This window comes from Microtus oregoni, unplaced genomic scaffold (assembly GCF_018167655.1).
Source record: "Microtus oregoni isolate MIOR12 unplaced genomic scaffold, Mior012 000102F_ref0000329, whole genome shotgun sequence".
NCBI classification, from domain to species: domain Eukaryota; kingdom Metazoa; phylum Chordata; class Mammalia; order Rodentia; family Cricetidae; genus Microtus; species Microtus oregoni.
The window spans coordinates 313,142-385,230 of NW_024544716.1; the positions used below are offsets into that span (position 1 = coordinate 313,142).

The following is a 72,089-nucleotide window of genomic DNA, read 5'->3' on the forward strand; positions in this document are numbered from 1 at the left end:
GAAGATCAGCCAAATGCCATTTATTCAGACTTGGGGAAATCTTTATGTTCCTAACTACTGCACAAGCATCTCTGCCCAGGCAGGTGGGAAATGACCATATTAACAAAGGAGTAAATGCCCTGCAGCTAATCACCAGGCAGGGCAGGGAGAGCACAGAAACACACAGGAAGCTTAGTTAGCTGATCATAAACTGTCCCCAGGAATGCACCCCAGGAATAGGGGGACCAGGATCCTACAAGAAAAGCCAAAACAAAAAGAAAAATAATAAAAGAAAAAAGAAAAGAAAAAAAAAAGAATAGGACCAAACTAGTCCTTCTGAAAGTTGTTGACAGTTGCATGGCTGGGGCAGACTGAGGGGCCACTGACAATAGCACCAGAATTTATCCCTACTGCTTGGGCTGGCTTTTTGGGAACCCATTCTCTTTGGATGTATACCTTGTTCAGCCTAGATATAGTAGGGAGGGCCTTGGACTTTCCACAAACCAATGTGCATTACCCTCTCTGAGGATTGGATAAGGGTTGTGTGAGAGGATGTGAGGAGGGACTGGGAGAAGGGAAGAAGTGGTAACTTGGATTGGTAATTTTTTAAAACATAATCAATTAAAAACCATTCAGAGTAGCTGAGTCTAGGCAGCACAACAGCAACAAGAGACTGAAAAGGGGAACAGTTGTATCCATGCCCACCTTCAGCCATTAGGTTGCCTGTTCCTACCAGCAGCATCCAAATAAAAGCATCTTCATGATACTCAGTGGACCACTGATCTGGAAGATCAAAGTGGCATCACCCATGAGTGTAATGATGATGGGTCAGGCTGGTCCAAGAGTAAAAACATACAAAGAAGGGATGAAAGAATACGAGAGAGTTGTCAGTCCAGCATGGGCCAGCACAGAATAAGGAAGGACTGTAGGAGAAGCTGTTCTTCCTTTTGGAGACTACAGCTCCCAGCATCCCCCTGGACTGGAAGCCCCAAAGGCACAGGGCATTTCTCCCAGACGCCTGTGAGTTCCCCGTTAAAAACAGGGGTCACCACGAGCTCTCTCTCTCTCTCTCTCTCTCTCTCTCTCTCTCTCTCTCTGCCCTTCTCTCCTTTCATCTCTGCAAACCTGTCCCTTACTTGTTGTTACCCCCCCCATTAAAGTGCAGCCACGTGGGACCCCAGCGTGTCTGTGTCTCCTTCCTAACCCCAAATCGCCCTGTGTCTCGCGTAATGTCTCCACTCTCTAACCCCACAGACAGACAAACAAGACAAAAAAGAATAACAGAAGCAACAAGAAGACAAGTGTCTTAGAGTTCATCAACATGCACGCAGCACACTGAGCCCTGACCTTGCACATAGTCACAAAGGAACACTTTGATCTCTTCCTTGGGTCATGGACAGATGCTGATGGCACAAAAGCCAGACGGACTGGAATGGCGTATCACCTGAGTTCCCTCAACAGCAGTTCTCCCTCCTGCCCAAGACTACTCACTGTATGTAAGTGTAGGCTGATGGGACACTTTCTGTTGGAAGGTGACCCATCATGTGTACATTACACACCGCTTCATCAGTGAACCTTATGAGAGCACTGCCATGATAGCCTAGGCTAAACGCCATGGGAAGTGGCACGTCCATGCCATGATTGCCTCTTTCACTAGCCCACACCTCAGCCTCCATGGCTACTGTTGGTCTCCTGGCATCTTCTCCAACCAATCCCATCTTCTAGTTAGGAATCGAACCTTCCCATTGGCTGTTGCCTCATTTATGACATCATTCTCCCTCCAACCCTACCAGCACCTGGTAGAATCTTGGTGTTTCCATGGTGATGACTGTAAACAACTTTGGATCATCACAGGTCCAGGTGACCAGTGACCAGTGAGTGCTGTCTGATACTGGACACACTTGCCACTGAGGTCAGCTGATCAGAAAAAGCCAACCGATTATCTTGCTCCATTGTACTTTGGATTGCTTATCCTCTCCCCTTGACCATGTCAGGTAAGGATAGAGACTTTAAAACATGTGATCTTCTCCATTGACTTTTACTATACTAGTAAATCTTTGCTGAATGTGGATAGTATTGATGTTGATATAGATATCTAGATTTGAATGTCACATTTAGCTTTGGTTCTTACTAAGTAGGTGATTTTAGACAAAAAGTTTATTCTCAAGTGTTTTCCATCCGCCTCAAGGAGTGAACAGTGTCACTATGCTTGGGTCCTGTACTGTTGGGTTTTCAGAAGAAAGTGAAGAGGGAATAAAATCAGGCTCTTTTGGATGGTATTAAACTACAGAGACACGGGAACATGAACAAGGCACGCAGAGATCTCGCACTCCACACCACTAATGAGACAGTCTCCCCATACTACTGTTTCCAATCTTAGTTTAAAATTCAGGGCGACTCTAACAGTATTGGTCACACCACGGATGGTGGCACACAACTATAATCACAACATAGAGAGAACTGGGTGGGATGGAGAACAGTTCAAGTCTGACATGCTCTAAACTGGCCTCTCTCCATACTCACCAAATGAATATTGACTATGGACAAAATGGCGACTGCCATGTTGTGCAGTCACTTGGACTTCCCTGGATTAAACATGGAGAGTGGAAGAGAATAAGAGGACTGTGGAATCTGAGAAGGCAGTTGTTGTACTGAAATTAATTTTGACATTGTTGCTGGAAGGACAGACCCACAGGAAGTCAGGGAAGGGGGCAAACACAGTACGGGTCTAGAAAGTATATAAATATATGAAGGCACACTGCAGAGGGGACCCTGGTGGTCCACAATGGTAGTTTAGAACACAATGTTGAAGACGACCACAGATTATAATCAAAACAGACAAGGCATTGTCATTTCCCAAGCCATGTTTAACCAAATGTACTGTTCAGATTTGTCTGTACAAAGGTTCCCTGGCACATATAGAAAGAATATCCTGATCTGGTCCCTGGCTCTTACACTCCATCCAGACCACTTTCTGCCCAGTTCCCCATGTCTCATGTGCACTGGTGGTGTTGGATAGGATCAACTGGGGCTGCGAAGTCCAGTCAGTTAGAGTCTGACCATGGCAACTGACACGCTGTTGTGAGGGGGGATTCTCACAAGGATTCCCCCTTAGAAGAGATATAAAAATTAACAGTTACTGAGGAGCTGTTAAGAAAACAATTTAATCAACAGATATTAAATTGAGAAGCAATCATATTCAGAGATGAACCCCATAAAACATTAGCAGTCTCAAGAGGACACACTAAACTGGTGCAAACACGAAGAAATGTTGTCAGTAGGTTGTATTTCTGAAATCATATTTGAATAATGCTTAAAAGTTATAAGATTATAAGAGATCCTCAATTATACAAGAAATGCAAGGGAAAAAAAGAGAGAGGGGGAAGGAATAATTACCTCAATTTGGTACACATTTGTTAAACATCATTTCAGAAAAAAACTCAATAAAATAGAGATTGGCCTGGTGGACATGGCAGGGGCTCCAGCACCAGAACTTTAGAGGCAGAAGCAGACCTGTCTGTGTGATTTCAAAGCCAGACTGATCAACGTAGAGTGAGTTTAGGTCACTCTATACTGTAAGATCTGCAGAGAACAGGACAAAGTTCCAGGTATGGAATATGCCTATGGGTCTCTTCCCAATAATAACCTCTGTTGTAGAATATATTTGCGAGGAAGTGTCCCAACAGGCATTATTATATTACAATCAGGAAAAAGGAGCATCGTGTCTAGATCTGAGTGAGGATTAAGCCAGATTGACCAGGATTTCCATGCCCACACAGGAAAAAGCAGACAGTTCATCTAGTGATTGTCATCCTTCAAAGCCCCACCGATCAATCTTAACCCATTTGCTTGGCATATGTAAGGGAACATAGATGCTAGACTCTCCCACTCAGTACAACCTGGAGATAACACAGGCCCTCCCAGGGGGTAGAAAGCCTCCATCTCAACTTTTTCCAACTCTCTTCTTGCTTCCTACAGAAAATTGCCAAAGTGCACCTTTCACTGGGACAGAATGTGCTCTGCAGCCCTCTGTGCCTGTGCTGAGGAATGCCACACCCTCAGCAGGAACTGTGTGCAATTTCTATGGGGTCTGCACCCCAGCTGTGAGCTCAGCATGGCTCCTGTCATCAGACTCCAGCACATGCTGCCAGCAGCTCATGGACAGTGCCTGTCTTTACCAACGAGCTGGCACGACCATGCTGACTGAGCCAACTGACCAGAACCAGATCTCTACTTCGACATTTTCCTATCCAGGTGTTCTCCACTGGGATCTCAGAGAAAGCACCACCAGAAGGGAAGCTCCATTCCTGGATGCCCCTGTAACTGTCATTGACCAGAATACCACCCCCTCGTCTAGGTCTATAACAGCCCAGTGTGACAATACTTTCCATATCAATGCATTACCGCCATCCATTCCAACACTGTCTGCCTGCCTTGTACAGGCAACGCCATCAAATCTACCAGATCAACGATATATCCTGGCACCTTGCTACCTGGATGGAAGTCAGGTCTATTACAATGACCAGAACAGCCTGGGTCCTCCGATGGCTGAAGAATTCTGGCAGTGCCTGCAGGCCTATGGCTCTGTGTCCTGCTCTGGGAATCAGGCTTCCTCTCTGCACCCAGGGATGGTGATGGCACTACAGGAGATTCAGCCAATGAACATCCAAACACCTTTCTCCACCTCTCCCATCTACTGGCCCACATCTGCTCAAACCATGCCAGACACCAGTCTTCAAGGTGAGTAAAGCCAGGAAGGGAGGTGTGAGATCAGCCCTCAGAGGAGACACCTTTCAGAAATGGATGTCCACACAGAGGAAGAATGGGAGTCCTGACATGTAGGCTGTGGCTCAGGCTCATTACCCCTAAATTCAGTCTCTATAATGAGAGAGAATACAGGAAAGTGAGTGACATTCAACCTTCATTAAGACATGTCCAAGGACCACACCACAGGAACGCATTTCACTGCCAAGGCTAATCAGGCCCATGCAGCAGCTCACTAAAATCACCTCCTTCCTAATCTATGTCTCCAGATTCTAGATGACATCGAGAATTTTATCTGTTTTTGTACAACTAAGTTTCCCCTGAGTTGAAACTAGTATCCAGAGAAATGGAACCCTGAATCTGACCTGGAGGAAGTCTTCTCCCACACTCCAAGTGTCTGCTGTGACATTCTCTAACACTTAAGCTCTAGTGACAATCTGCTTTGACCTGTGTAATATTGATAAGCAGGGTTGAAGCATCTCACCCTATCTGTCACGATCAACCTCTCTCTTTTTCTCTGTCTCTTTTCCTCCTCTACATCTCTCTTCCACTTTCTCTTTTTCTTTTACTCTTTCTTTCTGAATCTTCAGCAGTGACCCAAGGCCAAGACTATGTAGACATGTTCTCTGTTACAAAGTTGATGCTCAAAGCTTTCGCAGTCTTACATTTTGACATCAGTAACAAAAATTCTGTGAAACGTGAACCTTAAGGAATGTCAGGGCTTTTGAACCGCTTGCCTTTCAGAATTGAGGAACTGATATGGATACCTAAACCCAAATAAAAATCCAGGCTTCAGGGGCCATATGAGTAATACAATGAACAGAAAGAAACTGGTGGAGATGAGTAAGATTAGGAAACAGTGAGCAACACAACCTGTCTCAGAGCAAACTCCCAAGGCAATGAGAGGCACTGTTTCAAAGGAAAATGGGGGAGAAAGGGAAGAGCGCACACCAAGGAATTCTGTCACCTCCCCATGATCACTAAGCATGTACACACCACACAAACACAAGAGAAAACGTGATCTCACACGGTCATGAGAAACAAATGAGTAGTTACTATGTGTCTCCAAAGAGGGCTGCTTTCCCTGCTCCTCCAGCAGAGCTCATAGCAATGCCTGCAACACTGCTGCAGGAGCCTCAGTGCTCAGGTGCACTGAAAGCGGGGGTAGCATCTCACTTACCAGGCACTGACTTCGAACTTCCTCTTTTTCAGTGGTGGAGAGGGAGACAACCCTGGGGTTGACACCTTCAGGGCAGACACTGTGTCTGCTGCAGAGTCCAGACCTCGGCAATGCCTGCACCCAGGATGCCCAGATGAAGACAGCACCTGTCAGTGGGAACAGGTCATTAATTGCCCTCATGCACAGTCCTTCTGAATTCCTGGCCTTGCCTCCAGCCCCAAGCCTGGAAAAGACACAGAAGAACAATGCAGATGAGATGAATGCTGAGCAATCAACACCTCTGGATTCCTATGAGGGCACAAAATGTAACCAAGACGCATCACCCCTCCCTTCAGCATACCCTGGCATGCAGCAGCCCTTGAACTACAGTGATGTTGGGAGCCTGAGGCAGAAGCTAGCTTCTCAAAATGCCACTTTGGGAAACAGTAGCCTTGGTCTGGAAGACCCTGAGGCTCTGCAGAGTGTCATGGAGTCTAGCAATGACTTTGCAGACATGACTACTCTGGTGGCAGATATTCACCTTCCCCAACTCTTAAACTTCAACACTGGCCTTGACCAAATGGAAGATCACACAGCAAGCCAAACCAAAGACTCCAAAGACATCAGGAGGGACCAGGCCCAGTCACGCACCAGCATCTTTAGTGGACTATCTGAACTGGGCATCAAGAAAAACCAGAAAGTCTCTGATGTGTTTCATGGAGCTCTTCAGGCCAGAACCCATCACGAGGATATGCTGAAGGAAGATGATCCTGGAACCATAGACAACACGGCCAACCACGTGCAGAGCAAATCTCAGATATTTGTACCCAAGAGGCCCAGCGTAGCAAGGGCACAGGGGAAAGAAAAGGCCAAGGACACCAGAGGAAACAGCTCCAAGAAAACAGAGGAGCTGAAGCCATCAAGTCACAGAGTCAAGGCAGAAGAGAAGCCCGCCATCCCAAAGACCAAGAGGAAGAGGAATCCACCTGAGCTCAGCCATGACAGCTTTAAGAAGCCTCGAACTCACCTCGGCATGCACATGCTGGCGTCTGTGCAGGTCTTTCACCCACTGGGGAAGAAGAGTGAGAGGAAAACTGGCGTCTCCTCCTCCCGGGCTCTGCTGAACTTGAGCAGCAACAAAGATCCCAGGACAGGCCCAACCACCACATCCCTGGGAGATGCGCCCCGTGAGGGTCGAGGCCCTGGTAGAATCCCGGGCAATGCTCAGAGAACAGAGAGCAGTGCTCCCAAGCGGTGTCCATCTCTGTGCCTGGATGAGCTGTCCCCAGCTGGGAAGGTCAAATTAGTACCTCTGCATTTCCTAGCCCTGGACAAGCCTCAAGACAGACCTGTTTCCAGAAAGCTTCACTGCCTGGCTTCGCACAGGCCCACTACAGCTTACCCAGTGAGGTCTCAATCCCACACTGCTAGGCAACCCAAACTCAAGTCATCCCAACCAGCTCCTGCCAGCACATCACTGATGGCCTCTGACAAGTCGGCTCTGCCAGTTGCCACCAGTGCCACACGTCCAATTAGAAGCAAGCCCATCCAGTCTTGTCCTGGGCCTCAACCGCCTGCCTCTTTGCCTGCACCCTACAGAGCATCATCTCACACTTCACTCCACAGGGAGCCTCTTGCTTTTGCCACAAACAAGACCCTAGATCCTCCCCAGCCTCAATCCCAATACCTGCGGCAAGATTTCAGCCACTTACCAATTCCTTGGAAGAAAGTCAACATTCCGGGGCCAGTCATCTCACAGCCTATCACTGAAGAGCAGAGGCCAGAGAGGGAGGCCATGAAGAGGCGGGCTCAACAGGAGAGAGAGAATGCTGCCAAGTGTACCTCTCTGGGAAAACCACAGCTTTTCCTTCAGAGGGAGAAAGATATGGAAATTTCGAGATATTATGGCTATGCAGTGTAAGTGCTGCCCAAACCTTTGGGACACAACGCTATTCATCACACACAGGTAAGATGTAGATACACATAGATATTCATGCATACATGAAGTTTAGAGGCTTAGCTGAATGTGTAGATATGTAGATACATACATAGTAATGCAGAATAATATTTAGATATATGCATATATGTGAAGGGAAAGACATAGTTTATAAATTTATAAATACTTGAAGACACTATAAGTGACTGTAGAAACTTAAGACTGCGATTTTATCCATGAGTATATAGAGAGGGCTTTGATGTCTTCCTTAGAACTTTACTATTATTAATTTATGTTTCCTAATTATGTAATAATACATGTGACATAGATACAACATATGCTATAAGTCAGTGGTACTACTTATTTAATGTTAAAGCTGTAGCAAAAAGCTCTAGTGGCAATAAGATTATTTTCCTGGAATTTAATTTTCAGGATTCTAGGATGATGTGGGAGTCCCCTCTCTATGCTGTGAATATGTTTTATTACCACTGGTCATTAATGAGTAAATCTGTTTCAGCCAATGACTGAGCAGGTCAAAGCCATGTAGGAAATTCGAACTGAGATGTAGAGAGAAAGCAGGCAAACTCAAAGAGATGCCATGTAGCTGCCGAAGGAGAAAGATGCCTCAATGCCCGAACATTGCCAATAGGTCACAGACTCACGGTGATAACAGGTTAATATTACTTGGCTTTATTAAGATGTTAGAGTTAGCCAGGGATATGCTGGGGTCATTGGCCGAACAGTACTGTAATTAATGTGGTTTCTGTCTGATTATTCACGTCAGAGTTACTGAACATGGTAAGTTTCCTAGAGTGCATACTGTAAAGTGAACACACTACTGCTGTCGCCACATCTCCTCCCATTTCAAACCTCAAACACGAGCCCTTTAGACATCAGTACTCTGCCTGCATTTCATGATATGAAACATAGGGTCCATGTGTGCATAATCAAGATCCTACCTTGAAAGAAATTCTACAAGGCGGAGTATCTTTCTGAGATGGGTTGATTTGGATTACTGGGTTTATCTCAAATTGTATCAATCTTTGAAATTATCCATTTAACATGTTTGTTTTTCGTGTGTGTGTATGTGTGTGTGTGTGTGTGTTGTCCACATGAACTACTGCGTAACAAATGTATGGAGTGCCCAGAGAGGCCAAACCTGGGCATCAGTTCTCTGGAGTCTGTAATTAAGAGAGACTGAAAACCATCATGAGGTGCTCTGAATTCTACCTGGGGATTCTGCGAGAAAATCAAGTGTTCTTCTCTAAGGAGCCATCTCATCGAACCCGAGTTGAGTACACATAATGGACTGACATTTGATCGCCTGATATTTTCCTCCATCCTGACCTGTCCCTGAATCTTAACCTCCTTTCCCTATTCTGTGCTCTAACTGTTTCAGAGTTTGTAACACATTGTCCTCTGAGGCATATGGCATTAACCTTGTATGGGGTGACACATAAGAAATAGAATTAATTTATATATAAGTTTAGTTTCTTGAGACAATGTTTCTCTTCATATCACTGAATATTTGGGAACTGACCTCGCTAATCAGGCTAGCCTTGAAATCACAAAGATCTGCCTGACACTGCCTTTGTAATGCCTTTGCCTGTGTCCCTGCCTCAAGAGTGCTGGGACTAAAGGAATGCACCAAAATCCCAGGTGAAAGCACCTTCCTTTCTGTATATGTGGGTCACCGATTTCCAAACCATGATTATGTGAGGATGTATGTTAGCAACAGTACATTTTTGATAGCTACCAAAAGTCACAGAGGCTGAACTGCTTGCGCTTACAACTGTAATTCAACACAGGTTCATTGTTCTGAAAAATTGCTACTCAAGCAGAGATCATAGGAACGCCTTCCCCATCACTATAAGGGCCTAAGTGGAGAGGGCACAGAAGGAGGGGAGCATCTCACTTACCAGTCACTAACTTCTTCCTTGACTCTTTTTCAGTGTTGGAGAAGGGGGTGTCCCTGGGACTGACACCTCAGGACAGACAGTCCATCAGTTGCAGTCCACAATGTTGCTAGTATTCCACCCTGGATTCACAGATGAGGATGCCACCTGTTGATAGGGACAGGTCATTGACTGCCCCTATCCAAAGGTCTCCCAAATTCCTGGCCTTGCCAACAGCTCTCATCCTAGGCGGAAAAAAAAGAAAACAATGTGAATTAGACGACAGCCAATCTATCAATGCTTAAGGATCCCTTAAAGGCACACAGGAAACCTAGTCCCATCACTTCTCCCTTTAGCACACCCCAACTTGCAGCACACGCTGTGCTTTACTGACACTAACACCCTGAGGCAGAAGCTTGCTGTTGACCATGTCTCCTTGCTAAGCAGCACCTTTGGCCATCATGAGCCTGGCACATGCACACTGTGATGGTCTCCAGCATAGACTTTGCTGACATGACTACACCGGGGCCAGATATTCACCTTCCACATTTTTTCAAATAACTCAATGTATTAAACATATTCAGAGATGCACAGCATCCTTATCCAAAGACTCCATAGTCATCAGGAGGGAATAAGCTGGGGCTCATGAGCAAGACAAAACCAAGAGGACCAGAGAAAACAGCTTCAAGAAAACAGAGGAGCTGAAGCAGTTTAGGAAGAGTCAAGTCAGAAGAGAAGCACACCATCCCAGGAACAAAAGGAGGAGGAATCCACCTGTGCTCAGCCACCACAGCTTTAAGAAGCCTCGAACCCACCCCAGCATGCACACGCGGGAGTCCGGTAAGGGCTTTCACCTCTTTGGGGGGAAGTGAGAGAAGAAAACTGGCCTCCCCTGAACTCTGTCAACTCTTCCTGCTACTCTGTACTCTATTATTACAAGAGTTTATTGAATTTTGATCTCTGGGGAAGTGGCATTGGATATTCGCAGGGTGACCTTTATTCACTTTCTTTTAGTTCCTTGAGAGAGACTTCTCTCCAAAGCACTATATGTCCTGGTAATAACATCATAGACCAGGTTAGCCTTGAACTCAGTGATCTGCTAGACTCTGCCTCTGCCGCTTCCTCTGTCTTTTGAGTCCCTGCCTCAAGAGTGCTGCGACTAAAGATGTGCTTCAACAATGCAGGTAGAATCAAGATTCTTTCTGTACATGTGGATCACCAGGTTTCCCAGCATGATTTGATGAAGAGTCCATGTGTAGGCAAGGCGATTCTTGCTACTGACCTAAAATCACAAGAGACTTAACTGAATGTATTGACTTAGCTGTATGTATTTACAACTGCAACTCAACTCAGATTCTTTTTTCTGACAGTACCTTTGTTTCACTTGTTGGCTGGACTTCTGACAATGCCTATCTACTTCCAGATAGTACAACATCTGGATTTGACTCAAGGAATGTATTCAACCTGTCCCTAGATATTTATGGTGTTTGTATTTTCTCAATAGGTAATCCCCAGCTACTGTGTAGACACAATACTGTCCATTCTAACAAAGCCTATTTGCTGTCCAGAGTCACTGGTCTAGATAAATATAACACAGCCAGCCGGAAAGGATCCCACAACCTGTATCCAAGCATCCTGACAGGGGCACGATTGACTACAAGAGAATGAAGGAAAGCAATAGTTTAGGGAGGTCTCTTGTTTGATCACTCTCTCTGTGTTTTTTAACTACAGAATTTGGGACTCCGTGATTCTACTGGGCTTCACTGTACTCCTCAGAAAAACAGAAAGGCATTTGAATGGATATACATTCATGTTAAGATTATTATTTTAATATTTATGTTTTCAAATTAAGACTACAGTGAATACTGCCTAAACCGCCTCTCTCTTCCTATCCCATTCAGCTTACATCCAGATCCCCACACCCCCTGTCTCCCTCCCTCCCTCCTTTGGGGCATTGCGCCTCCCTGCCCAGCCTGCTAGGGCACTGGGACCGAACCCGAACCGGGAGGACAAAGGGGTGGCTGGTAGCTCCTTTGTTCCCATAGCCTGCCCGCAGCGAGCAGGGTGGGCCCTTTGTTCGCGAGCTAACCAAGCAGCGCAGAGTTTCGATCTGGGCACCGAGTGAAACATCATTGTGGAGAAACATCTCTGGGGAGTGACATCACTGGGAAGGTACATCAGTGGGCAAGAAGACCTGATCCTGTAAAAGAAGATCCAAAGGGGAGTATTGGGAGGAAGAGATGGGCAGACGCCAATGCAGGAATTCTCCCAACAATCTGAAAAACAACACGAAACCACCAGAAGCCAGTGACCCCACAACAGGAGGACATGAACACCTTAATCAAGAAGAAGTAGAAAAAACTGACTTCATGAAAGTGATTGACACCCTTAAACAGCATATAAAAAACACGCTTATAGAAATGGATGAGAAGTATAATAGAAACTTCGAGGAATTGAGTAAATCAGTGAATGATACCCTAGGAAACCAAGGAAAAACAATCAAGCAGATAAAGGAAACAGTTCATGACTTGAAAACTGAAATGGAGGCAAAGAAGAAAACACAAACAGAGGGCCGGCTGGACATGGAAAATCTAGGTAAACGAATAGAGACTACAGAATCAAGTATAACCAGCAGAATACAAGAGATAGAAGAAAGAATCTCAGATTCTGAGGATAACATAGAGAAAATAAACACTCTGATCAAAGAAAACAGCAAGTCCAACAAACTCTCATCACAAAACATTCAGGAAATATGGGACACAATAAAAAGACCAAACCTAAGAATAATTGGAGTAGAAGAAGGAGAAGAAGTGCAGCTCAACGGTACAGAAAATATACTTAATAAAATTATAGAAGAAAATTTTCCCAACCTGAAGACAGATGTACCTATGAAGGTTCAAGAAGCATACAGAACACCAAATAGGCTGGATCAAAAGAAAACATCCCCTCGCCATATAATAATCAAAACACAAAATATACAGAATAAAGAAAGAATATTAAGAGCCGCAAAGGAAAAAGGCCAAGTTACTTATGAAGGTAAACCTATCAGACTTACACCTGACTTCTCTATGGAAACCATGAAAGCCAGAAGGTCCTGGATAGATGTTCTCCAAAAACTAAGAGACCACGGATGCAAGCCCAGACTACTATATCCAGCCAAACTTTCATTCACTATAAATGGAGAAAACAAAATTTTCCAGGATAAAAACAAATTTAAACAATACGTAGCCACAAATCCAGCCTTACAGAAAATAATAGAAGGAAAATCACTAACCAAGGAGTCCAACAATGACCACAATAACTCAGACATCTAGAGACTCTTCACCAGCGCAAATCAAAGAAGGAAAACACACAAACCCTACTACTAAAAAAGTGACCGGAGTTAACAACCACTGGTCATTAATATCACTTAATATCAATGGGCTCAACTCACCAATAAAAAGGCACAGGCTAGGGCGGGGACCAACTGGGACAGGCTGGAACCGGCGGGGACCAGAGCGGCAGCAGAGGACACAGGCTGCTGGTGGCGGGAACCATCCCAGCAGCAGAAGCAGGCTGCAGGGACCGCGCGAAACACCGAGAACAGATCGCCCCACTACAATTAAACCAAAGAGGTAGGCATTCGGTTGGGGAGGTCCCTGGCAGAGGAGGAGCCCGGTCCTATTCTTGAAGACCCTTCTGAGGGGTGAGAGGGATCTTGGCCCCCCCGGCAGGAACCAGGAAACAGAGCAAGGGCATTTTGTAAGAGGAGCCCCTGGCCAGCAGGGAAACCTGAACCAGTTTTAACAGACCCCTTAGATAGCATCGATAGGAGGAGATGGGCAGGCATCAAGGAAAGAATTCACCCAATAATCTGAAAATCAGCATGAAAACACCAGAACCCAATGATCTTACAACAGAAGGTCTCCAACACCCTAACACAGAAGAAGTGGAAAAAATTGACTTTTTGAAAGCAGTAGAGTCCCTTAAACAACATGTGAAAAATGCCCTTATAGAAATGGATGAGAAGTATAACCAAAAATTTGAAGAAATGAGTAAATATGTACATAATACCCTGGGAAACCAAGAAAGAACGATCAAACAGGTAATGGAAACAGTTCAAGAATTGAAAACTGAAATGGAAGCAAGGAAGAAAACACAAACTGAGGACCAGCTGGATATGGAAAATCTAGGTCAACGAGCACAGCCTACAGAAACAAGCATAATCAATAGAATACAAGAAATAGAAGAAAGAATCTCAGATTCTGAGGACACCATAGAGAAAATAAACACTCTGATCAAAGAAAACTGCAAAGCCAACAAATTCTCATCACAAAACATTCAGGAATTATGGGACACAATAAAAAGACCAAATATAAGAATAATAGGAATAGAAGAAGGAGAAGAGTCACAGCTCAAAGGCCCAGAAAATATTTTGAACAAAATTATGGAAGAAAACTTTCCCAACTTAAAGAAAGATATTCCTTTGAATATTCAAGAAGCATACAGAACACCAAACAGACTGGATCAAAGGAAAACATCCCCTCGCCATATAATAATCAAAACACAAAATATACAGGTTAAAGAAAGAATACTAAGAGCTGCAAAGGAAAAAGGCCAAGTAACTTATAAAGGTAAACCGATCAGACTTACACCTGATTTCTCTATGGAAACAATGAAAGCCAGAAGGTCCTGGATAGAAGTACTGCAGAAGCTAAGAGACCATGGATGCAAGCCCAGACTACTATACCCAGCCAAGCTTTCGTTCACTATAAATGGAGAAACCAAGACATTCCAGGATAAGAACAAATTTAAGCAATACGTAGCCACGAATCCAGCCCTACAGAAAGTAATAGAAGGAAAACCGCAACCCAAGGAATCCAACATTGCCAACACTGCCTACAATAACTCAGGCATCTAGCGACCCTTCACTAGCACAACTCAAAGAAGGGAGACACACAAATTCTACTTCCAAAAACAACAAGAATATCCGGCATGAACAACCACTGGTCATTAATATCACTTAATATTAATGGTCTCAACTCACCTATAAAAAGGCACAGGCTAAGAGATTGGATACGAAAACAGGATCCAACATTCTGCTGTTTGCAAGAAACACATCTCAACCACAAAGACAGGCATCTACTCAGAGTAAAGGGTTGGGAAAAGGTCTTTCAAGCAAATGGTCCTAAGAAAAAAGCAGGTGTGGCCATATTAATTTCTAACAAAACTGACTTCAAACTAAAATCAATCAGAAGAGATCGAGATGGACACTTTATACTCATAACAGGAACAATTTGTCAGGATGATGTCTCAATCCTGAATATTTATGCCCCTAATATAAAAGCACCCATGTATGTAAAAGAAATATTACTAAAACTCAAGGCAGGTATCAAACCACACACAGTAGTAGTAGGAGACTTCAATACACCTCTCTTAACAATGGACAGGTCAATCAGACAGAAACCTAATAGAGAAGTAAGAGAACTACTGGAGGTAATGAAGCAAATGGACTTAACAGACATCTATAGAACATTCCACCCAAATAGGAAAGAATATACCTTCTTCTCTGCAGCCCATGGAACCTTCTCAAAAATTGACCACATACTCGGAAACAAAGGAAACCTCCACAGATACAAAAAAATATCAGTGTCCACCTGCGTCTTATCAGATCACCACGGATTAAAGTTAGAATTCAACAACAATCCTACCTCCAGAAAGCCGACAAACTCATGGAAACTGAACAGTCAACTATTGAACCACACCTGGGTTAAGGAAGAAATCAAGAAGGAAATTAAAGTCTTCCTGGAATTCAATGAAAATAGAAAAACAACATACTCAAACCTATGGGACACTATGAAAGCAGTGCTAAGAGGAAAGTTCATAGCACTAAGTGCCCACTTAAAGAAAACAGAGAAAGCATACATCGGAGACTTAACAGCACACCTGAAAGCTTTAGAAAAAAAAGAAGCAGACACGCCCAGGAGGAGCAGAAGACTGGAAATAATCAAACTGGGGGCGGAAATCAACAAAATAGAAACGCAGAAAACAGTCCAAAGAATCAATGAAACAAAAAGTTGGTTCTTGGAGAAAATCAACAAGATCGACAAACCCCTATCCAAACTAATTAAACGACAGAGAGAGAACACGCAAATAAATAAGATCAGAAATGAAAAGGGGGACATAACCACAGACACAGAGGAAATTCAGAGAATCGTTAGATCTTACTACAAAAGCCTGTATGCCGCAAAACTAGAAAATGCAAAAGAAATGGACATGTTTTTAGATAAGTGCCACATACCAAAGCTAAACCAAAACCAGGTGAACGATCTAAATAGACCTGTTAGTCGCGAAGAACTAGAAACCATTATCAAAAATCTACCTTCCAAAAAAAGCCCAGGACCAGATGGTTTCAATGCAGAATTCTACCAGAACTTCCAAGAAGAGCTAATACCTATACTCCTTAATGTATTTCACAATATAGAAACAGAAGAGTCATTGCCAAATTCCTTTTATGAAGCTACAGTTACCCTGATACCAAAACCACACAAAGACCCAACCAAGAAAGAAAATTACAGGCCTATCTCACTCATGAATATCGATGCAAAAATTCTCAATAAAATACTGGCAAACCGAATCCAAGAACACATTAGAAAAATTATCCATTATGATCAAGTAGGCTTCATCCCAGAGATGCAGGGCTGGTTCAACATACGCAAATCTATCAATGTAATCCAGCATATAAATCAACTGAAAGAAAAAAAACATATGATCATTTCATTAGATGCTGAAAAAGCATTTGACAAAATTCAACACCCCTTTATGATAAAAGTCTTGGAGAGATTAGGGATACAAGGGTCATACCTAAATATAATAAAAGCTATTTACAGCAAGCCGTCAGCTAACATTAAATTAAATGGAGAAAAACTCAAAGCCATCCCACTAAAATCAGGAACACGACAAGGATGTCCACTCTCTCCATACCTCTTCAATATAGTGCTTGAAGTTCTAGCAATAGCAATAAGACAACATAAAGGGATCAAGGGGATTCGTATCGGAAAAGAAGAAGTTAAGCTCTCGTTATTTGCAGATGATATGATAGTATACATAAGCGACCCCAAAAACTCTACCAAAGAACTCCTACAGCTGATAAACACCTTTAGTAATGTGGCAGGATACAAGATCAACTCCAAAAAATCAGTGGCCTTCCTATACACTAAGGATAAGGAAACAGAGAGGGAAATTAGAGAAGCATCACCTTTCACGATAGCCACAAATAGCATAAAATATCTTGGGGTAACTCTGACCAAGGATGTGAAAGATCTATTTGACAAGAACTTTAAGTCTTTGAAGAAAGAAATTGAAGAGGACACCAGAAAATGGAAAGATCTTCCTTGCACCTGGATTGGGAGGATCAACATAGTAAAAATGGCAATTCTACCAAAAGCAATTTATAGATTCAATGCAATCCCCATCAAGATCCCATCAAAATTCTTCACAGATCTGGAGAAGACAATAATCAACTTTATATGGAAAAACAAAAAACCCAGGATAGCCAAAACAATCTTATACAACAAAGGAGCGTCTGGAGGCATTACCATCCCTGACTTCAAACTCTACTACAGAGCTACAGTATTGAAAACAGCTTGGTATTGGCATAAAAACAGAGAAGTCGACCAATGGAATCGAATAGAAGACCCTGACATTAACCCACAAACCTATGAACACCTGATTTTTGATAAAGGAGCTAAAAGTATACAATGGAAAAAAGAGAGCATCTTCAACAAATTGTGCTGGCAAAACTGGATGTCAACCTGTAGAAGAATGAAAATAGATCCATATCTATCACCATGCACTAAACTCATCTCCAGATGGATTAAAGACCTCAATATCAGTCTGAACACACTAAACCTGATAGAAGAGAAAGTGGGAAGTACTCTACAACACATGGGCACAGGAGACCACTTCTTACATACAACCCCAGCAGCACAGACATTAAGGACCTCATTGAATAAATGGGACCTCCTGAGACTGAGAAGCTTCTGTAAAGCAAAGGACACTGTCGCTAAGACACAAAGGCAACCCACTAACTGGGAGAAGATCTTCACCAACCCCGCAACTGACAAAGGTCTGATCTCCAAAATATATAAAGAACTCAAGAAACTAGACTGTAAAAGGCTAACCAACCCAATTATAAAATGGGGCATTGAGCTGAACAGAGAATTCTCAACAGAAGAACTTCAAATGGCCAAAAGACACTTAAGGTCATGCTCAACTTCCTTAGCGATCAGGGAAATGCAAATCAAGACAACTTTAAGATACCATCTTACACCTGTCAGAATGGTGAAAATCAAAAACACCAATGATAGCCTTTGTTGGAGAGGTTGTGGAGAAAGGAGTACACTCATCCATTGCTGGTGGGAATGCAAACTTGTGCAACCACTTTGGAAAGCAGTGTGGCGGTTTCTCAGGAAATTTGGGATCAACTTACCCCTGGACCCCGCAATACCACTCTTGGGAATATACCCAAGAGAGGCCTTATCATACAACAAAAGTATATGCTCTACTATGTTCATAGCAGCATTGTTTGTCATAGCCAGAACCTGGAAACAACCTAGATGCCCTTCAATGGAAGAATGGATGAAGAAAGTATGGAATATATACATATTAGAGTATTATTCAGCAGTAAGAAACAAGGACTTCTTGAATTTTGCATACAAATGGATGGAAATAGAAAACACTATCCTGAGTGAGGTAAGCCAGACACAAAAAGAGGAACATGGGATGTACTCACTCATATTTGGTTTCTAGCCATAAACCAAGGACATTGAGCCTATAATTAGTGATCCTAGAGAAGCTAAATAAGGAGAACCCAAAGAAAAACATATAGGCATCCTCCTGAATAGTAACCTTCAGCAAGCGATGAAAGGAGACAGAGACAGAGACCCACATTGGAGCACAGGACTGAATTCTCAAGGTCCAAATCAGGAGCAGAAGGAGAGAGAGCACGAACAAGGAACTCAGGACCATGAGGGGTGCACCCACACACTGAGACAATGGGGATGTTCTACTGGGAACTCAACAAGACCAGCTGGCCTGGGTCTGGAAAAGCCTGGGATAAAACCGGACTCTCTGAACATAATGGACAATGAGGACTACTGAGAACTCAAGAACAATGGCACTGGGTTTCTGATCCTATTGCACGTACTGGCTTTGTGGGAGCCTAGGCAGTTTGGATGCTCAACTTACTAGACCTGGATGGAGGTGGGGGGTTCATTGGACTTCCCACAGGACAGGGAACCCTGATTGCTTTTCGGGCTGAGGGGGGGGACTTAATTAGGGGAGGGGGACGGAAATGGGAGGCGGTGGCTGGGAAGAGACAGAAATCTTTAATAAATAAATAAATTTAAAAAAAAGGCACAGGCTAAGAGATTGGATAAGAAAACAGGATCCAACATTCTGCTGTCTACAAGAAACACACCTCAACCACAAAGACAGGCACCTACTCAGAGTAAAGGGCTGGGAAAAGGCTTATCAAGCAAATGGACCTAAGAAACAAGCAGGTGTGGCCATACTAATTTCTAACAAAGTTGACTTCAAACTTAAATCAATCAGAAGAGATGGAGAGGGACATTTTATACTCATAACAGGAACAATTCATCAGGAAGAAGTCTCAATCCTGAACATCTATGCCCCTAATATAAAAGCACCCACGTGCGTAAAAGAAACATTACTAAAACTCAAGGCAGCCATCAAACCGCACACACTAATAGTAGGAGACCTCAACACTCCTCTCTCACCAATGGACAGGTCAATCAGACAGAAACCTAACAGAGAAATTAGAGAATTAATGGAGGTAATGAAGCAAATAGACTTAACAGACATCTATAGATTAATCCACCCAAAGAGGAAAGAATATACCTTCTTCTCTGCAGCTCATGGAACCTTCTCGAAAATTGACGACATACTTGGTAACAAAGCTAACTTACACAGTTACAAAAAAATATTAGTAACCACCTGTGTCTTATCAGATCACCATGGATTAAAGTTAGAATTCAACAACAATGCTACCCCCAGAAAGCCTACAAACTCATGGAAACTGAACAGTCAACTACTGAACCATACCTGGATTAAGGAAGAAATAAAGAAAGAAATTAAAGTCTTCCTTGAATTCAATGAAAATAAAGAAACAACATACTCGAACTTATGGGACACTATGAAAGCAGTCCTGAGAGGAAAGTTCATAGCACTAAGTGCCCACCTAAAGAAAACAGAGAAAGCACATATTGGAGACTTAACAGCCCACTTGAAAGCTCTAGAAAAACAAGAAGCAGACTCACCTAGGAGGAGTAGAAGACTGGAAATAATCAAATTGAGGGCTGAAATCAACAAAATAGAAACACAGAAAACAATCCAAAGAATCAATGAAACAAAAAGCTGGTTCCTGGAGAAAATCAACAAGATTGATAAACCCCTATCCAAACTAATCAAACGACAGAGAGAGAACACGCAAATTAATAAGATCAGAAATGTAAAGGGGGACATAACCACAGACACAGAGGAAATTCAGAGAGTCATTAGATCTTACTACAAAAGCCTGTATGCCACAAAACTGGAAAATGTAAAAGAAATGGACACTTTTTTAGATAAATACCATTTACCAAAACTAAACCAGGACCAGGTGAACAATATAAACAGACCTGTAAGTCGCGAAGAATTAGAAGCTGTTATCAAAAACCTCCCTACCAAAAAAAGCCCAGGACCAGATGGTTTCAATGCAGAATTCTACCAGAACTTCCAAGAACACCTAATACCTATACTCCTTAATGTATTCCACAATATAGAAACAGAAGGGTCATTACCAAATTCCTTTTATGAAGCCACAATTACTCTGATACCAAAACCACTCAAAGACTCAACCAGGAAAGAGAACTACAGGCCAATCTCACTCATGAATATCGACGCAAAAATCCTCAACAAAATACTGGCAAATCGAATCCAAGAACACATCCGAAAAATTATCCATTATGATCAAGTAGGCTTCATTCCTCAGATGCAGGGCTGGTTCAACATACGAAAATCTATCAATGTAATCCAGCATATAAATAAACTGAAAGAAAAAAAACCATATGATCATTTCATTAGATGCTGAAAAAGCATTTGACAAAATTCAACATCCATTTATGTTAAAAGTCTTGGAGAGATTAGGGATACAAGGGTCATACCTAAATATAATAAAAGCTATATACAGCAAGCCGACAGCTAACATCAAATTAAACGGAGAGAAACTCAAAGCCATCCCACTTAACTCAGGAACACGGCAAGGCTGTCCACTCTCCCCATACCTCTTCAATATAGTGCTTGAAGTTCTAGCAATAGCAATAAGACAACATAATGGGATCAAGGGGATTCGAATTGGAAAGGAAGAAGTTAAACTTTCATTATTTGCAGATGATATGATAGTGTACATAAGCGACCCCCAAAACTCCACCAAAGAACTTATACAGCTGATAAACAGCTTTAGTAATGTGGCAGGATACAAGATCAACTCCAAAAAATCAGTTGCCCTCTTATACACAAAGGATATGGAAGCAGAGAGGGATTTCAGAGAAGCTTCACCATTCACGATAGCCACAAACAGCATAAAATATCTTGGGGTAAATCTAACCAAGGAAGTGTAAGATCTATTTGACAAGAACTTTAAGGCATTGAAGAAAGAAATTGAAGAGGATACCAAAAAATGGATGGACCTCCCTTGCTCTTGGATTGGGAGGATCAACATAGTAAAAATGGCAATTCTACCAAAGGCGATTTATAGATTCAATGCAATCCCCATCAAGATCCCATCAAAATTCTTCACAGATCTGGAGAAGACAATAATCAACTTTGTATGGAAAAACAAAAAAACCAGGATAGCCAAAACAATCCTATACAATAAAGGATTGTCTGGAGGCATTACCATCCCTGACTTCAAACTCTATTACAGAGCTACAGTAATGAAAACAGTGTGGTACTGCCATAAAAACAGAGAAGTCGACCAATGGAATCGTATAGAAGACCCGGATTTTATCCCACAAACCTATGAACACCTCATTTTCGATAAAGGAGCTAAAAGTATACAATGGAAGAAAGAAAGCATCTTCAACAAATGGTGCTGGCACAACTGGATGTCAACCTGTAGAAGAATGAAAAGAGACCCATATCTATCACCGTGCACAAAACTCAAGTCCAAATGGATTAAAGACCTCAATATCAGCCCGAACACACTGAACCTGATAGAAGAGAAAGTGGGAAGTACCCTACAGGAGATGCGCACAGGAGATCGCTTCTTATGTGTAACCCCAACAACAGAGACATTAAGGGAAACATTGAATAAATGGGACCTCCTGAGACTGAGAAGCTTCTGTAAAGCAAAGGACATTGTCACTAAGACACAAAGGCAACCTACTGACTGGGAGAAGATCTTCACCAACCCCGCAACAGACAAAGGTCTGATCTCCAAAATATATAGAGAACTCAAGAAACTAGACTTTAAAATGCTAATTAACCCAATTAAAAAATGGGGCACTGAACTGAACAGAGAATTCTCAACAGAAGAAGTTCAAATGGCCAAAAGACACTTAAGGTCGTGCTCAACTTCCTTAGCAATCAGGGAAATGCAAATCAAAACAACTTTGAGATATCATCTTACACCTGTCAGAATGGCTAAAGTCAAAAACACCAAGGATAACCTTTGCTGGAGAGGCTGTGGAGGAACGGGTACCCTCATCCATTGCTGGTGGGAATGCAATCTTGTGCAACCACTGTGGAAGTCAGTGTTTCGGTTTCTCAGGAAATTCGGGATCAACTTACCCCTGGACCCAGCAATACCACTCTTGGGAATATACCCAAGAGATGCTCTATCAAATGACAAAAGCATTTGTTCAACTATGTTCATAGCAGTATTATTTGTAATAGCCAGAACCTGGAAACAACCTAGATGCCCTTCAATGGAAGAATGGATGAAGAAAGTATGGAATATATACACGCTAGAGTACTACGCTGCGGTAAAAAACAATGACTTCTCGAATTTTGCATGCAAATGGATGGAAATAGAAAACACTATCCTGAGTGAGGTGTCCCAGACCCAAAAAGATGAATATGGGATGTACTCACTCATAATTGGTTTCTAGCCATAAATAAGGACCACGGAGTCTACAATAGGTGAACCTAAAGAAGCTAAGTAAGAAGGTGAACCCAAGGAAAAACATATAGTTGTCCTCTTGGCTAAGGGAAGTAGACCAAATTTCCGGGGAGAAAATGGGATCTTGGGGGTGGGGTGGGATGGGGGTAAGGGGAGATGGGGAGAGAAAAGGTAGAAGGGAAGGAGGGGGGACCTGGGAAACAGGAGAATTGGGATAAAGGAAAGGTGGATAGGGGAGCACGGAACCACAATTCTTAGTTAAGGGAGCCACTTTAGGGTGGGCAAGAGACTTGACCCTAGAGGGGCTCCCTAGTGCCCAAGATGAGGTTCCCAGTTAGTTTCTTGGGCAGCTGAGGATTGGGAACCTGAAATGACCCTATCCTAGAGCAATACTGACGAATATCTTGCATATCATCATAGAATCTTCATCTGGTGATGGATAGAGATAGAGACAGAGACACACACAGGAGCACTGGACTGAGCTCCCAAGGTCCCAAGGAGGAGCAGAAGGAGGGAGAACATGAGCAAAGAATTCGGGACCACGAGGCGTGCATCCACCCACTGAGACAGTGGAGCTGATCTACGGGGAGCTCACCAAGGCCAGCTGGACTGTGACCGAAAAAGCATGGGATAAAACCGGACTCTCTGAACATGGCGAACAATGAGGGCTGATGAGACACCAAGGACAATGGCAGGGGGTTTTGATCCTACTTAATGTGCTGGCTTTGTGGGAGCCTAGCCAGTTTGGATGTTCACCTTCCTAGATATGGACGGAGGGGGGAGGACCTAGGACTTAACACAGGGCAGAGAATCTGGACTGCTCTGTGGACTGGAGAGGTAGGGGGACAGGAGTGGGGGGAGGGGGAGAAGGGTGGGAGGAGGGGGAGAAGGGTGGGAGGAGGGGGAGAAGGGTGGGAGGAGGGGAAGGGAAATGGGAGGCTCGGAGGAGGTGGAAACTTGTTTTTTTGTTTACGTTTTTTTTTCTTCTTTTCACAATAAAAAAAATCAAATTAAGTGTCTTGTAGAATAACACTTGTTGAACAAAGCTCAGGAATTATTTTACATATTAAAGCAATTAACAAAAAGATGTACTGAATTCTTCTCATGGACTTTAAGTCTCATTGTACTATTTATTCAATGAACAGATTTTATTCTGTATATTGTATACTGACAACAGCACTCAGTTCCCACCACCTGGCCATTCCTTAGCTCTCACCAAATATCTTAGGCAATGTTCTTCTGCTTTATACTACTGCTTACAATTTCATGAATGTCTATATGTAGAGATGTGTCACCAAGGATCCACATAGTGAGACAGGATAAGAAGATGTTTCTGTGGGACTGGATACATTTGGTACAATATAATTATCTCGAGTTCCAAGGATTCTCCTGCAATCACCTTGACTGCATTCATTGTTTTTACTGTAACCAGTTCCACTGTGTGCAGACGTCACGTATTTCTTATCATTTGCTCTGCTACTGGACACCAAGTTCAGGCCCTAACACAGGTATCCGAATCCTGAACAAACTGCAATGTACAGCAATGTGCAGAGCAATAACCCATCCAACGCCTTGGAACAGCATGGACAGGAGGAGTGGTAGACCTGGTTTGGTGTTTAAAGACACTGTATACTGAAATACACAGAGGGTACAATACTTCACATTACACCCACCAACTGATCTCCTGCTCCTACGGAAGCAATACTTGCAAGTCCCCAACTTTCAGATAACTCTCCACTTCTTATATTCTGTACCATCTAGAAAGATCAAGTCCAACTGATCTTAGCTAAAATATCTCGATGGGATAGTCATTTTATTCTAGGGTAAAAAACCAGGCTACACTACTCTACCTGACTGCATTAGCTCTTACACTGCATTCCTGCTTGCATGACAACCCCTGATATTTGGATAGACTGCATTGTACATGATCCATTTTGGCATAAGAGGCAATCATCTCACCACAACAGCAGCCACAGCCACTGAGTATCAGCAGCCAAAACTTTTACAGTTTTTCCATCAGCACCAAAAGCACACAGAAAAGGAAGTCGAGAAAGGAGACAGACTGGAGCAGTTCCATCAACACTTGCAGCTACACTAATCTCACACAGAAGCACAAAGGTTTAGAAGGGAAATACAAAGGCCCATCCATTCCCTTCAATAAAACAGTACGAGTTCCCTTCCCACTGTGACCTGTGATCCTCTGAGTCACAGGAGATTCTGTTGTGCATCACGGTACAACATAAAAATTCCCTTCTATGAAAGCCAGCCTGCTAGCAGGAAGGGAGATTACAGTTCAGTCCAAGTCTGACTTCTAGATATCCTACAACTGAAACAGAGGGACGGGACAATCATCTACTTCTTACTCATACCAAATAAAAGGATCCAAAGAGCTTCATCTTTTGGGAGGTCTTGAAGAGTTTCTTGACCGACATCTCCTGAGTCTTAAGATCATTTCTGGGACATAGAATATAGCAGGCATATGGCTTCAGTGAGTGCCACATTTCCACTCATTCAGGGTCCCATTTCTCAACTTCTCTAACTTACTTTTGCTCTCCTTGGAGATGCAATCCATAATTTTCAGGCACTGTGACGATACCACGGTACCACCGACGATAAGAAATGTTTCGTACACATGTGAGCAGGCTCTGTGCAGACCTGCCAATGCCAATTCTATCAGGGGATAGCCTTTGTGCAAAGTCACACACTAAGCAGATTCTCTAAATAGGGAGGACAGTCTATTCCACTGCAGCTTGCAAAGATCCCCTCACATGGAATTTTGTAATCTAGATAATACAACAAGTCCCTTCAGCTCCTAGTTTTCAGGATTCTCATGGGGCCAGGGCACATCATAACAGCTCTTACGCATCTGGTAGTATCAAACCAATCTCTTTACACTGACTCAAAGACAAGAACATGGCCATCATGTACCCATCCACTTGAATGTAGTATTGAATTTACTTGAGTGTATTATTGAACACAGCATGGTCTGTGTTTTAGTTTGCTCTCACCTATATACTTGGCACAACTAAGATTTTTGTCATTTTGAGTTAAAGACTTCAGGAGTTCATTGACAGGGTATGTGGATTTTAGTTAATTTCTTTCATAAAATGCAGTCAGCGTGAGTAATGTCACCTAACAATGTACATTCCTACAGAATGGGAGAACAAACACCTTCTCACCCAAGTCAACAGTAATGATCTTGTGGGATTACCCACGTTACTTGAAAGTGAAGGAATGTTGGGTTACAAGCACTGGGCATCATTTTTATATGTAGATGTGTAAAATAAAGCAAAAACTCACATGGATATGGTATATGGGACAGGAAATCAAAGTCCCTAGGGCTCTTTCATTAATGGAAGCCAGCAACACAGCTATGTAAAGTGCTCCCCTAGTAATGGGGCAAGGCACAAGAAAGACATCAGAGATCACCCACAATGCACTATTCCATTGACACCTCTGGACCATGTTATTAATGGGAACCCCAAAATTGAATAATAATGAACAAATTGGTCAGAAAAATGCTTACTTTGCGATGCTACTTGGAGCACAACTGAGATACAACAGAGGGGCAATAGTGACGACTTCAAGTACCAATGCACACACTCCTATTTAGCTTATATAGCATAAAACAAACCAGGATCCGAAGGAAAGAGGATAGTTCAATTCAGTGGTTGCCTCCCGGAAGTAGCCTCTCAGACTGATTGTGAAACATGATCTTTTTTTTTGAATATTTATTTATTATGTATACAATATTCTGTCTGTGTGTATGCCTGCAGGCCAGAAGAGGGCACCAGACCCCATTACCCATGGTTTTGAGCCATCACGTGGTTGCTGGGAATTGAACTCAGGACCTTTGGAAGTCAGCAGGCAATGCTCTTAACCTCTGAGCCATCTCTCCAGCCCCTGGAACATGATCTTTATCATTAAATGACAGAGAAGGACCTAGTCTATGCTCGGCAATACTATACAAACACAGTGGAACTTGGAATATATAAGAATGTTGGCTGAGCAAATCTAAAGAGTGCCAGGAAGGAGAAATCCCCTGTGGTCTCTGATTTACCTCTTACCTCAATGTACTGCCTTGGTCTCCTGTTCTGGATTGCTTAAACAATGGTCTGTAAAGCATAACATGAAAGGCACTTGATCCTGCACCAAGTTAGCTGAGATTTCTCTGTTTAGGTCTGTATCTCATTTTTTAATTGGGTTATTTGAAATGTTGATGTCTAATTTCTTGAGTTCTTTACATATTTTGGAGATCAGTCCTTTGTCTGATGTGGGGTTGGTGAAGATCTTTTCCCATTCAGTAGGCTGCCTTTTTCTCTTATTGACTGTGTCCTTTGCTTTACAGAAGTTTCTCAGTTTCAGGAAGTTCCATGTATTAATTGTTGCTCTCAGGGTCTGTGCTACTGGGGTAATATTTAGGAAGTGGTCTCACGTGTCCATGCATTGAAGACTACTTCCCACTTTCTCTTCTATTAGGTTCTGTGTGGTCAGATTTATATTAAGATCCATTTAGACTTGAGTTTTGTGCATGGGGATAGATATGAATGTTCAACATCCTTAGCAGTCAGGGAAATGAAGATCAAAATAACTCTGAGATACCATCTTACACCTGTCAGAATGACTAAGATCAAAAACTCCAACGATGCTTATGCTGGAGAGGATGTGGAATAAGGAGAATACTCATCCATTGCTGGTGGGAAAGAAAACTTGTACAACCACTTTGGAAATCAGTATGGTGGTTTCTCAGAAAATTGGCCATCAACCTACCTCAGAATCCAGCAATGCCACTCCTAGGCATATTCCCAAAAGATGTTCAATCATACTCTAAAGACGTTTGTTTGACTATGTTCATAGCAGCATTATTTGTAAGAGCCAGAACATGGAAACAACCTCAACCAATGAATGATATCTTGAAATTTGCGTGCAAAAGGGTGGAACTAGAAAACACCATCCTGAGTGAGGTAACCCAGACCCAAACAGATGAATATGGTATGTACTCACTATGTATGTATGTAAAAAAGTGGATACTAGCTATAAACAAAGGATATTGAGGCTATATTTCATAATCCTAGTGAAGTTAAGGAACAAGGTGAACCCTAAGAAAAACGTATATAGATCCACCTGGGAAGGGGAAATAGCCAAGATCACCTGACAAAATTGGGAATATCGGTGTAGAGGGGAGAATGGAGGATGGAAGGGGAAGAGGAAAGTAGAAGGGGAGGGGTGAGGAGAACTTGAGGGAATAGGATAGTCTAGATGGAGGAAGGTCAGAGATGAGAGCAAGGAAAGAGATATTTTGATTGAGGGAGCCATTATGGGACTAGTATGAAACCTTGGCTCTAGAGAAATTCCCAGGAATCCAAAAGGATGACCCCAGCTAAGACTCTAAGCAACAGAGGAGAGGGTGCCCGAACTGGCCTTGCCCTGTGAACAAACTGATGAATATTTTAAATATCACCATAGAACCTTCATCCAGCAATTGATGGAAACAGAGGCAAAGACCTGCATCAGAGCACGGAACTGAGCTTCCAAAGTCCAGTTAAAGAATGGGAGGAGTAAGAATATGAGCAAAGAGGTCAAGACCATGATGGGGACACCCACTGAAACAGTCTACCTGAGCTAATGGGAGCTCACCAAATCCAGCCATACTGGGAAGGAACAAGAAGCTAAATAAGAAGGTGAACCCAAAGAAAAACATATAGTTATCCTCCTGGATATTGGGAGTAGACAAGATTGCCGGGCAAAAAACTGGGATCTTGGGAGTGGGGTGGGATGGGGGTAAAGGGAGATGGGGAGAGAAAAGTGAGAAGGGGAGGATGGGGGGTACTTGGGGGAATGGGATGGTTGGTATACAGGAAGGGTGGATATGGGAGCAGGGAAGTATATATCTTAATTAAGGGAGGGATCTTAGGGTTGGCAAGAGACTTGAACTAAAGGGGCTCCCAGGTGCCCAGGGAAATGTCCCCCGATTAGTTCCTTGGGCAGCTGAGGATAGGGAACCTGAAATGGCCCTATCCTATAGCCATACTGATGAATATCTTGCATATCACCATAGAACCTTCTTCTGGCGATGGATGGAGATAGACACAGAGACCCACATTGGAGCACCGGAATGAGCTCCCAAGGTCCCAATGAGGAGCAGAAGGAGGGAGAACATGAGCAAGGAAGTCAGGACCGCGAGAAGTGCACCCACCCACTGAGACAGTGGGGCTGATCTATTGGGAGCTCACCAAGGCCAGCTGGACTGGGACTGAAAAAGCATGGGATAAAACCGGACTCTCTGAACATGGTGGACAATGAGGGCTGATGAAAAGCCAAGGACGATGGCACTGGGTTTTGATCCTACTGCATGTACTGGCTTTGTGGGAGCCTAGCCAGTTTGGATGCTCACCTTCCTAGACCTGGATGGATGGGGGAGACCTTGGACTTCCCACAGGGCAGGGAACCCTGACTGCTCTTCAGACTGGAGAGGGAGGGGGAGAGAAGTGGGGGGACTGGGAGGGAAATGGAAGGCTGGGAGGAGGCAGAAATGTTTTTTTCCCATAAAGAAATAAATAAATAAAAAGAAAATGTAACACCCGATTTTGTGTTACACCCTCGGTACAGTTCGCGAGCCACTGTACCGAACGCGAGTCCAGCAAGAGCATGGAGATTGAAAAGAACAACACACAGAGACCAGTGTCATTCAAAGGAAGATCAGCCAAATGCCATTTATTCAGACTTGGGGAAATCTTTATGTTCCTAACTACTGCACAAGCATCTCTGCCCAGGCAGGTGGGAAATGACCATATTAACAAAGGAGTAAATGCCCTGCAGCTAATCACCAGGCAGGGCAGGGAAAGCACAGAAACACACAGGAAGCTTAGTTAGCTGATCATAAACTGTCCCCACGAATGCACCCCAGGAATAGGGGGACCAGGACCCTACAAGAAAAGCCAAAACAAAAAGAAAAATAATAAAAGAAAAAAGAAAAGAAAAAAAAAAGAATAGGACCAAACTAGTCCCTCTGAAAGTTGTTGACAGTTGCATGGCTGGGGCAGACTGAGGGGCCACTGACAATAGCACCAGAATTTATCCCTACTGCTTGGGCTGGCTTTTTGGGAACCCATTCTCTTTGGATGTATACCTTGCTCAGCCTAGATATAGTAGGGAGGGCCTTGGACTTTCCACAAACCAATGTGCATTACCCTCTCTGAGGATTGGATAAGGGTTGTGTGAGAGGATGTGAGGAGGGACTGGGAGAAGGGAAGAAGTGGTAACTTGGATTGGTAATTTTTTAAAACATAATCAATTAAAAACCATTCAGAGTAGCTGAGTCTAGGCAGCACAACAGCAACAAGAGACTGAAAAGGGGAACAGTTGTATCCATGCCCACCTTCAGCCATTAGGTTGCCTGTTCCTACCAGCAGCATCCAAATAAAAGCATCTTCATGATACTCAGTGGACCACTGATCTGGAAGATCAAAGTGGCATCACCCATGAGTGTAATGATGATGGGTCAGGCTGGTCCAAGAGTAAAAACATACAAAGAAGGGATGAAAGAATACGAGAGAGTTGTCAGTCCAGCATGGGCCAGCACAGAATAAGGAAGGACTGTAGGAGAAGCTGTTCTTCCTTTTGGAGACTACAGCTCCCAGCATCCCCCTGGACTGGAAGCCCCAAAGGACAGGGCATTTCTCCCAGACGCCTGTGAGTTCCCCGTTAAAAACAGGGGTCACCACGAGCTCTCTCTCTCTCTCTCTCTCTCTCTCTCTCTTTCTCTCTCTCTGCCCTTCTCTCCTTTCATCTCTGCACACCTGTCCCTTACTTGTTGTTACCCCCCCCATTAAAGTGCACCCACGTGGGACCGCCGCATGTCTGTGTCTCCTTCCTAACCCCAAATCGCCCTGTGTCTCGCGTAATGTCTCCACTCTCTAACCCCACAGACAGACAAACAAGACAAAAAAGAATAACAGAAGCAACAAGAAGACAAGTGTCTTAGAGTTCATCAACATGCACGCAGCACACTGAGCCCTGACCTTGCACATAGTCACAAAGGAACACTTTGATCTCTTCCTTGGGTCATGGACAGATGTTGATGGCACAAAAGCCAGACGGACTGGAATGGCGTATCACCTGAGTTCCCTCAACAGCAGTTCTCCCTCCTGCCCAAGACTACTCACTGTATGTAAGTGTAGGCTGATGGGACACTTTCTGTTGGAAGGTGACCCATCATGTGTACATTACACACCGCTTCATCAGTGAACCTTATGAGAGCACTGCCATGATAGCCTAGGCTAAACGCCACGGGAAGTGGCACGTCATGCCATGATTGCCTATTTCACTAGCCCACACCTCAGCCTCCATGGCTACTGTTGGTCTCCTGGCATCTTCTCCAACCAATCCCATCTTCTAGTTAGGAATCCAACCTTCCCATTGGCTGTTGCCTCATTTATGACATCATTCTCCCTCCAACCCTACCAGCACCTGGTAGAATCTTGGCGTTTCCATGGTGATCACTGTAAACAACTTTGGATCATCACAGGTCCAGGTGACCAGTGACCAGTGACCAGTGAGTGCTGTCTGATACTGGACACACTTGCCACTGAGGTCAGCTGATCAGAAAAAGCCGACCGATAATCTTGCTCCATTGTACTTTGGATTGCTGATCCTCTCCCCTTGACCATGTCAGGTAAGGATAGAGACTTTAAAACATGTGATCTTCTCCATTGACTTTTACTATACTAGTAAATCTTTGCTGAATGTGGATAGTATTGATGTTGATATAGATATCTAGATTTGAATGTCACATTTAGCTTTGGTTCTTACTAAGTAGGTGATTTTAGACAAAAAGTTTATTCTCAAGTGTTTTCCATCCGCCTCAAGGAGTGAACAGTGTCACTATGCTTGGGTCCTGTACTGTTGGGTTTTCAGAAGAAAGTGAAGAGGGAATAAAATCAGGCTCTTTTGGATGGTATTAAACTACAGAGACACGGGAACATGAACAAGGCACGCAGAGATCTAGCACTCCACACCACTAATGAGACAGTCTCCCCCCACTACTGTTTCCAGTCTTAGTTCAAAATTCAGGACGACTCTAACAGTATTGGTCACACCACAGATGGTGGCACACAACTATAATCACAACACAGAGAGAACTGGGTGGGATGGAGATCAGTTCAAGTCTGACATGCTCTACACTGGCCTCTCTCCATACTCACCAAATGAATATTGACTATGGACAAAATGGCGACTGCCATGTTGTGCAGTCACTTGGACTTCCCTGGATTAAACATGGAGAGTGGAAGAGAATAACAGGACTGTGGAATCTGAGAAGGCAGTTGTTGTACTGAAATTAATATTGACAGTGTTGCTGGAAGGACAGACCCACAGGAAGTCAGGGAAGGGGGCAAACACAGTACGGGTCTAGAAAGTATATAAATATATGAAGGCACACTGCAGAGGGGACCCTGGTGGTCCACAATGGTAGTTTAGAACACAATGTTGAAGACGACCACAGATTATAATCAAAACAGACAAGGCATTGTCATTTCCCAAGCCATGTTTAACCAAACGTACTGTTCAGATTAGTCTGTCCAAAGGTTCCCTGGCACATATAGAAAGAATATCCTGATCTGGTCCCTGGCTCTTACACTCCATCCAGACCACTTTCTGCCCAGTTCCCCATGTCTCATGTGCACTGGTGGTGTTGGATAGGACCAACTGGGGCTGCGAAGTCCAGTCAGTTAGAGTCTGACCATGGCAACTGACACGCTGTTGTGAGGGGGGATTCTCACAAGGATTCCCCCTTAGAAGAGATATAAAAATTAACAGTTACTGAGGAGCTGTTAAGAAAACAATTTAATCAACAGATATTAAATTGAGAAGCAATCATATTCAGAGATGAACCCCATAAAACATTCGCAGTCTCAAGAGGACACACTAAACTGGTGCAAACACGAAGAAATGTTGTCAGTAGGTTGTATTTCTGAAATCATATTTGAATAATGCTTAAAAGTTATAAGATTATAAGAGATCCTCAATTATACAAGAAATGCAAGGGGAAAAAAGAGAGAGGGGGAAGGAATAATTACCGCAATTTGGTACACATTTGTTAAACATCATTTCAGAAAAAAACTCAATAAAATAGAGATTGGCCTGGTGGACATGGCAGGGGCTCCAGCACCAGCACTTTAGAGGCAGAAGCAGACCTGTCTGTGTGATTTCAAAGCCAGACTGATCAACGTAGAGTGAGTTTAGGTCACTCTATATGTAAGATCTGCAGAGAACAGGACAAAGTTCCAGGTATGGAATATGCCTATGGGTCTCTTCCCAATAAAAACCTCTCTTGTAGAATATATTTGCGAGGAAGTGTCCCAACAGGCACTATTATATTACAATCAGGAAAAAGGAGCATCGTGTCTAGATCTGAGTGAGCATTAAGCCAGATTGACCAGGATTTCCATGCCCACACAGGAAAAAGCAGACAGTTCATCTAGTGATTGTCATCCTTCAAAGCCCCACCGATCAATCTTAACCCATTTGCTGGCATATGTAAGGGAACATAGATGCTAGACTCTCCCACTCAGTACAACCTGGAGATAACACAGTCCCTCCCAGGGGGTAGAAAGCTTCCATCTCAACTTTTTCCAACTCTCTTCTTGCTTCCTACAGAAAATTGCCAAAGTGCACCTTTCACTGGGACAGAATGTGCTCTGCAACCCTCTGTGCCTGTGCTGAGGAATGCCACACCCTCAGCAGGAACTGTGTGCAATTTCTATGGGGTCTGCACCCCAGCTGTGAGCTCAGCATGGCTCCTGTCATCAGACTCCAGCACATGCTGCCAGCAGCTCACAGACAGTGCCTGTCTTTACCAACGAGCTGGCACGACCATGCTGACTGAGCCAACTGACCAGAACCAGATCTCTACTTCGACATTTTCCTATCCAGGTGTTCTCCACTGGGATCTCAGAGAAAGCACCACCAGAAGGGAAGCTCCATTCCTGGATGCCCCTGTAACTGTCATTGACCAGAATACCACCCCCTCGTCTAGGTCTATAACAGCCCAGTGTGACAATACTTTCCATATCAATGCATTACCGCCATCCTATCCAACACTGTCTGCCTGCCTTGTACAGGCAACGCCATCAAATCTACCAGATCAACGATATATCCTGGCACCTTGCTACCTGGATGGAAGTCAGGTCTATTACAATGACCAGAACAGCCTGGGTCCTCCGATGGCTGAAGAATTCTGGCAGTGCCTGCAGGCCTATGGCTCTGTGTCCTGCTCTGGGAATCAGGCTTCCTCTCAGCACCCAGGGATGGTGATGGCACTACAGGAGATTCAGCCAATGAACATCCAAACACCTTTCTCCACCTGTCCCATCTACTGGCCCACATCTGCTCAAACCATGCCAGACACCAGTCTTCAAGGTGAGTAAAGCCAGGAAGGGAGGTGTGAGATCAGCCCTCAGAGGAGACACAGCTCTACCTTTCAGAAGTGGATGTCCACACAGAGGAAGAATGGGAGTCCTGACATGTAGGCTATTGCTCAGGCTCATTACCCCTAAATTCAGTCTCTATAATGAGAGAGAATACAGGAAAGTGAGTGATATTAAACCTTCATTAAGACATGTCCAAGGACCACACCACAGGAACGCATTTCACTGCCAAGGCTAATCAGGCCCATGTAGCAGCTCACTAAAATCACCTCCTTCCTAATCTATGTCTCCAGATTCTAGATGACATCGAGAATTTTATCTGTTTTTCTACAACTAAGTTTCCCCTGAGTTGAAACTAGTATCCAGAGAAATGGAACCCTGAATCTGTAGTGGAGGAAGTCTTCTCCCACACTCCAAGTGTCCGCTGTGACAGTCTGCCTTGACCTTTGTAATATTGATAAGCAGGGTTGAAGCATCTCACCCTATCTGTCATGATCAACCTCTCTCTTTTTCTCTGTCTCTTTTCCTCCTCTACATTTCTCTTCCACTTTCTCTTTTTCTTTTACTCTTTCTTTCTGAATCTTCAGCAGTGACCCAAGGCCAAGACTATGTAGACATGTTCTCTGTTACAAAGTTGATGCTCAAAGCTTTCGCAGTCTTACATTTTGACATCACTAACAAAAATTCTGTGAAACGTGAACCTTAAGGAATGTCAGGGCTTTTGAACCGCTTGCCTTTCAGAATTGAGGAACTGATATGGATACCTAAACCCAAATAAAAATCCAGGCTTCAGGGGCCATATGAGTAATACAATGAACAGAAAGAAACTGGTGGAGATGAGTAAGATTAGGAAACAGTGAGCAACACAACCTGTCTCAGAGCAAACTCCCAAGGCAATGAGAGGCACTGTTTCAAAGGAAAATGGGGGAGAAAGGGAAGAGCGCACACCAAGGAATTCTGTCACCTCCCCATGATCACTAAGCATGTACACACCACACAAACACAAGAGAAAACGTGATCTCACACGGTCATGAGAAACAAATGAGTAGTTACTATGTGTCTCCAAAGAGGGCTGCTTTCCCTGCTCCTCCAGCAGAGCTCATAGCAATGCCTGCAACACTGCTGCACGAGCCTCAGTGCTCAGGTACACTGAAAGCGGGGGTAGCATCTCACTTACCAGGCACTGACTTCGAACTTCCTCTTTTTCAGTGGTGGAGAGGGAGACAACCCTGGGGTTGACACCTTCAGGGCAGACACTGTGTCTGCTGCAGAGTCCAGACCTCGGCAATGCCTGCACCCAGGATGCCCAGATGAAGACAGCACCTGTCAGTGGGAACAGGTCATTAATTGCCCTCATGCACAGTCCTTCTGAATTCCTGGCCTTGCCTCCAGCCCCAAGCCTGGAAAAGACACAGAAGAACAATGCAGATGAGATGAATGCTGAGCAATCAACACCTCTGGATTCCTATGAGGGCACAAAATGTAACCAAGACGCATCACCCCTCCCTTCAGCATACCCTGGCATGCAGCAGCCCTTGAACTACAGTGATGTTGGGAGCCTGAGGCAGAAGCTAGCTTCTCAAAATGCCACTTTGGGAAACAGTAGCCTTGGTCTGGAAGACCCTGAGGCTCTGCAGAGTGTCATGGAGTCTAGCAATGACTTTGCAGACATGACTACTCTGGTGGCAGATATTCACCTTCCCCAACTCTTAAACTTCAACACTGGCCTTGACCAAATGGAAGATCACACAGCAAGCCAAACCAAAGACTCCAAAGACATCAGGAGGGACCAGGCCCAGTCACGCACCAGCATCTTTAGTGGACTATCTGAACTGGGCATCAAGAAAAACCAGAAAGTCTCTGATGTGTTTCATGGAGCTCTTCAGGCCAGAACCCATCACGAGGATATGCTGAAGGAAGATGATCCTGGAACCATAGACAACACGGCCAACCACGTGCAGGGCAAATCTCAGATATTTGTACCCAAGAGGCCCAGCGTAGCAAGGGCACAGGGGAAAGAAAAGGCCAAGGACACCAGAGGAAACAGCTCCAAGAAAACAGAGGAGCTGAAGCCATCAAGTCACAGAGTCAAGGCAGAAGAGAAGCCCGCCATCCCAAAGACCAAGAGGAAGAGGAATCCACCTGAGCTCAGCCATGACAGCTTTAAGAAGCCTCGAACTCACCTCGGCATGCACATGCTGGCGTCTGTGCAGGTCTTTCACCCACTGGGGAAGAAGAGTGAGAGGAAAACTGGCGTCTCCTCCTCCCGGGCTCTGCTGAACTTGAGCAGCAACAAAGATCCCAGGACAGGCCCAACCGCCACATCCCTGGGAGATGCGCCCCGTGAGGGTCGAGGCCCTGGTAGAATCCCGGGCAATGCTCAGAGAACAGAGAGCAGTGCTCCCAAGCGGTGTCCATCTCTGTGCCTGGATGAGCTGTCCCCAGCTGGGAAGGTCAAATTAGTACCTCTGCCTTTCCTAGCCCTGGACAAGCCTCAAGACAGACCTGTTTCCAGAAAGCTTCACTGCCTGGCTTCGCACAGGCCCACTACAGCTTACCCAGTGAGGTCTCAATCCCACACTGCTAGGCAACCCAAACTCAAGTCATCCCAACCAGCTCCTGCCAGCACATCACTGATGGCCTCTGACAAGTCGGCTCTGCCAGTTGCCACCAGTGCCACACGTCCAATTAGAAGCAAGCCCATCCAGTCTTGCCCTGGGCCTCAACCGCCTGCCTCTTTGCCTGCACCCTACAGAGCATCATCTCACACTTCACTCCACAGGGAGCCTCTTTCTTTTGCCACAAACAAGACCCTAGATCCTCCCCAGCCTCAATCCCAATACCTGCGGCAAGATTTCAGCCACTTACCAATTCCTTGGAAGAAAGTCAACATTCCGGGACCAGTCATCTCACAGCCTATCACTGAAGAGCAGAGGCCAGAGAGGGAGGCCATGAAGAGGCGGGCTCAACAGGAGAGAGAGAATGCTGCCAAGTGTACCTCTCTGGGAAAACCACAGCTTTTCCTTCAGAGGGAGAAAGATATGGAAATTTCGAGATATTATGGCTATGCAGTGTAAGTGCTGCCCAAACCTTTGGGACACAACGCTATTCATCACACACAGGTAAGATGTAGATACACATAGATATTCATGCATACATGAAGTTTAGAGGCTTAGCTGAATGTGTAGATATGTAGATACATACATAGTAATGCAGAATAATATTTAGATGTATGCATATATTTGAAGGGAAAGACATAGTTTATAAATTTATAAATATTTGAAGACACTATAATTGACTGTAGAAACTTAAGACTGCGATTTTATCCATGAGTATATAGAGAGGGCTTTGATGTCTTCCTTAGAACTTTACTATTTATGTTTCCTAATTACGTAATAATACATGTGACATAGATACAACATATGCTATAAGTCAGTGGTACTACTTATTTAATGTTATAGCTGTAGCAAAAAGCTCTAGTGGCAATAAGATTATTTTCCTGGAATTTAATTTTCAAGATTCTAGGATGATGTGGGAGTCCCCTCTGTATGCTGTGAATATGTTTTATTACCACTGGTCATTAATGAGTAAATCTGTTTCAGCCAATGACTGAGCAGGTCAAAGCCATGTAGGAAATTTGAACTGAGATGTAGAGAGAAAGCAGGCAAACTCAAAGAGATGCCATGTAGCTGCCGAAGGAGAAAGATGCCTCAATGCCCGAACATTGCCAATAGGTCACAGACTCACGGTGATAACAGGTTAATATTACTTGGCTTTATTAAGATGTTAGAGTTAGCCAGGAATATGCTGGGGTCATTGGCCGAACAGTACTGTAATTAATGTGATTTCTGTCTGATTATTCACGTCAGAGTTACTGAACATGGTAAGTTTCCTAGAGTGCATACTGTAAAGTGAACACACTACTGCTGTCGCCACATCTCCTCCCGTTTCAAACCTCAAACACGAGCCCTTTAGACATCAGTACTCTGCCTGCATTTCATGATATGAAACATAGGGTCCATGTGTGCATAATCAAGATCCTACCTTGAAAGAAATTCTACAAGGCGAGTATCTTTCTGAGATGGGTTGATTTGGATTACTGGGTTTATCTCAAATTGTATCAATCTTTGAAATTATCCATTTAACATGTTTGTTTTTCGTGTGTGTGTGTGTGTGTGTGTGTGTGTGTGTGTGTTGTCCACATGAACTACTGCGTAACAAATGTATGGAGTGCCCAGAGAGGCCAAACCTGGGCATCAGTTCTCTGGAGTCTGTAATTAAGAGAGACTGAAAACCATCATGAGGTGCTCTGAATTCTACCTGGGGATTCTGCGAGAAAATCAAGTGTTCTTCTCTAAGGAGCCATCTCATCGAACCCGAGTTGAGTACACATAATGGACTGACATTTGATCGCCTGATATTTTCCTCCATCCTGACCTGTCCCTGAATCTTAACCTCCTTGCACTATTCTGTGCTCTAACTGTTTCAGAGTTTGTAACACATTGTCCTCTGAGGCATATGGCATTAACCTTGTATGGGGTGACACATAAGAAATAGAATTAATTTATATATAAGTTTAGTTTCTTGAGACAATGTTTCTCTTCATATCACTGAATATTTGGGAACTGACCTCGCTAATCAGGCTAGCCTTGAAATCACAAAGATCTGCCTGACACTGCCTTTGTAATGCCTTTGCCTGTGTCCCTGCCTCAAGAGTGCTGGGACTAAAGGAATGCACCAAAATCCCAGGTGAAAGCACCTTCCTTTCTGTATATGTGGGTCACCGATTTCCCCACCATGATTATGTGAGGATGTATGTTAGCAACAGTACATTTTTGATAGCTACCAAAAGTCACAGAGGCTGAACTGCTTGCGCTTACAACTGTAATTCAACACAGGTTCATTGTTCTGAAAAATTGCTACTCAAACAGAGATCATAGGAACGCCTTCCCCATCACTATAAGGGCCTAAGTGGAGAGGGCACAGAAGGAGGGGAGCATCTCACTTACCAGTCACTAACTTCTTCCTTGACTCTTTTTCAGTGTTGGAGAAGGGGGTGTCCCTGGGACTGACACCTCAGGACAGACAGTCCATCAGTTGCAGTCCACAATGTTGCTAGTATTCCACCCTGGATTCACAGATGAGGATGCCACCTGTTGATAGGGACAGGTCATTGACTGCCCCTATCCAAAGGTCTCCCAAATTCCTGGCCTTGCCAACAGCTCTCATCCTAGGCGGAAAAAAAAGAAAACAATGTGAATTAGACGACAGCCAATCTATCAATGCTTAAGGATCCCTTAAAGGCACACAGGAAACCTAGTCCCATCACTTCTCCCTTTAGCACACCCCAACTTGCAGCACACGCTGTGCTTTACTGACACTAACACCCTGAGGCAGAAGCTTGCTGTTGACCATGTCTCCTTGCTAAGCAGCACCTTTGGCCATCATGAGCCTGGCACATGCACACTGTGATGGTCTCCAGCATAGACTTTGCTGACATGACTACACCGGGGCCAGATATTCACCTTCCACAATTTTTCAAATAACTCAATGTATTAAACATATTCAGAGATGCACAGCATCCTTATCCAAAGACTCCATAGTCATCAGGAGGGAATAAGCTGGGGCTCATGAGCAAGACAAAACCAAGAGGACCAGAGAAAACAGCTTCAAGAAAACAGAGGAGCTGAAGCAGTTTAGGAAGAGTCAAGTCAGAAGAGAAGCACACCATCCCAGGAACAAAAGGAGGAGGAATCCACCTGTGCTCAGCCACCACAGCTTTAAGAAGCCTCGAACCCACCCCAGCATGCACACGCAGGAGTCCGGTAAGGGCTTTCACCTCTTTGGGGGGAAGTGAGAGAAGAAAACTGGCCTCCCCTGAACTCTGTCAACTCTTCCTGCTACTCTGTACTCTATTATTACAAGAGTTTATTGAATTTTGATCTCTGGGGAAGTGGCATTGGATATTCGCAGGGTGACCTTTATTCACTTTCTTTTAGTTCCTTGAGAGAGACTTCTCTCCAAAGCACTATATGTCCTGGTAATAACATCATAGACCAGGTTAGCCTTGAACTCAGTGATCTGCTAGACTCTGCCTCTGCCGCTTCCTCTGTCTTTTGAGTCCCTGCCTCAAGAGTGCTGCAACTAAAGATGTGCTTCAACAATGCAGGTAGAATCAAGATTCTTTCTGTACATGTGGATCACCAGGTTTCCCAGCATGATTTGATGAAGAGTCCATGTGTAGGCAAGGCGATTCTTGCTACTGACCTAAAATCACAAGAGACTTAACTGAATGTATTGACTTAGCTGTATGTATTTACAACTGCAACTCAACTCAGATTCTTTTTTCTGACAGTACCTTTGTTTCACTTGTTGGCTGGACTTCTGACAATGCCTATCTACTTCCAGATAGTACAACATCTGGATTTGACTCAAGGAATGTATTCAACCTGTCCCTAGATATTTATGGTGTTTGTATTTTCTCAATAGGTAATCCCCAGCTACTGTGTAGACACAATACTGTCCATTCTAACAAAGCCTATTTGCTGTCCAGAGTCACTGGTCTAGATAAATATAACACAGCCAGCCGGAAAGGATCCCACAACCTGTATCCAAGCAACCTGACAGGGGCACGATTGACTACAAGAGAATGAAGGAAAGCAATAGTTTAGGGAGGTCTCTTGTTTGATCACTCTCTCTGTGTTTTTTAACTACAGAATTTGGGACTCCGTGATTCTACTGGGCTTCACTGTACTCCTCAGAAAAACAGAAAGGCATTTGAATGGATATACATTCATGTTAAGATGATTATTTTAATCTTTATGTTTTCAAATTAAGTGTCTGGTAGAATAACACTTGTTGAACAAAGCTCAGGAATTATTTTACATATTAAAGCAATTAACAAAAAGATGTACTGAATTCTTCTCATGGACTTTAAGTCTCATTGTACTATTTATTCAATGAACAGATTTTATTCCGTATATTGTATACTGACAACAGCACTCAGTTCCCACCACCTGGCCATTCCTTAGCTCTCACCAAATATCTTAGGCAATGTTCTTCTGCTTTATACTACTGCTTAAAATTTCATGAATGTCTATATGTAGAGATGTGTCACCAAGGATCCACATAGTGAGACAGGATAAGAAGATGTTTCTGTGGGACTGGATACATTTGGTACAATATAATTATCTCGAGTTCCAAGGATTCTCCTGCAATCACCTTGACTGCATTCATTGTTTTTACTGTAACCAGTTCCACTGTGTGCAGACGTCACGTATTTCTTATCATTTGCTCTGCTACTGGACACCAAGTTCAGGCCCTAACACAGGTATCCGAATCCTGAACAAACTGCAATGTACAGCAATGTGCAGAGAAATAACCCATCCAACGCCTTGGAACAGCATGGACAGGAGGAGTGGTAGACCTGGTTTGGTGTTTAAAGACACTGTATACTGAAATACACAGAGGGTACAATACTTCACATTACACCCACCAACTGATCTCCTGCTCCTACGGAAGCAATACTTGCAAGTCCCCAACTTTCAGATAACTCTCCACTTCTTTTTTTCTGTACCATCTAGAAAGATCAAGTCCAACTGATCTTAGCTAAAATATCTCGATGGGATAGTCATTTTATTCTAGGGTAAAACACCAGGCTACACTACTCTACCTGACTGCATTAGCTCTTACACTGCATTCCTGCTTGCATGACAGCCCCTGATATTTGGATGGACTGCATTGTACATGATCCATTTTGGCATAAGAGGCAATCATCTCACCACAACAGCAGCCACAGCCACTGAGTATCAGCAGCCAAAACTTTTACAGTTTTTCCATCAGCACCAAAAGCACACAGAAAAGGAAGTCGAGAAAGGAGACAGACTGGAGCAGTTCCATCAACACTTGCAGCTACACTAATCTCACGCAGAAGCACAAAGGTTTAGAAGGGAAATACAAAGGCCCATCCATTCCCTTCAATAAAGCAGTAGGAGTTCCCTTCCCACTGTGACCTGTGATCCTCTGAGTCACAGGAGATTCTGTTGTGCATCACGGTACAACATAAAAATTCCCTTCTATGAAAGCCAGCCTGCTAGCAGGAAGGGAGATTACAGTTCAGTCCAAGTCTGACTTCTAGATATCCTACATCTGAAACAGAGGGACGGGACAATCATCTACTTCTTACTCATACCAAATAAAAGGATCCAAAGAGCTTCATCTTTTGGGAGGTCTTGAAGAGTTTCTTGACCGACATCTCCTGAGTCTTAAGATCATTTCTGGGACATAGAATATAGCAGGCATATGGCTTCAGTGAGTGCCACATTTCCACTCATTCAGGGTCCCATTTCTCAACTTCTCTAACTTACTTTTGCTCTCCTTGGAGATGCAGTCCATAATTTTCAGGCACTGTGACGATACCACGGTACCACCGACGATAAGAAATGTTTCGTACACATGTGAGCAGGCTCTGTGCAGACCTGCCAATGCCAATTCTATCAGGGGATAGCCTTTGTGCAAAGTCACACACTAAGCAGATTCTCTAAATAGGGAGGGCAGTCTATTCCACTGCAGCTTGCAAAGATCCCCTCACATGGAATTTTGTAATCTAGATAATACAACAAGTCCCTTCAGCTCCTAGTTTTCAGGATTCTCATGGGGCCAGGGCACATCATAACAGCTCTTACGCATCTGGTAGTATCAAACCAATCTCTTTACACTGACTCAAAGACAAGAACATGGCCATCATATACCCATCCACATGAATGCAGTGTTGAATTTACTTGAGTGTATTATTGAACACAGCATGGTCTGTGTTTTAGTTTGCTCTCACCTATATACTTGGCACAACTAAGAGTTTTGTCATTTTGAGTTAAAGACTTCAGGAGTTCATTGACAGGGTATGTGGATTTTAGTTAATTTCTTTCATAAAATGCAGTCAGCGTGAGTAATGTCACCTAACAATGTACATTCCTACAGAATGGGAGAACAAACACCTTCTCACCCAAGTCAACAGTAATGATCTTGTGGGATTACCCACGTTACTTGAAAGTGAAGGAATGTTGGGTTACAAGCACTGGGCATCATTTTTATATGTAGATGTGTAAAATAAAGCAAAAACTCACATGGATATGGTATATGGGACAGGAAATCAAAGTCCCTAGGGCTCTTTCATTAATGGAAGCCAGCAACACAGCTATGTAAAGTGCTCCCCTAGTAATGGGGCAAGGCACAAGAAAGACATCAGAGATCACCCACAATGCACTATTCCATTGACACCTCTGGACCATGTTATTAATGGGAACCCCAAAATTGAATAATAATGAACAAATTGGTCAGAAAAATGCTTACTTTGCGATGCTACTTGGAGCACAACTGAGATACAACAGAGGGGCAATAGTGACGACTTCAAGTACCAATGCACACTCTCCTATTTAGCTTATATAGCATAAAACAAACCAGGATCCTAAGGAAAGAGGATAGTTCAATTCAGTGGTTGCCTCCCGGAAGTAGCCTCTCAGACTGATTGTGAAACATGATCTTTTTTTTGAATATTTATTTATTATGTATACAATATTCTGTCTGTGTGTATGCCTGCAGGCCAGAAGAGGGCACCAGACCCCATTACCCATGGTTTTGAGCCATCACGTGGTTGCTGGGAATTGAACTCAGGACCTTTGGAAGTCAGCAGGCAATGCTCTTAATCTCTGAGCCATCTCTCCAGCCCCTGGAACATGATCTTTATCATTAAATGACAGAGAAGGACCTAGTCTATGCTCGGCAATACTATACAAACACAGTGGAACTTGGAATATAAAAGAATGTTGGCTGAGCAAATCTAAAGAGTGCCAGGAAGGAGAAATCCCCTGTGGTCTCTGATTTACCTCTTACCTCAATGTACTGCCTTGGTCTCCTGTTCTGGATTGCTTAAACAATGGTCTGTAAAGCATAACATGAAAGACACTTGATCCTGCACCAAGTTAGCTGAGATTTCTCTGTTTAGGTCTGTATCTCATTTTTTAATTGGGTTATTTGAAATGTTGATGTCTAATTTCTTGAGTTCTTTACATATTTTGGAGATCAGTCCTTTGTCTGATGTGGGGTTGGTGAAGATCTTTTCCCATTCAGTAGGCTGCCTTTTTCTCTTATTGACTGTGTCCTTTGCTTTACAGAAGTTTCTCAGTTTCAGGAAGTTCCATGTATTAATTGTTGCTCTCAGGGTCTGTGCTACTGGGGTAATATTTAGGAAGTGGTCTCACGTGTCCATGCATTGAAGACTACTTCCCACTTTCTCTTCTATTAGGTTCTGTGTGGTCAGATTTATATTAAGATCCATTTAGACTTGAGTTTTGTGCATGGGGATAGATATGAATGTTCAACATCCTTAGCAGTCAGGGAAATGAAGATCAAAATAACTCTGAGATACCATCTTACACCTGTCAGAATGACTAAGATCAAAAACTCCAACGATGCTTATGCTGGAGAGGATGTGGAATAAGGAGAATACTCATCCATTGCTGGTGGGAAAGAAAACTTGTACAACCACTTTGGAAATCAGTATGGTGGTTTCTCAGAAAATTGGCCATCAACCTACCTCAGAATCCAGCAATGCCACTCCTAGGCATATTCCCAAAAGATGTTCAATCATACTCTAAAGACGTTTGTTTGACTATGTTCATAGCAGCATTATTTGTAACAGCCAGAACATGGAAACAACCTCAACCAATGAATGACATCTTGAAATTTGCGTGCAAAAGGGTGGAACTAGAAAACACCATCCTGAGTGAGGTAACCCAGACCCAAACAGATGAATATGGTATGTACTCACTATGTATGTATGTAAAAAAGTGGATACTAGCTATAAACAAAGGATATTGAGGCTATATTTCATAATCCTAGTGAAGTTAAGGAACAAGGTGAACCCTAAGAAAAACGTATATAGATCCACCTGGGAAGGGGAAATAGCCAAGATCACCTGACAAAATTGGGAATATCGGTGTAGAGGGGAGAATGGAGGATGGAAGGGGAAGAGGAAAGTAGAAGGGGAGGGGTGAGGAGAACTTGAGGGAATAGGATAGTCTAGATGGAGGAAGGTCAGAGATGAGAGCAAGGAAAGAGATATTTTGATTGAGGGAGCCATTATGGGACTAGTATGAAACCTTGGCTCTAGAGAAATTCCCAGGAATCCAAAAGGATGACCCCAGCTAAGACTCTAAGCAACAGAGGAGAGGGTGCCCGAACTGGCCTTGCCCTGTGAACAAACTGATGAATATTTTAAATATCACCATAGAACCTTCATCCAGCAATTGATGGAAACAGAGGCAAAGACCTGCATCAGAGCACGGAACTGAGCTTCCAAAGTCCAGTTAAAGAATGGGAGGAGTAAGAATATGAGCAAAGAGGTCAAGACCATGATGGGGACACCCACTGAAACAGTCTACCTGAGCTAATGGGAGCTCACCAAATCCAGCCATACTGGGAAGGAACAAGAAGCTAAATAAGAAGGTGAACCCAAAGAAAAACATATAGTTATCCTCCTGGATATTGGGAGTAGACAAGATTGCCGGGCAAAAAACTGGGATCTTGGGAGTGGGGTGGGATGGGGGTAAAGGGAGATGGGGAGAGAAAAGTGAGAAGGGGAGGATGGGGGGTACTTGGGGGAATGGGATGGTTGGTATACAGGAAGGGTGGATATGGGAGCAGGGAAGTATATATCTTAATTAAGGGAGGGATCTTAGGGTTGGCAAGAGACTTGAACTAAAGGGGCTCCCAGGTGCCCAGGGAAATGTCCCCCGATTAGTTCCTTGGGCAGCTGAGGATAGGGAACCTGAAATGGCCCTATCCTATAGCCATACTGATGAATATCTTGCATATCACCATAGAACCTTCTTCTGGCGATGGATGGAGATAGACACAGAGACCCACATTGGAGCACCGGAATGAGCTCCCAAGGTCCCAATGAGGAGCAGAAGGAGGGAGAACATGAGCAAGGAAGTCAGGACCGCGAGAAGTGCACCCACCCACTGAGACAGTGGGGCTGATCTATTGGGAGCTCACCAAGGCCAGCTGGACTGGGACTGAAAAAGCATGGGATAAAACCGGACTCTCTGAACATGGTGGACAATGAGGGCTGATGAAAAGCCAAGGACGATGGCACTGGGTTTTGATCCTACTGCATGTACTGGCTTTGTGGGAGCCTAGCCAGTTTGGATGCTCACCTTCCTAGACCTGGATGGATGGGGGAGACCTTGGACTTCCCACAGGGCAGGGAACCCTGACTGCTCTTCAGACTGGAGAGGGAGGGGGAGAGAAGTGGGGGGACTGGGAGGGAAATGGAAGGCTGGGAGGAGGCAGAAATGTTTTTTTCCCATAAAGAAATAAATAAATAAAAAGAAAATGTAACACCCGATTTTGTGTTACACCCTCGGTACAGTTCGCGAGCCACTGTACCGAACGCGAGTCCAGCAAGAGCATGGAGATTGAAAAGAACAACACACAGAGACCAGTGTCATTCAAAGGAAGATCAGCCAAATGCCATTTATTCAGACTTGGGGAAATCTTTATGTTCCTAACTACTGCACAAGCATCTCTGCCCAGGCAGGTGGGAAATGACCATATTAACAAAGGAGTAAATGCCCTGCAGCTAATCACCAGGCAGGGCAGGGAAAGCACAGAAACACACAGGAAGCTTAGTTAGCTGATCATAAACTGTCCCCACGAATGCACCCCAGGAATAGGGGGACCAGGACCCTACAAGAAAAGCCAAAACAAAAAGAAAAATAATAAAAGAAAAAAGAAAAGAAAAAAAAAAGAATAGGACCAAACTAGTCCCTCTGAAAGTTGTTGACAGTTGCATGGCTGGGGCAGACTGAGGGGCCACTGACAATAGCACCAGAATTTATCCCTACTGCTTGGGCTGGCTTTTTGGGAACCCATTCTCTTTGGATGTATACCTTGCTCAGCCTAGATATAGTAGGGAGGGCCTTGGACTTTCCACAAACCAATGTGCATTACCCTCTCTGAGGATTGGATAAGGGTTGTGTGAGAGGATGTGAGGAGGGACTGGGAGAAGGGAAGAAGTGGTAACTTGGATTGGTAATTTTTTAAAACATAATCAATTAAAAACCATTCAGAGTAGCTGAGTCTAGGCAGCACAACAGCAACAAGAGACTGAAAAGGGGAACAGTTGTATCCATGCCCACCTTCAGCCATTAGGTTGCCTGTTCCTACCAGCAGCATCCAAATAAAAGCATCTTCATGATACTCAGTGGACCACTGATCTGGAAGATCAAAGTGGCATCACCCATGAGTGTAATGATGATGGGTCAGGCTGGTCCAAGAGTAAAAACATACAAAGAAGGGATGAAAGAATACGAGAGAGTTGTCAGTCCAGCATGGGCCAGCACAGAATAAGGAAGGACTGTAGGAGAAGCTGTTCTTCCTTTTGGAGACTACAGCTCCCAGCATCCCCCTGGACTGGAAGCCCCAAAGGACAGGGCATTTCTCCCAGACGCCTGTGAGTTCCCCGTTAAAAACAGGGGTCACCACGAGCTCTCTCTCTCTCTCTCTCTCTCTCTCTCTCTCTTTCTCTCTCTCTGCCCTTCTCTCCTTTCATCTCTGCACACCTGTCCCTTACTTGTTGTTACCCCCCCCATTAAAGTGCACCCACGTGGGACCGCCGCATGTCTGTGTCTCCTTCCTAACCCCAAATCGCCCTGTGTCTCGCGTAATGTCTCCACTCTCTAACCCCACAGACAGACAAACAAGACAAAAAAGAATAACAGAAGCAACAAGAAGACAAGTGTCTTAGAGTTCATCAACATGCACGCAGCACACTGAGCCCTGACCTTGCACATAGTCACAAAGGAACACTTTGATCTCTTCCTTGGGTCATGGACAGATGTTGATGGCACAAAAGCCAGACGGACTGGAATGGCGTATCACCTGAGTTCCCTCAACAGCAGTTCTCCCTCCTGCCCAAGACTACTCACTGTATGTAAGTGTAGGCTGATGGGACACTTTCTGTTGGAAGGTGACCCATCATGTGTACATTACACACCGCTTCATCAGTGAACCTTATGAGAGCACTGCCATGATAGCCTAGGCTAAACGCCACGGGAAGTGGCACGTCATGCCATGATTGCCTATTTCACTAGCCCACACCTCAGCCTCCATGGCTACTGTTGGTCTCCTGGCATCTTCTCCAACCAATCCCATCTTCTAGTTAGGAATCCAACCTTCCCATTGGCTGTTGCCTCATTTATGACATCATTCTCCCTCCAACCCTACCAGCACCTGGTAGAATCTTGGCGTTTCCATGGTGATCACTGTAAACAACTTTGGATCATCACAGGTCCAGGTGACCAGTGACCAGTGACCAGTGAGTGCTGTCTGATACTGGACACACTTGCCACTGAGGTCAGCTGATCAGAAAAAGCCGACCGATAATCTTGCTCCATTGTACTTTGGATTGCTGATCCTCTCCCCTTGACCATGTCAGGTAAGGATAGAGACTTTAAAACATGTGATCTTCTCCATTGACTTTTACTATACTAGTAAATCTTTGCTGAATGTGGATAGTATTGATGTTGATATAGATATCTAGATTTGAATGTCACATTTAGCTTTGGTTCTTACTAAGTAGGTGATTTTAGACAAAAAGTTTATTCTCAAGTGTTTTCCATCCGCCTCAAGGAGTGAACAGTGTCACTATGCTTGGGTCCTGTACTGTTGGGTTTTCAGAAGAAAGTGAAGAGGGAATAAAATCAGGCTCTTTTGGATGGTATTAAACTACAGAGACACGGGAACATGAACAAGGCACGCAGAGATCTAGCACTCCACACCACTAATGAGACAGTCTCCCCCCACTACTGTTTCCAGTCTTAGTTCAAAATTCAGGACGACTCTAACAGTATTGGTCACACCACAGATGGTGGCACACAACTATAATCACAACACAGAGAGAACTGGGTGGGATGGAGATCAGTTCAAGTCTGACATGCTCTACACTGGCCTCTCTCCATACTCACCAAATGAATATTGACTATGGACAAAATGGCGACTGCCATGTTGTGCAGTCACTTGGACTTCCCTGGATTAAACATGGAGAGTGGAAGAGAATAACAGGACTGTGGAATCTGAGAAGGCAGTTGTTGTACTGAAATTAATATTGACAGTGTTGCTGGAAGGACAGACCCACAGGAAGTCAGGGAAGGGGGCAAACACAGTACGGGTCTAGAAAGTATATAAATATATGAAGGCACACTGCAGAGGGGACCCTGGTGGTCCACAATGGTAGTTTAGAACACAATGTTGAAGACGACCACAGATTATAATCAAAACAGACAAGGCATTGTCATTTCCCAAGCCATGTTTAACCAAACGTACTGTTCAGATTAGTCTGTCCAAAGGTTCCCTGGCACATATAGAAAGAATATCCTGATCTGGTCCCTGGCTCTTACACTCCATCCAGACCACTTTCTGCCCAGTTCCCCATGTCTCATGTGCACTGGTGGTGTTGGATAGGACCAACTGGGGCTGCGAAGTCCAGTCAGTTAGAGTCTGACCATGGCAACTGACACGCTGTTGTGAGGGGGGATTCTCACAAGGATTCCCCCTTAGAAGAGATATAAAAATTAACAGTTACTGAGGAGCTGTTAAGAAAACAATTTAATCAACAGATATTAAATTGAGAAGCAATCATATTCAGAGATGAACCCCATAAAACATTCGCAGTCTCAAGAGGACACACTAAACTGGTGCAAACACGAAGAAATGTTGTCAGTAGGTTGTATTTCTGAAATCATATTTGAATAATGCTTAAAAGTTATAAGATTATAAGAGATCCTCAATTATACAAGAAATGCAAGGGGAAAAAAGAGAGAGGGGGAAGGAATAATTACCGCAATTTGGTACACATTTGTTAAACATCATTTCAGAAAAAAACTCAATAAAATAGAGATTGGCCTGGTGGACATGGCAGGGGCTCCAGCACCAGCACTTTAGAGGCAGAAGCAGACCTGTCTGTGTGATTTCAAAGCCAGACTGATCAACGTAGAGTGAGTTTAGGTCACTCTATATGTAAGATCTGCAGAGAACAGGACAAAGTTCCAGGTATGGAATATGCCTATGGGTCTCTTCCCAATAAAAACCTCTCTTGTAGAATATATTTGCGAGGAAGTGTCCCAACAGGCACTATTATATTACAATCAGGAAAAAGGAGCATCGTGTCTAGATCTGAGTGAGCATTAAGCCAGATTGACCAGGATTTCCATGCCCACACAGGAAAAAGCAGACAGTTCATCTAGTGATTGTCATCCTTCAAAGCCCCACCGATCAATCTTAACCCATTTGCTGGCATATGTAAGGGAACATAGATGCTAGACTCTCCCACTCAGTACAACCTGGAGATAACACAGTCCCTCCCAGGGGGTAGAAAGCTTCCATCTCAACTTTTTCCAACTCTCTTCTTGCTTCCTACAGAAAATTGCCAAAGTGCACCTTTCACTGGGACAGAATGTGCTCTGCAACCCTCTGTGCCTGTGCTGAGGAATGCCACACCCTCAGCAGGAACTGTGTGCAATTTCTATGGGGTCTGCACCCCAGCTGTGAGCTCAGCATGGCTCCTGTCATCAGACTCCAGCACATGCTGCCAGCAGCTCATGGACAGTGCCTGTCTTTACCAACGAGCTGGCACGACCATGCTGACTGAGCCAACTGACCAGAACCAGATCTCTACTTCGACATTTTCCTATCCAGGTGTTCTCCACTGGGATCTCAGAGAAAGCACCACCAGAAGGGAAGCTCCATTCCTGGATGCCCCTGTAACTGTCATTGACCAGAATACCACCCCCTCGTCTAGGTCTATAACAGCCCAGTGTGACAATACTTTCCATATCAATGCATTACCGCCATCCTATCCAACACTGTCTGCCTGCCTTGTACAGGCAACGCCATCAAATCTACCAGATCAACGATATATCCTGGCACCTTGCTACCTGGATGGAAGTCAGGTCTATTACAATGACCAGAACAGCCTGGGTCCTCCGATGGCTGAAGAATTCTGGCAGTGCCTGCAGGCCTATGGCTCTGTGTCCTGCTCTGGGAATCAGGCTTCCTCTCAGCACCCAGGGATGGTGATGGCACTACAGGAGATTCAGCCAATGAACATCCAAACACCTTTCTCCACCTGTCCCATCTACTGGCCCACATCTGCTCAAACCATGCCAGACACCAGTCTTCAAGGTGAGTAAAGCCAGGAAGGGAGGTGTGAGATCAGCCCTCAGAGGAGACACAGCTCTACCTTTCAGAAGTGGATGTCCACACAGAGGAAGAATGGGAGTCCTGACATGTAGGCTATTGCTCAGGCTCATTACCCCTAAATTCAGTCTCTATAATGAGAGAGAATACAGGAAAGTGAGTGATATTAAACCTTCATTAAGACATGTCCAAGGACCACACCACAGGAACGCATTTCACTGCCAAGGCTAATCAGGCCCATGTAGCAGCTCACTAAAATCACCTCCTTCCTAATCTATGTCTCCAGATTCTAGATGACATCGAGAATTTTATCTGTTTTTCTACAACTAAGTTTCCCCTGAGTTGAAACTAGTATCCAGAGAAATGGAACCCTGAATCTGTAGTGGAGGAAGTCTTCTCCCACACTCCAAGTGTCCGCTGTGACAGTCTGCCTTGACCTTTGTAATATTGATAAGCAGGGTTGAAGCATCTCACCCTATCTGTCATGATCAACCTCTCTCTTTTTCTCTGTCTCTTTTCCTCCTCTACATTTCTCTTCCACTTTCTCTTTTTCTTTTACTCTTTCTTTCTGAATCTTCAGCAGTGACCCAAGGCCAAGACTATGTAGACATGTTCTCTGTTACAAAGTTGATGCTCAAAGCTTTCGCAGTCTTACATTTTGACATCACTAACAAAAATTCTGTGAAACGTGAACCTTAAGGAATGTCAGGGCTTTTGAACCGCTTGCCTTTCAGAATTGAGGAACTGATATGGATACCTAAACCCAAATAAAAATCCAGGCTTCAGGGGCCATATGAGTAATACAATGAACAGAAAGAAACTGGTGGAGATGAGTAAGATTAGGAAACAGTGAGCAACACAACCTGTCTCAGAGCAAACTCCCAAGGCAATGAGAGGCACTGTTTCAAAGGAAAATGGGGGAGAAAGGGAAGAGCGCACACCAAGGAATTCTGTCACCTCCCCATGATCACTAAGCATGTACACACCACACAAACACAAGAGAAAACGTGATCTCACACGGTCATGAGAAACAAATGAGTAGTTACTATGTGTCTCCAAAGAGGGCTGCTTTCCCTGCTCCTCCAGCAGAGCTCATAGCAATGCCTGCAACACTGCTGCACGAGCCTCAGTGCTCAGGTACACTGAAAGCGGGGGTAGCATCTCACTTACCAGGCACTGACTTCGAACTTCCTCTTTTTCAGTGGTGGAGAGGGAGACAACCCTGGGGTTGACACCTTCAGGGCAGACACTGTGTCTGCTGCAGAGTCCAGACCTCGGCAATGCCTGCACCCAGGATGCCCAGATGAAGACAGCACCTGTCAGTGGGAACAGGTCATTAATTGCCCTCATGCACAGTCCTTCTGAATTCCTGGCCTTGCCTCCAGCCCCAAGCCTGGAAAAGACACAGAAGAACAATGCAGATGAGATGAATGCTGAGCAATCAACACCTCTGGATTCCTATGAGGGCACAAAATGTAACCAAGACGCATCACCCCTCCCTTCAGCATACCCTGGCATGCAGCAGCCCTTGAACTACAGTGATGTTGGGAGCCTGAGGCAGAAGCTAGCTTCTCAAAATGCCACTTTGGGAAACAGTAGCCTTGGTCTGGAAGACCCTGAGGCTCTGCAGAGTGTCATGGAGTCTAGCAATGACTTTGCAGACATGACTACTCTGGTGGCAGATATTCACCTTCCCCAACTCTTAAACTTCAACACTGGCCTTGACCAAATGGAAGATCACACAGCAAGCCAAACCAAAGACTCCAAAGACATCAGGAGGGACCAGGCCCAGTCACGCACCAGCATCTTTAGTGGACTATCTGAACTGGGCATCAAGAAAAACCAGAAAGTCTCTGATGTGTTTCATGGAGCTCTTCAGGCCAGAACCCATCACGAGGATATGCTGAAGGAAGATGATCCTGGAACCATAGACAACACGGCCAACCACGTGCAGGGCAAATCTCAGATATTTGTACCCAAGAGGCCCAGCGTAGCAAGGGCACAGGGGAAAGAAAAGGCCAAGGACACCAGAGGAAACAGCTCCAAGAAAACAGAGGAGCTGAAGCCATCAAGTCACAGAGTCAAGGCAGAAGAGAAGCCCGCCATCCCAAAGACCAAGAGGAAGAGGAATCCACCTGAGCTCAGCCATGACAGCTTTAAGAAGCCTCGAACTCACCTCGGCATGCACATGCTGGCGTCTGTGCAGGTCTTTCACCCACTGGGGAAGAAGAGTGAGAGGAAAACTGGCGTCTCCTCCTCCCGGGCTCTGCTGAACTTGAGCAGCAACAAAGATCCCAGGACAGGCCCAACCGCCACATCCCTGGGAGATGCGCCCCGTGAGGGTCGAGGCCCTGGTAGAATCCCGGGCAATGCTCAGAGAACAGAGAGCAGTGCTCCCAAGCGGTGTCCATCTCTGTGCCTGGATGAGCTGTCCCCAGCTGGGAAGGTCAAATTAGTACCTCTGCCTTTCCTAGCCCTGGACAAGCCTCAAGACAGACCTGTTTCCAGAAAGCTTCACTGCCTGGCTTCGCACAGGCCCACTACAGCTTACCCAGTGAGGTCTCAATCCCACACTGCTAGGCAACCCAAACTCAAGTCATCCCAACCAGCTCCTGCCAGCACATCACTGATGGCCTCTGACAAGTCGGCTCTGCCAGTTGCCACCAGTGCCACACGTCCAATTAGAAGCAAGCCCATCCAGTCTTGCCCTGGGCCTCAACCGCCTGCCTCTTTGCCTGCACCCTACAGAGCATCATCTCACACTTCACTCCACAGGGAGCCTCTTTCTTTTGCCACAAACAAGACCCTAGATCCTCCCCAGCCTCAATCCCAATACCTGCGGCAAGATTTCAGCCACTTACCAATTCCTTGGAAGAAAGTCAACATTCCGGGACCAGTCATCTCACAGCCTATCACTGAAGAGCAGAGGCCAGAGAGGGAGGCCATGAAGAGGCGGGCTCAACAGGAGAGAGAGAATGCTGCCAAGTGTACCTCTCTGGGAAAACCACAGCTTTTCCTTCAGAGGGAGAAAGATATGGAAATTTCGAGATATTATGGCTATGCAGTGTAAGTGCTGCCCAAACCTTTGGGACACAACGCTATTCATCACACACAGGTAAGATGTAGATACACATAGATATTCATGCATACATGAAGTTTAGAGGCTTAGCTGAATGTGTAGATATGTAGATACATACATAGTAATGCAGAATAATATTTAGATGTATGCATATATTTGAAGGGAAAGACATAGTTTATAAATTTATAAATATTTGAAGACACTATAATTGACTGTAGAAACTTAAGACTGCGATTTTATCCATGAGTATATAGAGAGGGCTTTGATGTCTTCCTTAGAACTTTACTATTTATGTTTCCTAATTACGTAATAATACATGTGACATAGATACAACATATGCTATAAGTCAGTGGTACTACTTATTTAATGTTATAGCTGTAGCAAAAAGCTCTAGTGGCAATAAGATTATTTTCCTGGAATTTAATTTTCAAGATTCTAGGATGATGTGGGAGTCCCCTCTGTATGCTGTGAATATGTTTTATTACCACTGGTCATTAATGAGTAAATCTGTTTCAGCCAATGACTGAGCAGGTCAAAGCCATGTAGGAAATTTGAACTGAGATGTAGAGAGAAAGCAGGCAAACTCAAAGAGATGCCATGTAGCTGCCGAAGGAGAAAGATGCCTCAATGCCCGAACATTGCCAATAGGTCACAGACTCACGGTGATAACAGGTTAATATTACTTGGCTTTATTAAGATGTTAGAGTTAGCCAGGAATATGCTGGGGTCATTGGCCGAACAGTACTGTAATTAATGTGATTTCTGTCTGATTATTCACGTCAGAGTTACTGAACATGGTAAGTTTCCTAGAGTGCATACTGTAAAGTGAACACACTACTGCTGTCGCCACATCTCCTCCCGTTTCAAACCTCAAACACGAGCCCTTTAGACATCAGTACTCTGCCTGCATTTCATGATATGAAACATAGGGTCCATGTGTGCATAATCAAGATCCTACCTTGAAAGAAATTCTACAAGGCGGAGTATCTTTCTGAGATGGGTTGATTTGGATTACTGGGTTTATCTCAAATTGTATCAATCTTTGAAATTATCCATTTAACATGTTTGTTTTTCGTGTGTGTGTGTGTGTGTGTGTGTGTGTGTGTTGTCCACATGAACTACTGCGTAACAAATGTATGGAGTGCCCAGAGAGGCCAAACCTGGGCATCAGTTCTCTGGAGTCTGTAATTAAGAGAGACTGAAAACCATCATGAGGTGCTCTGAATTCTACCTGGGGATTCTGCGAGAAAATCAAGTGTTCTTCTCTAAGGAGCCATCTCATCGAACCCGAGTTGAGTACACATAATGGACTGACATTTGATCGCCTGATATTTTCCTCCATCCTGACCTGTCCCTGAATCTTAACCTCCTTGCACTATTCTGTGCTCTAACTGTTTCAGAGTTTGTAACACATTGTCCTCTGAGGCATATGGCATTAACCTTGTATGGGGTGACACATAAGAAATAGAATTAATTTATATATAAGTTTAGTTTCTTGAGACAATGTTTCTCTTCATATCACTGAATATTTGGGAACTGACCTCGCTAATCAGGCTAGCCTTGAAATCACAAAGATCTGCCTGACACTGCCTTTGTAATGCCTTTGCCTGTGTCCCTGCCTCAAGAGTGCTGGGACTAAAGGAATGCACCAAAATCCCAGGTGAAAGCACCTTCCTTTCTGTATATGTGGGTCACCGATTTCCCCACCATGATTATGTGAGGATGTATGTTAGCAACAGTACATTTTTGATAGCTACCAAAAGTCACAGAGGCTGAACTGCTTGCGCTTACAACTGTAATTCAACACAGGTTCATTGTTCTGAAAAATTGCTACTCAAACAGAGATCATAGGAACGCCTTCCCCATCACTATAAGGGCCTAAGTGGAGAGGGCACAGAAGGAGGGGAGCATCTCACTTACCAGTCACTAACTTCTTCCTTGACTCTTTTTCAGTGTTGGAGAAGGGGGTGTCCCTGGGACTGACACCTCAGGACAGACAGTCCATCAGTTGCAGTCCACAATGTTGCTAGTATTCCACCCTGGATTCACAGATGAGGATGCCACCTGTTGATAGGGACAGGTCATTGACTGCCCCTATCCAAAGGTCTCCCAAATTCCTGGCCTTGCCAACAGCTCTCATCCTAGGCGGAAAAAAAAGAAAACAATGTGAATTAGACGACAGCCAATCTATCAATGCTTAAGGATCCCTTAAAGGCACACAGGAAACCTAGTCCCATCACTTCTCCCTTTAGCACACCCCAACTTGCAGCACACGCTGTGCTTTACTGACACTAACACCCTGAGGCAGAAGCTTGCTGTTGACCATGTCTCCTTGCTAAGCAGCACCTTTGGCCATCATGAGCCTGGCACATGCACACTGTGATGGTCTCCAGCATAGACTTTGCTGACATGACTACACCGGGGCCAGATATTCACCTTCCACAATTTTTCAAATAACTCAATGTATTAAACATATTCAGAGATGCACAGCATCCTTATCCAAAGACTCCATAGTCATCAGGAGGGAATAAGCTGGGGCTCATGAGCAAGACAAAACCAAGAGGACCAGAGAAAACAGCTTCAAGAAAACAGAGGAGCTGAAGCAGTTTAGGAAGAGTCAAGTCAGAAGAGAAGCACACCATCCCAGGAACAAAAGGAGGAGGAATCCACCTGTGCTCAGCCACCACAGCTTTAAGAAGCCTCGAACCCACCCCAGCATGCACACGCGGGAGTCCGGTAAGGGCTTTCACCTCTTTGGGGGGAAGTGAGAGAAGAAAACTGGCCTCCCCTGAACTCTGTCAACTCTTCCTGCTACTCTGTACTCTATTATTACAAGAGTTTATTGAATTTTGATCTCTGGGGAAGTGGCATTGGATATTCGCAGGGTGACCTTTATTCACTTTCTTTTAGTTCCTTGAGAGAGACTTCTCTCCAAAGCACTATATGTCCTGGTAATAACATCATAGACCAGGTTAGCCTTGAACTCAGTGATCTGCTAGACTCTGCCTCTGCCGCTTCCTCTGTCTTTTGAGTCCCTGCCTCAAGAGTGCTGCAACTAAAGATGTGCTTCAACAATGCAGGTAGAATCAAGATTCTTTCTGTACATGTGGATCACCAGGTTTCCCAGCATGATTTGATGAAGAGTCCATGTGTAGGCAAGGCGATTCTTGCTACTGACCTAAAATCACAAGAGACTTAACTGAATGTATTGACTTAGCTGTATGTATTTACAACTGCAACTCAACTCAGATTCTTTTTTCTGACAGTACCTTTGTTTCACTTGTTGGCTGGACTTCTGACAATGCCTATCTACTTCCAGATAGTACAACATCTGGATTTGACTCAAGGAATGTATTCAACCTGTCCCTAGATATTTATGGTGTTTGTATTTTCTCAATAGGTAATCCCCAGCTACTGTGTAGACACAATACTGTCCATTCTAACAAAGCCTATTTGCTGTCCAGAGTCACTGGTCTAGATAAATATAACACAGCCAGCCGGAAAGGATCCCACAACCTGTATCCAAGCAACCTGACAGGGGCACGATTGACTACAAGAGAATGAAGGAAAGCAATAGTTTAGGGAGGTCTCTTGTTTGATCACTCTCTCTGTGTTTTTTAACTACAGAATTTGGGACTCCGTGATTCTACTGGGCTTCACTGTACTCCTCAGAAAAACAGAAAGGCATTTGAATGGATATACATTCATGTTAAGATGATTATTTTAATCTTTATGTTTTCAAATTAAGTGTCTGGTAGAATAACACTTGTTGAACAAAGCTCAGGAATTATTTTACATATTAAAGCAATTAACAAAAAGATGTACTGAATTCTTCTCATGGACTTTAAGTCTCATTGTACTATTTATTCAATGAACAGATTTTATTCCGTATATTGTATACTGACAACAGCACTCAGTTCCCACCACCTGGCCATTCCTTAGCTCTCACCAAATATCTTAGGCAATGTTCTTCTGCTTTATACTACTGCTTAAAATTTCATGAATGTCTATATGTAGAGATGTGTCACCAAGGATCCACATAGTGAGACAGGATAAGAAGATGTTTCTGTGGGACTGGATACATTTGGTACAATATAATTATCTCGAGTTCCAAGGATTCTCCTGCAATCACCTTGACTGCATTCATTGTTTTTACTGTAACCAGTTCCACTGTGTGCAGACGTCACGTATTTCTTATCATTTGCTCTGCTACTGGACACCAAGTTCAGGCCCTAACACAGGTATCCGAATCCTGAACAAACTGCAATGTACAGCAATGTGCAGAGAAATAACCCATCCAACGCCTTGGAACAGCATGGACAGGAGGAGTGGTAGACCTGGTTTGGTGTTTAAAGACACTGTATACTGAAATACACAGAGGGTACAATACTTCACATTACACCCACCAACTGATCTCCTGCTCCTACGGAAGCAATACTTGCAAGTCCCCAACTTTCAGATAACTCTCCACTTCTTTTTTTCTGTACCATCTAGAAAGATCAAGTCCAACTGATCTTAGCTAAAATATCTCGATGGGATAGTCATTTTATTCTAGGGTAAAACACCAGGCTACACTACTCTACCTGACTGCATTAGCTCTTACACTGCATTCCTGCTTGCATGACAGCCCCTGATATTTGGATGGACTGCATTGTACATGATCCATTTTGGCATAAGAGGCAATCATCTCACCACAACAGCAGCCACAGCCACTGAGTATCAGCAGCCAAAACTTTTACAGTTTTTCCATCAGCACCAAAAGCACACAGAAAAGGAAGTCGAGAAAGGAGACAGACTGGAGCAGTTCCATCAACACTTGCAGCTACACTAATCTCACGCAGAAGCACAAAGGTTTAGAAGGGAAATACAAAGGCCCATCCATTCCCTTCAATAAAGCAGTAGGAGTTCCCTTCCCACTGTGACCTGTGATCCTCTGAGTCACAGGAGATTCTGTTGTGCATCACGGTACAACATAAAAATTCCCTTCTATGAAAGCCAGCCTGCTAGCAGGAAGGGAGATTACAGTTCAGTCCAAGTCTGACTTCTAGATATCCTACATCTGAAACAGAGGGACGGGACAATCATCTACTTCTTACTCATACCAAATAAAAGGATCCAAAGAGCTTCATCTTTTGGGAGGTCTTGAAGAGTTTCTTGACCGACATCTCCTGAGTCTTAAGATCATTTCTGGGACATAGAATATAGCAGGCATATGGCTTCAGTGAGTGCCACATTTCCACTCATTCAGGGTCCCATTTCTCAACTTCTCTAACTTACTTTTGCTCTCCTTGGAGATGCAGTCCATAATTTTCAGGCACTGTGACGATACCACGGTACCACCGACGATAAGAAATGTTTCGTACACATGTGAGCAGGCTCTGTGCAGACCTGCCAATGCCAATTCTATCAGGGGATAGCCTTTGTGCAAAGTCACACACTAAGCAGATTCTCTAAATAGGGAGGGCAGTCTATTCCACTGCAGCTTGCAAAGATCCCCTCACATGGAATTTTGTAATCTAGATAATACAACAAGTCCCTTCAGCTCCTAGTTTTCAGGATTCTCATGGGGCCAGGGCACATCATAACAGCTCTTACGCATCTGGTAGTATCAAACCAATCTCTTTACACTGACTCAAAGACAAGAACATGGCCATCATATACCCATCCACATGAATGCAGTGTTGAATTTACTTGAGTGTATTATTGAACACAGCATGGTCTGTGTTTTAGTTTGCTCTCACCTATATACTTGGCACAACTAAGAGTTTTGTCATTTTGAGTTAAAGACTTCAGGAGTTCATTGACAGGGTATGTGGATTTTAGTTAATTTCTTTCATAAAATGCAGTCAGCGTGAGTAATGTCACCTAACAATGTACATTCCTACAGAATGGGAGAACAAACACCTTCTCACCCAAGTCAACAGTAATGATCTTGTGGGATTACCCACGTTACTTGAAAGTGAAGGAATGTTGGGTTACAAGCACTGGGCATCATTTTTATATGTAGATGTGTAAAATAAAGCAAAAACTCACATGGATATGGTATATGGGACAGGAAATCAAAGTCCCTAGGGCTCTTTCATTAATGGAAGCCAGCAACACAGCTATGTAAAGTGCTCCCCTAGTAATGGGGCAAGGCACAAGAAAGACATCAGAGATCACCCACAATGCACTATTCCATTGACACCTCTGGACCATGTTATTAATGGGAACCCCAAAATTGAATAATAATGAACAAATTGGTCAGAAAAATGCTTACTTTGCGATGCTACTTGGAGCACAACTGAGATACAACAGAGGGGCAATAGTGACGACTTCAAGTACCAATGCACACTCTCCTATTTAGCTTATATAGCATAAAACAAACCAGGATCCTAAGGAAAGAGGATAGTTCAATTCAGTGGTTGCCTCCCGGAAGTAGCCTCTCAGACTGATTGTGAAACATGATCTTTTTTTTGAATATTTATTTATTATGTATACAATATTCTGTCTGTGTGTATGCCTGCAGGCCAGAAGAGGGCACCAGACCCCATTACCCATGGTTTTGAGCCATCACGTGGTTGCTGGGAATTGAACTCAGGACCTTTGGAAGTCAGCAGGCAATGCTCTTAATCTCTGAGCCATCTCTCCAGCCCCTGGAACATGATCTTTATCATTAAATGACAGAGAAGGACCTAGTCTATGCTCGGCAATACTATACAAACACAGTGGAACTTGGAATATAAAAGAATGTTGGCTGAGCAAATCTAAAGAGTGCCAGGAAGGAGAAATCCCCTGTGGTCTCTGATTTACCTCTTACCTCAATGTACTGCCTTGGTCTCCTGTTCTGGATTGCTTAAACAATGGTCTGTAAAGCATAACATGAAAGACACTTGATCCTGCACCAAGTTAGCTGAGATTTCTCTGTTTAGGTCTGTATCTCATTTTTTAATTGGGTTATTTGAAATGTTGATGTCTAATTTCTTGAGTTCTTTACATATTTTGGAGATCAGTCCTTTGTCTGATGTGGGGTTGGTGAAGATCTTTTCCCATTCAGTAGGCTGCCTTTTTCTCTTATTGACTGTGTCCTTTGCTTTACAGAAGTTTCTCAGTTTCAGGAAGTTCCATGTATTAATTGTTGCTCTCAGGGTCTGTGCTACTGGGGTAATATTTAGGAAGTGGTCTCACGTGTCCATGCATTGAAGACTACTTCCCACTTTCTCTTCTATTAGGTTCTGTGTGGTCAGATTTATATTAAGATCCATTTAGACTTGAGTTTTGTGCATGGGGATAGATATGAATGTTCAACATCCTTAGCAGTCAGGGAAATGAAGATCAAAATAACTCTGAGATACCATCTTACACCTGTCAGAATGACTAAGATCAAAAACTCCAACGATGCTTATGCTGGAGAGGATGTGGAATAAGGAGAATACTCATCCATTGCTGGTGGGAAAGAAAACTTGTACAACCACTTTGGAAATCAGTATGGTGGTTTCTCAGAAAATTGGCCATCAACCTACCTCAGAATCCAGCAATGCCACTCCTAGGCATATTCCCAAAAGATGTTCAATCATACTCTAAAGACGTTTGTTTGACTATGTTCATAGCAGCATTATTTGTAACAGCCAGAACATGGAAACAACCTCAACCAATGAATGACATCTTGAAATTTGCGTGCAAAAGGGTGGAACTAGAAAACACCATCCTGAGTGAGGTAACCCAGACCCAAACAGATGAATATGGTATGTACTCACTATGTATGTATGTAAAAAAGTGGATACTAGCTATAAACAAAGGATATTGAGGCTATATTTCATAATCCTAGTGAAGTTAAGGAACAAGGTGAACCCTAAGAAAAACGTATATAGATCCACCTGGGAAGGGGAAATAGCCAAGATCACCTGACAAAATTGGGAATATCGGTGTAGAGGGGAGAATGGAGGATGGAAGGGGAAGAGGAAAGTAGAAGGGGAGGGGTGAGGAGAACTTGAGGGAATAGGATAGTCTAGATGGAGGAAGGTCAGAGATGAGAGCAAGGAAAGAGATATTTTGATTGAGGGAGCCATTATGGGACTAGTATGAAACCTTGGCTCTAGAGAAATTCCCAGGAATCCAAAAGGATGACCCCAGCTAAGACTCTAAGCAACAGAGGAGAGGGTGCCCGAACTGGCCTTGCCCTGTGAACAAACTGATGAATATTTTAAATATCACCATAGAACCTTCATCCAGCAATTGATGGAAACAGAGGCAAAGACCTGCATCAGAGCACGGAACTGAGCTTCCAAAGTCCAGTTAAAGAATGGGAGGAGTAAGAATATGAGCAAAGAGGTCAAGACCATGATGGGGACACCCACTGAAACAGTCTACCTGAGCTAATGGGAGCTCACCAAATCCAGCCATACTGGGAAGGAACAAGAAGCTAAATAAGAAGGTGAACCCAAAGAAAAACATATAGTTATCCTCCTGGATATTGGGAGTAGACAAGATTGCCGGGCAAAAAACTGGGATCTTGGGAGTGGGGTGGGATGGGGGTAAAGGGAGATGGGGAGAGAAAAGTGAGAAGGGGAGGATGGGGGGTACTTGGGGGAATGGGATGGTTGGTATACAGGAAGGGTGGATATGGGAGCAGGGAAGTATATATCTTAATTAAGGGAGGGATCTTAGGGTTGGCAAGAGACTTGAACTAAAGGGGCTCCCAGGTGCCCAGGGAAATGTCCCCCGATTAGTTCCTTGGGCAGCTGAGGATAGGGAACCTGAAATGGCCCTATCCTATAGCCATACTGATGAATATCTTGCATATCACCATAGAACCTTCTTCTGGCGATGGATGGAGATAGACACAGAGACCCACATTGGAGCACCGGAATGAGCTCCCAAGGTCCCAATGAGGAGCAGAAGGAGGGAGAACATGAGCAAGGAAGTCAGGACCGCGAGAAGTGCACCCACCCACTGAGACAGTGGGGCTGATCTATTGGGAGCTCACCAAGGCCAGCTGGACTGGGACTGAAAAAGCATGGGATAAAACCGGACTCTCTGAACATGGTGGACAATGAGGGCTGATGAAAAGCCAAGGACGATGGCACTGGGTTTTGATCCTACTGCATGTACTGGCTTTGTGGGAGCCTAGCCAGTTTGGATGCTCACCTTCCTAGACCTGGATGGATGGGGGAGACCTTGGACTTCCCACAGGGCAGGGAACCCTGACTGCTCTTCAGACTGGAGAGGGAGGGGGAGAGAAGTGGGGGGACTGGGAGGGAAATGGAAGGCTGGGAGGAGGCAGAAATGTTTTTTTTTCCATAAAGAAATAAATAAATAAAAAGAAAATGTAACACCCGATTTTGTGTTACACCCTCGGTACAGTTCGCGAGCCACTGTACCGAACGCGAGTCCAGCAAGAGCATGGAGATTGAAAAGAACAACACACAGAGACCAGTGTCATTCAAAGGAAGATCAGCCAAATGCCATTTATTCAGACTTGGGGAGATCTTTATGTTCCTAACTACTGCACAAGCATCTCTGCCCAGGCAGGTGGGAAATGACCATATTAACAAAGGAGTAAATGCCCTGCAGCTAATCACCAGGCAGGGCAGGGAGAGCACAGAAACACACAGGAAGCTTAGTTAGCTGATCATAAACTGTCCCCAGGAATGCACCCCAGGAATAGGGGGACCAGGATCCTACAAGAAAAGCCAAAACAAAAAGAAAAATAATAAAAGAAAAAAGAAAAGAAAAAAAAAGAATAGGACCAAACTAGTCCTTCTGAAAGTTGTTGACAGTTGCATGGCTGGGGCAGACTGAGGGGCCACTGACAATAGCACCAGAATTTATCCCTACTGCTTGGGCTGGCTTTTTGGGAACCCATTCTCTTTGGATGTATACCTTGTTCAGCCTAGATATAGTAGGGAGGGCCTTGGACTTTCCACAAACCAATGTGCATTACCCTCTCTGAGGATTGGATAAGGGTTGTGTGAGAGGATGTGAGGAGGGACTGGGAGAAGGGAAGAAGTGGTAACTTGGATTGGTAATTTTTTAAAACATAATCAATTAAAAACCATTCAGAGTAGCTGAGTCTAGGCAGCACAACAGCAACAAGAGACTGAAAAGGGGAACAGTTGTATCCATGCCCACCTTCAGCCATTAGGTTGCCTGTTCCTACCAGCAGCATCCAAATAAAAGCATCTTCATGATACTCAGTGGACCACTGATCTGGAAGATCAAAGTGGCATCACCCATGAGTGTAATGATGATGGGTCAGGCTGGTCCAAGAGTAAAAACATACAAAGAAGGGATGAAAGAATACGAGAGAGTTGTCAGTCCAGCATGGGCCAGCACAGAATAAGGAAGGACTGTAGGAGAAGCTGTTCTTCCTTTTGGAGACTACAGCTCCCAGCATCCCCCTGGACTGGAAGCCCCAAAGGACAGGGCATTTCTCCCAGACGCCTGTGAGTTCCCCGTTAAAAACAGGGGTCACCACGCTCTCTCTCTCTCTCTCTCTCTCTCTCTCTCTCTCTCTGCCCTTCTCTCCTTTCATCTCTGCACACCTGTCCCTTACTTGTTGTTACCCCCCCATTAAAGTGCACCCACGTGGGACCGCAGCATGTCTGTGTCTCCTTCCTAACCCCAAATCGCCCTGTGTCTCGCGTAATGTCTCCACTCTCTAACCCCACAGACAGACAAACAAGACAAAAAAGAATAACAGAAGCAACAAGAAGACAAGTGTCTTAGAGTTCATCAACATGCACGCAGCACACTGAGCCCTGACCTTGCACATAGTCACAAAGGAACACTTTGATCTCTTCCTTGGGTCATGGACAGATGCTGATGGCACAAAAGCCAGACGCACTGCAATGGCCTATCACCTGAGTTCCCTCAACAGCAGTTCTCCCTCCTGCCCAAGACTACTCACTGTATGTAAGTGTAGGCTGATGGGACACTTTCTGTTGGAAGGTGACGCATCATGTGTACATTACACACCGCTTCATCAGTGAACCTTATGAGAGCACTGCCATGATAGCCTAGGCTAAACGCCATGGGAAGTGGCACGTCCATGCCATGATTGCCTCTTTCACTAGCCCACACCTCAGCCTCCATGGCTACTGTTGGTCTCCTGGCATCTTCTCCAACCAATCCCATCTTCTAGTTAGGAATCCAACCTTCCCATTGGCTGTTGCCTCATTTATGACATCATTCTCCCTCCAACCCTACCAGCACCTGGTAGAATCTTGGTGTTTCCATGGTGATGACTGTAAACAACTTTGGATCATCACAGGTCCAGGTGACCAGTGACCAGTGAGTGCTGTCTGATACTGGACACACTTGCCACTGAGGTCAGCTGATCAGAAAAAGCCGACCGATTATCTTGCTCCATTGTACTTTGGATTGCTGATCCTCTCCCCTTGACCATGTCAGGTAAGGATAGAGACTTTAAAACATGTGATCTTCTCCATTGACTTTTACTATACTAATAAATCTTTGCTGAATGTGGATAGTATTGATGTTGATATAGATATCTAGATTTGAATGTCACATTTAGCTTTGGTTCTTACTAAGTAGGTGATTTTAGACAAAAAGTTTATTCTCAAGTGTTTTCCATCCGCCTCAAGGAGTGAACAGTGTCACTATGCTTGGGTCCTGTACTGTTGGGTTTTCAGAAGAAAGTGAAGAGGGAATAAAATCAGGCTCTTTTGGATGGTATTAAACTACAGAGACACGGGAACATGAACAAGGCACGCAGAGATCTAGCACTCCACACCACTAATGAGACAGTCTCCCCCCACTACTGTTTCCAGTCTTAGTTTAAAATTCAGGGCGACTCTAACAGTATTGGTCACACCACGGATGGTGGCACACAACTATAATCACAACACAGAGAGAACTGGGTGGGATGGAGATCAGTTCAAGTCTGACATGCTCTACACTGGCCTCTCTCCATACTCACCAAATGAATATTGACTATGGACAAAATGGCGACTGCCATGTTGTGCAGTCACTTGGACTTCCCTGGATTAAACATGGAGAGTGGAAGAGAATAAGAGGACTGTGGAATCTGAGAAGGCAGTTGTTGTACTGAAATTAATATTGACAGTGTTGCTGGAAGGACAGACCCACAGGAAGTCAGGGAAGGGGGCAAACACAGTACGGGTCTAGAAAGTATATAAATATATGAAGGCACACTGCAGAGGGGACCCTGGTGGTCCACAATGGTAGTTTAGAACACAATGTTGAAGACGACCACAGATTATAATCAAAACAGACAAGGCATTGTCATTTCCCAAGCCATGTTTAACCAAACGTACTGTTCAGATTAGTCTGTCCAAAGGTTCCATGGCACATATAGAAAGAATATCCTGATCTGGTCCCTGGCTCTTACACTCCATCCAGACCACTTTCTGCCCAGTTCCCCATGTCTCATGTGCACTGGTGGTGTTGGATAGGATCAACTGAAGCTGCGAAGTCCAGTCAGTTAGAGTCTGACCATGGCAGCTGACACGCTGTTGTGAGGGGGGAGTCTCACACGGATTCCCCCTTAGAAGAGATATAAAAATTAACAGTCACTGAGGAGCTGTTAAGAAAACAATTTAATCAACAGATATTAAATTGAGAAGCAATCATATTCAGAGATGAACCCCATAAAACATTAGCAGTCTCAAGAGGACACACTAAACTGGTGCAAACACGAAGAAATGTTGTCAGTAGGTTGTATTTCTGAAATCATATTTGAATAATGCTTAAAAGTTATAAGATTATAAGAGATCCTCAATTATACAAGAAATGCAAGGGGAAAAAAGAGAGAGGGGGAAGGAATAATTACCTCAATTTGGTACACATTTGTTAAACATCATTTCAGAAAAAAACTCAATAAAATAGAGATTGGCCTGGTGGACATGGCAGGGGCTCCAGCACCAGAACTTTAGAGGCAGAAGCAGACCTGTCTGTGTGATTTCAAAGCCAGACTGATCAACGTAGAGTGAGTTTAGGTCACTCTATACTGTAAGATCTGCAGAGAACAGGACAAAGTTCCAGGTATGGAATATGCCTATGGGTCTCTTCCCAATAATAACCTCTGTTGTAGAATATATTTGCGAGGAAGTGTCCCAACAGGCATTATTATATTACAATCAGAGAAAAGGAGCATCGTGTCTAGATCTGAGTGAGGATTAAGCCAGATTGACCAGGATTTCCATGCCCACACAGGAAAAAGCAGACAGTTCATCTAGTGATTGTCATCCTTCATTGCCCCACCGATCAATCTTAACCCACTTGCTTGGCATATGTAAGGGAACATAGATGCTAGACTCTCCCACTCAGTACAACCTGGAGATAACCCAGTCCCTCCCAGGGGGTAGAAAGCCTCCATCTCAACTTTTTCCAACTCTCTTCTTGCTTCCTACAGAAAATTGCCAAAGTGCACCTTTCACTGGGACAGAATGTGCTCTGCAGCCCTCTGTGCCTGTGCTGAGGAATGCCACACCCTCAGCAGGAACTGTGTGCAATTTCTATGGGGTCTGCACCCCAGCTGTGAGCTCAGCATGGCTCCTGTCATCAGACTCCAGCACATGCTGCCAGCAGCTCATGGACAGTGCCTGTCTTTACCAACGAGCTGGCACGACCATGCTGACTGAGCCAACTGACCAGAACCAGATCTCTACTTCGACATTTTCCTATCCAGGTGTTCTCCACTGGGATCTCAGAGAAAGCACCACCAGAAGGGAAGCTCCGTTCCTGGATGCCCCTGTAACTGTCATTGACCAGAATACCACCCCATCGTCTAGGTCTATAACAGCCCAGTGTGACAATACTTTCCATATCAATGCATTACCGCCATCCTATCCAACACTGTCTGCCTGCCTTGTAGAGGCAACGACATCAAATCTACCAGATCAACGATATATCCTGGCACCTTGCTACCTGGATGGAAGTCAGGTCTATTACAATGACCAGAACAGCCTGGGTCCTCCGATGGCTGAAGAATTCTGGCAGTGCCTGCAGGCCTATGGCTCTGTGTCCTGCTCTGGGAATCAGGCTTGCTCTCTGCACCCAGGGATGGTGATGGCACTACAGGAGATTCAGCCAATGAACATCCAAACACCTCTCTCCACCTCTCCCATCTACTGGCCCACATCTGCTCAAACCATGCCAGACACCAGTCTTCAAGGTGAGTAAAGCCAGGAAGGGAGGTGTGAGATCAGCCCTCAGAGGAGACACAGCTCTACCTTTCAGAAGTGGATGTCCACACAGAGGAAGAATGGGAGTCCTGACATGTAGGCTGTGGCTCAGGCTCATTACCCCTAAATTCAGTCTCTATAATGAGAGAGAATACAGGAAAGTGAGTGACATTCAACCTTCATTAAGACATGTCCAAGGACCACACCACAGGAACGCATTTCACTGCCAAGGCTAATCAGGCCCATGCAGCAGCTCACTAAAATCACCTCCTTCCTAATCTATGTCTCCAGATTCTAGATGACATCGAGAATTTTATCTGTTTTTGTACAACTAAGTTTCCCCTGAGTTGAAACTAGTATCCAGAGAAATGGAACCCTGAATCTGACCTGGAGGAAGTCTTCTCCCACACTCCAAGTGTCTGCTGTGACATTCTCTAACACTTAAGCTCTAGTGACAGTCTGCTTTGACCTGTGTAATATTGATAAGCAGGGTTGAAGCATCTCACCCTATCTGTCACGATCAACCTCTCTCTTTTTCTCTGTCTCTTTTCCTCCTCTACATCTCTCTTCCACTTTCTCTTTTTCTTTTACTCTTTCTTTCTGAATCTTCAGCAGTGACCCAAGGCCAAGACTATGTAGACATGTTCTCTGTTACAAAGTTGATGCTCAAAGCTTTCGCAGTCTTACATTTTGACATCAGTAACAAAAATTCTGTGAAACGTGAACCTTAAGGAATGTCAGGGCTTTTGAACCGCTTGCCTTTCAGAATTGAGGAACTGATATGGATACCTAAACCCAAATAAAAATCCAGGCTTCAGGGGCCATATGAGTAATACAATGAACAGAAAGAAACTGGTGGAGATGAGTAAGATTAGGAAACAGTGAGCAACACAACCTGTCTCAGAGCAAACTCCCAAGGCAATGAGAGGCACTGTTTCAAAGGAAAATGGGGGAGAAAAGGAAGAGCGCACACCAAGGAATTCTGTCACCTCCCCATGATCACTAAGCATGTACACACCACACAAACACAAGTGAAAACGTGATCTCACACGGTCATGAGAAACAAATGAGTAGTTACTATGTGTCTCCAAAGAGGGCTGCTTTCCCTGCTCCTCCAGCAGAGCTCATAGCAATGCCTGCAACACTGCTGCAGGAGCCTCAGTGCTCAGGTGCACTGAAAGCGGGGGTAGCATCTCACTTACCAGGCACTGACTTCGAACTTCCTCTTTTTCAGTGGTGGAGAGGGAGACAACCCTGGGGTTGACACCTTCAGGGCAGACACTGTGTCTGCTGCAGAGTCCAGACCTCGGCAATGCCTGCACCCAGGATGCCCAGATGAAGACAGCACCTGCTAGTGGGAACAGGTCATTAATTGCCCTCATGCACAGTCCTTCTGAATTCCTGGCCTTGCCTCCAGCCCCAAGCCTGGAAAAGACACAGAAGAACAATGCAGATGAGATGAATGCTGAGCAATCAACACCTCTGGATTCCTATGAGGGCACAAAATGTAACCAAGACGCATCACCCCTCCCTTCAGCATACCCTGGCATGCAGCAGCCCTTGAACTACAGTGATGTTGGGAGCCTGAGGCAGAAGCTAGCTTCTCAAAATACCACTTTGGGAAACAGTAGCCTTGGTCTGGAAGACCCTGAGGCTCTGCAGAGTGTCATGGAGTCTAGCAATGACTTTGCAGACATGACTACTCTGGTGGCAGATATTCACCTTCCCCAACTCTTAAACTTCAACACTGGCCTTGACCAAATGGAAGATCACACAGCAAGCCAAACCAAAGACTCCAAAGACATCAGGAGGGACCAGGCCCACTCACGCACCAGCATCTTTAATGGACTATCTGAACTGGGCATCAAGAAAAACCAGAAAGTCTCTGATGTATTTCATGGAGCTCTTCAGGCCAGAACCCATCACGAGGATATGCTGAAGGAAGATGATCCTGGAACCATAGACAACACGGCCAACCACGTGCAGAGCAAATCTCAGATATTTGTACCCAAGAGGCCCAGCGTAGCAAGGGCACAGGGGAAAGAAAAGGCCAAGGACACCAGAGGAAACAGCTCCAAGAAAACAGAGGAGCTGAAGCCATCAAGTCACAGAGTCAAGGCAGAAGAGAAGCCCGCCATCCCAAAGACCAAGAGGAAGAGGAATCCACCTGAGCTCAGCCATGACAGCTTTAAGAAGCCTCGAACTCACCTCGGCATGCACATGCTGGCGTCTGTGCAGGTCTTTCACCCACTGGGGAAGAAGAGTGAGAGGAAAACTGGCGTCTCCTCCTCCCGGGCTCTGCTGAACTTGAGCAGCAACAAAGATCCCAGGACAGGCCCAACCGCCACATCCCTGGGAGATGCGCCCCGTGAGGGTCGAGGCCCTGGTAGAATCCCGGGCAATGCTCAGAGAACAGAGAGCAGTGCTCCCAAGTGGTGTCCATCTCTGTGCCTGGATGAGCTGTCCCCAGCTGGGAAGGTCAAATTAGTACCTCTGCCTTTCCTAGCCCTGGACAAGCCTCAAGACAGACCTGTTTCCAGAAAGCTTCACTGCCTGGCTTCGCACAGGCCCACTACAGCTTACCCAGTGAGGTCTCAATCCCACACTGCTAGGCAACCCAAACTCAAGTCATCCCAACCAGCTCCTGCCAGCACATCACTGATGGCCTCTGACAAGTCGGCTCTGCCAGTTGCCACCAGTGCCACACGTCCAATTAGAAGCAAGCCCATCCAGTCTTGCCCTGGGCCTCAACCGCCTGCCTCTTTGCCTGCACCCTACAGAGCATCATCTCACACTTCACTCCACAGGGAGCCTCTTGCTTTTGCCACAAACAAGACCCTAGATCCTCCCCAGCCTCAATCCCAATACCTGCGGCAAGATTTCAGCCACTTACCAATTCCTTGGAAGAAAGTCAACATTCCGGGGCCAGTCATCTCACAGCCTATCACTGAAGAGCAGAGGCCAGAGAGGGAGGCCATGAAGAGGCGGGCTCAACAGGAGAGAGAGAATGCTGCCAAGTGTACCTCTCTGGGAAAACCACAGCTTTTCCTTCAGAGGGAGAAAGATATGGAAATTTCGAGATATTGTGGCTATGCAGTGTAAGTGCTGCCCAAACCTTTGGGACACAACGCTATTCATCACACACAGGTAAGATGTAGATACACATAGATATTCATGCATACATGAAGTTTAGAGGCTTAGCTGAATGTGTAGATATGTAGATACATACATAGTAATGCAGAATAATATTTAGATATATGCATATATGTGAAGGGAAAGACATAGT

The 72,089-nt window shown here is 44.4% G+C and overlaps 2 protein-coding genes across 2 annotated transcripts; both read left to right on the forward strand.

The window, feature by feature from the left end:
• Positions 1-31,562: 31,562 nt before the first annotated feature.
• Positions 31,563-37,398, forward strand: LOC121443184 (uncharacterized protein C2orf78 homolog). The gene is made up of 3 exons (XM_041644856.1): positions 31,563-31,569; positions 33,552-33,827; positions 35,531-37,398. The coding sequence occupies exons 1-3, from the start codon at positions 31,563-31,565 to the stop codon at positions 37,396-37,398; spliced, it is 2,151 nt and encodes a 716-aa protein (XP_041500790.1).
• Positions 37,399-48,811: 11,413 nt separating this feature from the next.
• Positions 48,812-54,647, forward strand: LOC121443185 (uncharacterized protein C2orf78 homolog). The gene is made up of 3 exons (XM_041644857.1): positions 48,812-48,818; positions 50,801-51,562; positions 52,780-54,647. The coding sequence occupies exons 1-3, from the start codon at positions 48,812-48,814 to the stop codon at positions 54,645-54,647; spliced, it is 2,637 nt and encodes an 878-aa protein (XP_041500791.1).
• The last annotated feature ends 17,442 nt before the right edge of the window (positions 54,648-72,089 follow it).

Excerpts from the sequence above, each read along its gene's own strand:
- LOC121443184 (XM_041644856.1), top strand. Across the intron at positions 33,828-35,530 it reads TTCGACATTTTCCTATCCAG|TGGTGGAGAGGGAGACAACC; the intron begins GTGTTCTCCACT and ends CCTCTTTTTCAG.
- LOC121443185 (XM_041644857.1), top strand. Across the intron at positions 51,563-52,779 it reads GCCAGACACCAGTCTTCAAG|TGGTGGAGAGGGAGACAACC; the intron begins GTGAGTAAAGCC and ends CCTCTTTTTCAG.